Genomic DNA, 72,089 nt, shown 5'->3' with positions numbered 1-72,089 from the left:
AATGTCTCCCAATGGATACAAACAAGAAGGTTTCCCTTCCTGAAGTCAGGTTTTCTACATTTGCGAGTTGCTATGGCTTTATGCGTCATTGTCTTTCTTCCAAAAAGTTGATAATCTCAATTAAGTTACCCTAAAATCTGTGTTAATTTTAGCAATCTCGTCCATTCTGAGAATGCTTTGCTCTTTTATACTTTGCCATTGGAGGAATATTTAATTACATGTATATATGGCCAATAAAAACAAACCATAGATACATTTTTGTCAGAGTGCTTTGTGGATATCTTTCAGTGAATTTCTAACCACTGTCTGACCTCTTTCTTCCTCAGAATATCACCATCCTGTTTACACTCACCTGTGACTGCTAGGGAATCAGAATCATTTTGATTATTGGTCAAAAACTGAGAAAGTAAATCTAATGCTAAAGATAAACAAAAATAGTTTAATATTTCTCAGTGAAAATATTTTGCCTTCTCTTTTGTTTTTTCACTCATTTACAACCATCTGCTCACATCTTAGTTTATATAATTGAATGTTAACTATATTTAATTTTTAAGGGTTATTTATAATCAAATAGTGTCTGAGGAGAGTTGAAGGAACCACATAGCACTGTGGTTAGCAACTCAAGGTGATGGGTCGGCTTCCTGGGTTCAAATACATGTTGATGACTTAGTGGTCATGTGACTGGCGTGGATTTAGAAAGTTACCCAGTCATTCTAATTTGCAGTTTCTTTATTAAATGGAGATGATAAGAATACCTCTATCACTGAGCAGTTAGAAAGATTAGAAAGGTAATCTATTTGGAGGATTTAGTGCAGTAACCATTCAATAAATGATAGCTATAATCATTAAAAGCTTATTTTACACAAAACAGAATTCTCAAAATTCACCCTGAATTTCATGTTAAACCATTTCTTTACAACTTTAAAGACAGCACATTCAGCTGGTTATAACCACTGAATCTTTCAGAGCTTATGGAAAAATTAAAAAAAAAAAAAGTTTCCCTCATAATACAAATTCTTTATCCAAAGGTAAGGTAGAATCCAGGAATAAAATCCCTTGTATGTCTACCTTACTTTGATCACACAGTCACTGCTTTACCTAAAGATTAATAGTAAGCCATAGAAAGAAAATATGAGTGAACAATATATCCTGAAATCCCACTAATTAGTTTGGGAGTATCAAGTTTATTTTTACTTTTAGTAGCATGCATTTATACAAAAGACTCAGGCACAGTGCATTCAGCCACCTAATCCGTTTTCCATATTGATGGAATTTATAATCATTATGTACAAAAGAAACAAAGCATTTTGCAAAAGGCTAAATGCTTAATTCCTGCTGTTTCTTCTAAAGAAAAATAATTCTCCACATTGAGTATTTGTATACATTGCTTAATTGCAAGATAATCTTCCATTGAGCAAATATGTAAGCTCTTGGAAAATGATGAAATGCAAAGTAACTATGAAAACAAAGGAAGGAGAAATCTTAAAGAAGTGAAAGAATTTAGTTTAATCCTACATTTTAAAGTCTACCAAATCAATATTTCTGAAATTCTGTAAACACCAGGGTAATTAGAATCCAGATAATATAGAGTCTAGAGTATGATATTGTTAAGTCACTCTTAAGAAAATTCCATGTCCATTCTTTTAGTTAAGTGGGCAAAACAAAACTAACGGTATCATGCCTGTCAAAACCAAAACAAAACCTGATGTGATATAGTTGAATATGAACATAACTTTAAATGGCTTTTTTCTACTTGTATGCTCTCAAACACAAGAATTTCATTTCTCTTGAAGCCTTTCTTATAGTTTTAGTTTGACATACCTGAACCTTTTGATTCCTATAAGCGGCTCTAATTTTACCTCCAAAGGCAGATCAAACAAGTCGCCATGTTCCAATTTACTCCTTTTCTTTCACTGACAGATTCTTTGAAATACAGATTTTGGATCATGCTGTCGATTTCTATTATTTCCAACTTTCAAGATGTGGTCTTATTTTCTGTAGTAGGTTTCAAAAGACATCATCAGTCTAACACCAAAATTTTCTCTTTCACTATACTTCATTTCATTTCATATACAATCCAAAGGGAGAGAAGCTTTCAAGTTCACCACAAATCAATGTTATTATACGAATAATAATAATAAAAACAATACAAGGAAGGAACATATTACTGAATATGAAAATGTAAAGCAAGAAATGGATACTTCATTAATGATCATGTTGTGAGAAGGGGTGTCTATCAACGGACATCCAGCATTCATTTTAAAATTTCAGTTTTCCCTTGCTTCACCTCTCTTCCTCTTGTGCTTCCCACCTTGCCCCCATCAACCACAGCCCCAACAAATGTCATCAGATATCATTGGCTCCTCAGCAACTCACCAATTCAAACATCCCTTTAATCGCCTGGGTAGATAATTTAGAATCCCATCCTAGTATCTTCCCAGACCCTTTCCCCATCGCTTTTCTCATCTGTAGCAATTTTTAATCTCTCTGCTTCTCTAATTTAGTAGACAGAGAATTCAAGTTTAAAAGGTGAGATTATAAATACAAAAACTATTCTTTTTCTGGGACATTGTTAGACATCAACAGTGACTTCTGATTTTAATGGAATAGTGACTATCAGGAAATAGTTTCACTATCAGGAAACTTAATCTAATTTCATTAAGAAATATTTAGTTAGATAAAATGAACAAATCTGTCTTGGAAGAAGTACAAACAGAATGCTCCTCGGAAGCAAGGATGGCGAGACTACATCTCACATACTTTGGACATTTTATCAGAAAGGATCAGTCCCTGGAGAAGGACATCATGCTTGGTAAAGAAGAGGGCAGTCAAAAAAAGAGGAAGACCCTCCACAAGATGGGTTGACACAGTGGCTGCAATAATGGGCTCAAGGATAACACTGATTGTGAGGATGATGCAAGACTGGGTAGTGTTTTGTTCTGTTATATACATAGAGTTGCTATGAGTTGGAACCAACTCAACAGCACCTAACAACAACAACAACATGGCCTCACTTCTGTTCAGGCAGGAACAACAGCTCTTGTTACAGGATAGACTATGTTATGTCTGGTTGTTACCAAAGATATATCTCAGAAAAGCCCACGAAGCAGTCTTTCAACATCAATTTCCACTCTAAACCCATCACATATTTCTACTTTATTTCAGCAACCACTACCCATGAAGCTGAAGACTTAGTAACACGCCTGTCCACAATGACTACCATAAAAATAACAAATTCCATATCAAGCTTGCTCTCATCTGATACTCTCAAAACCAACAGCAGTCAGATGTCAAAGAAGTACTGATCTCCTTGTATACTGTTGTGATATTTAGAAGACTTAATGAGACTTTGGAGCTCTGGTGGTGCAGGGATTAAGAGCTTGGCTCCTAAACAAAAGGTCGATAGTTCGAATCCATCAGCCCCTCCTTAGAAACCCTATAGGGTGGTTCTACTTGGTTCTATCCCAACACTACCCAGTGCCATCAAGTTGATTCCGACTCATAGTGACACTATAGGTTCACTATAAGTTGGAATCAAATGGATGACAATGGGTTTGCTTTTGGCTTTTATGAGACCTTAGATTTGTAGTTCACAAAGCACATAATTCATTGCCTCTTTTAGTTTTACAACAGCTCTGTGTGCCTATTAAAAAAAAAAAAAAAAAGCCTAAACCCATTGCTGTCGAGTAGATTCCAATTCATAGTGACCCTATAGGACAAAGTAGAACTTTCCCATAGGGTTTCCAAGGAGTGCCTGGTGAATTCAAACTGCCGACCTTTTGGTTAGCAGATGTAGCTCTTAACCACTATACCACCAGGGTTTCTGTTTCCAATATGTGTGTGTGAGTGAGTGTTTGCACTTTTGAGTAAGCTAATATTTATTGGTAGACTGAAAAACTTTTTTTTTTTTTTTGGCGTTTTAGCAAAATTGTCTAAAAGAAGGCATAGTACACATTGGTAATTTTAATCTCAAAAGTTTTAAATCTGTCACTGTCATATAAATTAAACAAAGAATCAGGTAAAAAATACCCTTGGTGTCAATGATCTATAAGCTATTTCATCAATGGAGAATTTCTTCCTACCCAACAAAATACTATATTTAAAAAAAATTTTGTAAAATCACTATAATTTTCTTATGCTATTTCAAGGAGATGAATAATTTTAAATAAGTATAAATGATTAAATATTTTAGATTAAATCATTTTGACAAATTTTATAATTCTGAATTATTTAATATTAAAATAAAACGATACCATTCCATCATAAAATATAACTTAGAAAGTCAAAAAAATAAAAGACTCTAATTTTTTCTGCTATCCACATACAAAATGTAACTTTTTATGCAATTCTTTTACACTGGATTAAAGAATAGAGAAATATTTATATTAGCTAATAAGACCAAAGAGATATGAAATTTAAGAGACCATTGTTAAGACCAATATACAGAAATATGTTAAAGTATAAACAGAAACTTTGTTGCTTAATATTCCATATCGTTATGGTGAAAATTACAGTGGAAATAAAAATAATGAATTTAGTTTCAGATTTTAAGTATTATAAGTAATGACTGCCTAGGGTAGTGTTTATGACACACTAATATCAATTGTGTAAAATCATGAGAAATTGAAAAGAAAAAACATTTTTTTCCTGAAATTATGAAAAAATTTGAAAGGAAAAGGTGAAAAAAAAAGGAGCCTTTGTTTATTCTTATTTGTGTCTGCTCTACCTAGCCTTGAAAAGGTAGGCAGTCGCATGTTTGTAATGATGGACAGAGAGCATCACCGGCACAAAAATAAGGCTCCCACTGGCTTGTAATGTGGTCTGAAATCCCACTATTAGAAATTGACTCTGGGTTTAAAGATCTTAAAGAGATTTTCCTACTCAAAGAAAAATAGCCCTAAACTTAACATTTTTGTCTCTATCAGCCAATTTTATTTGGGGCTAAGATTATTCAGTGAGGTTCCAGTCAAGTGAAAATGGAGATAGGATTTCAACTAGGAAGTCGTCCACAGAAACAAGTAAGTAGGTAACTTTTGACACACAGTGTAACTACTGCCTCATGCCTACCTTCTGAGTTCAATCAATATAGTAGTACCCTTATAATGCACATTCCTGGGTGGTGCAAATATTAATATGATAGGCTCCTAAACAAAAGATTAAAGTTTTGAATTCAACCAGAGGCACCTTGCAAGGAATGCCTGGAGATTTACTTCCAAAAATTCAGGCATTGCAAACCCTGTGGAGCACAGTTCTAGCCTGACACCCATGGGGTCCCCATGGGTTGGAATCAGAATGCATACAATGAGCATTTCAAGGTGCTCAACTTGCTCAGGTAGAAAAAGAAAAGCATAATAGCATGACTTCTCCGAAAATCTACTTCTTGTTGAGAAAATAATACTCATACATTTGGAAACAAAAATACATATATATATATATTATATATATATATATTATATATATATATATATATATATGGCAACTTTAAGTGATAAGTGGTCAATTATACCATATATATGGACAATAATTCTTACAGGAATTGAAGGCATGTTTTATTTGCATCCAGCACGAACACTTCACAGAAAGACAAGGAAGCAAAACATATTCAGTGTAAGTTCAACTGATTTAGACTTTGTTAAATGAAACTATTTTATATGATCAGGAAAACTCTATTTTTACATATCTAGATATACACAGATTTAGATAGATGATAGAGAAATAGACAGACAGACAGATGGATAGGCTTATAGATAGACAGATAAATAGATAGATAAATAGATGACTAGCTTGCTAGTTATAGGAGTCCCTTTGTGGTACAAATGGTTAAGTCCTTGACCAGTACAAAAGGATGGTGGTTTGAACTTATCCAAGAGACACCTGGGAAGAAAAGTCCTTTGATCTGCTTCAAAAGTTTGTATCCTAGAAAACCCTATGATGCAGACACAGTTCTACATGGGATGGACATGAGTAGGAATTGATTAGACAGAAATTTTCTTTTTTTTTTTAATAGATATAGGTAAATTTAGAAATATAGATGTAGATATAGATTTAAACTTAGATTTGGGTGTAAACAAGGCAATATAGAAAGAGCCATGAGAGAGAGAGAGGAATTTCTTATCATGAGGATGACCAAACGAGGCCCATACCTATTCCACCACCTTAGTAAACAGTTCCAACTTTCCTCTGCTTACCTTTGCCTTCATACGTTAATTTCATTTTGACGCAATCCTATCTATAGTGAAAATATGAAAGAATTGGGCCCAAGATGTCTCATGTCTACATAAAGTCTTCCCTAAAGCTCAAAAATTTACTCCCCATACATTTTCTATACTCTTACAATAGCTTTTAAATATTTTCTTGGCATTAAAACAAACACTATCTATTTACTTTTCTGCCTCCTCTACCAGATCATGAATGACTCAATCCAGCTGATGTGTCAATAGTCATGGTCCTTTAGGATGCTTCAAACACAGATTCCTTAGATGAAAATCCAAATAAATCTAAGCCTTGTTTTTGCTTTGTGGGAACATAGTACCAAAATGAGGGAAACAAAACAAGTACATCTATAACAATTCCTACAAAATCATCATCACAGCAACACGCAAGACCCCATAAAATGACAGACTGACAGACACATGGGTGCCAGTTAGAATACAATTCTGTGTTGCTGTGATGCTGGAAGCTATGCCACCGGTATTCAGATACCAGCAGGGTCACCCATGGAGCACAGGTTTCAGCTGAGCTTCCAGACTAAGACAGACTAGGAAGAAGGACCTGGCAATCTACTTCTGAACAGTATTAGCCAGTGAAAACCTTATGAATGGCAGTGGAACACTGTCTGATATAGTGCTGGAAGATGAGCCCCCAGGTTGGAAGGCACTCAAAAGATGACTGGGGAAGAGCTGCCTCCTCAAAGTAGAGTCGATCTTAATGACATGGATGCAGTAAAGCTTTCAAGACCTTCATTTGCTGATGTGGTATGACTCAAAAAGAGAAGAAACAGCTGCAAACATCCATTAATAATTGGAACCAGGAAGGTATGAAGTATGAATCTAGGAAAATTAGGAATCATCAAAAATGAAACGGAACACATAAATATCGATAGCCTAGGCATTAGTGAGTGAACTGAAATGGCCATTTTGAATCAGACAATCATATAGTCTACTATGCTGGGAATGACAGCTTGAAGAGGAATGGTGTTGCATTCATTGTCAAAAAGAACTTTTCAAGATCTATTCTGAAGTACAATGCTGTCAGTGATAGGATAATATACGTATGCCTACAAGGAAGACCAGTTTATACGACTATTATTCAATTATACCCACCAACCACTAAGGCCAAAGATGAAGAAATAGAAGATTTTTATCAGCTGCTGCAGTCTGAAATTGATAGAACATGCAATCAAGATGCATTGATAATTACTGGTGATTTTAATGTAAAAGTTGGAAACGAAGAAGAAGGATCAAGAGTTGGAAAATATGGCCTTGGTGATGGAAACAATGCCAGAGATTGAATGATAGAATTTTGTAAGACCAACGACTTCTTCATTGCAAATACCTTCTTTCACCAACATAAACTGTGACTATACACATGGACCTTGCCAGATGGAGCACACAGAAGTCAGATTGACTACATCTGTGGAAAAAGACAATGGCAAAGCCCAATATCATCAGTCAGAACAAGGCTAGAGGCCAACTATGGAATAGACCATCAATTGCTCATATGCAAGTTCAAGCTGAAGCTGAAGAAAATTAGAGCAAGTCCATGAGAGCCAAAATATGACCTTGAGTATATCCCACCCGAATTTAGAGACCATCTCAAGAAAAGATTTGACTCATTGAACACTGGTGATTGAAGATCAGACGAGTCGCGGAATGACATCAAGGACATCATACATGAAGAAAGCTAAAGGTCATTGAAAAGACAGGAAAGAAAGAAAAGACCAAGATGGATGTCAGAGGAGACTCTGAAACTTGCTCTCGAACGTCAAGCAGCTAAAGCAAAAGGAAGAATTGATGAAGTAAAAGAACTGAACAGAAGATTTCAACAGGCAGCTTGAGAAGACAAAGTGAAGTATTATAATGACACGTGCAAAGAGCTGGAAATGGAAAACCAAAAGGGAAGAGCATGATTGGTGTTTCTCAAGCTGAAAGAACTGAAGAAAAAATTCAAGCCTTGAGTTGCAAGAGTGAAGGATTCTATGGGGAAAATATTAAATGATGCAGGAAACATCAAAAGAAGATGGAAGGAATACACAGAGTCATTATACCAAAAAGAATTAGTTGATGCTCAACCATTTCAAGAGGTAGCATACCATCAGGAACCAATGGTACTGAAGGAAGAAGTCCAAGCTGCTCTGAAGGCATTGGCAAAAAAACAAGGCTCCAGGAATTGATGGAATATCAATTGAAATGTTTCAACAAATGGATGCAGCACTGGAGGTGCTCATTCACCTATTCCAAGAAATATGGAAGAGAGCTTCCTGGCCAACTGATTGGAAGAGATCCATATTTATGCCTATTCCCAAGAAAGGTGATCCAACCGAATGTGGAAATTGTAGAACAATATCATTAATATCACACACAAGCAAAATTCTGCTGAAGATCATTCAAAAACAGCTGCAGCAGTATATCGACAGGGAACTGCCAGAAATTCAGGCCATTTTCAAAAGAGAACGTGGAACCAGGAATATCATTGCTGATGTCAGATGGATCCTGGCTGAAAGCAGAGAATACCAGAAGGATGTTTACCTGTGTTTTATTGACTATGCAAAGGCATTCGACTGTCTGGATCATAACAAATTATGGATAACGTTGCAAAGAATGGGAATTCCAGAACACGTAATTGTGCTCATGAGGAACCTTTACATAGATCAATAGGCAGTTGTTCAGAAAGAACAAGGGCATACTGGCTGGTTTAAAGTCAGGAAAGGTGTGGGCCAGGGTTGTATTCTTTCACCATACCTATTCAATCTGTAGGCTGAGCAACTAATCCAAGAAGCTGGACTATATGAAGAAGGACAGAGCATCAGGATTGGAGGAAGAGTCATTAACAACCTGCGTTATGCAGATGACACAACCTGGCTTGCTGAAAATGAAAAGGACCTGAAGCACTTACTGATGAAGATCAAAGACTACAGCCTTCAGTACGGATTACACCTCAACATAAAGAAAACAAAAATCCTCACAACTGGACCAATGAGCAAGATCATGATAAACAGAGAAAAGACTGAAGTTGTCAAGGATTTCATTTTACTTGGATCCACAATCAACAGCCACGGAAGCAACAGTGAAGAAATCAAAAGACACATTGCATTGGGTAAATCTGCTGCAAAGGACCTCTTTAAAGTGTCGAAGAGCAAAGATGTCACCTTGAAGACTAAGGTGAGCCTGCCCCAAGCCATGGTATTTTCAATCGCATCATATGCATGTGAAAGCTGGACAATAAATAAGGAAGATAGAAGGAGAATTGACGCCTTTGAACTGTGGTGTTGGCGAAGAATATGGAATATACCATGGACTGCCAGAAGAACGAATAAATCTATTTTAGAAGAAGTACAACCAGAATGTTCCTTAGAAGCAAGGATGGAGAGACTGCATCTATATCCTTTGGACATGTTGTCGGGAGGGATCAGTCTCTGGAGAAGGACATCATGCTTGGCAAAGTACAGAGTCAGCGGAAAAGAGGAAGACCCTCAATGAGGTGGATTGACACAGTGGCTGCAACAATGGGCTCAAGCATAATGACGATTGTAAGGATGGCGCAGGACTGGGCAGTGTTTCATTCTGTTGTGCACAGGGCATTACGAGTCGGAGCAGACTGGACAGCACCTAACAACAACAACGACACAAAATCATGTCACAACTCCCCCGACCCCCCCAGGTCATCAGAAGGGTCCTACTAAAACCGTGCTAGCCCACATCCCACTTTCTTGGTTGGGACTAAAATGAAGTTATGTCATATGTCCTCTTGCCTAGGGGAGTGTGATGCTTAATGGGATTGTGAGTCTTGTGTTCCTCAGGCTTTTTAACATGTTCTATTCTTGTCCTTCTATTGTGGACACTTTAATTCTAACATAATTCCTAAATAAGATCTGCTTACAGGTATTAATTGATGAATGTTGTGACTGCTGTTATCTATGAATGGCTGGCTCTGCTGTGCTTTTGAAACTGAGAAAATAGTTGGTTATATATGAGAGTGGTGAAAAGGTGAACTGGCACCCTAGATAGTACAAAATTGTACTGGTGCCTGCTTTTCTATGTTGTCATCTCACAATAGGTATAAATCACCATTGTCTAGTTTAATCAAGTCTTTTTCAAATATACATTGCACAGAGTTTCTGGGATGTGATAGATCTTACAAAACGGAAACAGTTCAGGTCTAATTTGATCACTGTAAGTGGAAAATCATAATTACAAAAGCAAAGCAAAATCAAGTTGTAGTCAGTAGGATGTGTTTTTGATACAGATACAAGGAACGCTGGTTAACATAACTGATTTCCAAAGCCAAATTTAGATAAAAGGCTTGTTTGTTTTGTTTTGTTTTTAATCCTTCAGATATATTTTCCCTACTGTCTCTGTAACTCTATCCTTCTGGCTTGTATTAGTTTGCTAATGCTGTTATAACAGAAACACCACATGCGGGTGGCTTTAAGAAACAGAAACTTATTTTCTCACAGTTTAGGACCCTCAAAGTCCGAATTCCAGGTGCCAGCTCTATATGTCAGCTCTGGGAGAATATCCTTGCCATCAAACTTGAAAGTTGGACTAGTTTAGATGGAGAAGAGGAAGTGGATATGAGTGAAGAGAAAGATAAAATAGAAAAGACTTGATTCGATTTTGTTTTGTTGTCTTTTTTTTGATATTGATGTTCATTCTGAAGAGCAGAGATTCTTGGGCATTATTCAGGCCTACAAGGAAGGATAGAGAGGATAGAAATACAGGACAAAGAAAGGGTCATTGATGGAGCAATGCACTTGGGAAGGTAAGCAGTAATGGCATCATGAGATGCATCGGAATGATTGGACTTGAGCAGAAGGATACACCTTCCTCCTCTAACCAGGAGGAATGGGAAGGTATGCATAGAAAATTATGAATAATGATAGGGAATGAATTTGAAGAGATTCAGTCTTATTTTACTGGGAAATCAAAGGCAAATTTGACTAGTAAAAGAATGAGAGATAGAAATTTTAAAAACCTATAGATGAGTGGCAAAAATACAGTACAGAATAGTTGTTGAAACGAATGGGATTAGGATATGAACAAAAGATTAAAGATCTTAAAAAATAAGCCATATTGATGTTTCCAGGGAAAAGATAATACATGCAAAGAAATCCACCTTTGTATAAGTAATACAAATAATGTTAATAACTGAGTAAATATTTAAGTACTGAAATTCGCTGCGTAACAGGTGAGGATGGAAAAAAAAATGATTCCACTATTTAAAGAAAAAAATATTCAGGAAATTTGAACTACGTATGTTTGCATTTTGTCTTTCATAAGTTAATATATAATCAGGAGAAGAAGAAAATGTGTACAGTGGGAAAAGCATGGAATTTAGACCAAGAAAACCTGGATTTTGTACAGAGTTTAAGTATGTTCACAGTCCTATAGTCTTGAGCAAGTTATTTAAATTCTTGTTTCCTCAGTTTAATGCATAAAATTAAGAAAAGGCTCCCTCTTCAGTCGCCACATATGGTTATAGTGAGGAACACTGCAGTAAATTCTAGAGTTTCATAAAGACTGGGAGTAAAATATCTTGTAGGTTTGTCTTATAGGGCCACAACTAATTTGATATTGACATTTGTACTGTGTTCTTTTCTGTTTTAAAATCCTGTATAAAAGACACTATGTAAATACATCAGACGGCATATTTAAAAATGTTCATTATAAGCAATCAATGAAAATACAGATATTTAAAAGTCCAAAATTATATTCTTACCATTAGGGTTCTCCATGAGTTGCTTTTTTGAAAAAAATGCATTAAAATTTATACGTATCAAACCATCTATGAGAAATATTATCTATATGTCCAGAAAGCAACAAAGCTATAAGAAATAGATGTTGATGAATATTTAAAAGATTTTCAGAAAGACAAGCATTGAATCTGATCTTGGACAAGATCTTGTTTAAAGATGGGAGGAAAAGAATAGGGTATTCATGAAATTGCAGTTAATACTACTTTGCAATATATTATACACTCCAGTACTTTGAAAAAAAAAAAAAAAAGAACAATAACTTAGTAAATAAGTAGGGTGGGAAAGGAGTTTTAGTGGCACAATGTTTAAACACTCAGCTGTTCACTGAAAAGTCGGCAGTTCGAACCCTCCAGCTGCTACAATTTTCTGATAAAAATTAGAAAATAAAATAAAATTTTAATCAGAAATTGTTCAGGCTAAAGAAATGAGAAGAAAAATATATTTAAAAACTAAACACTTAAAAAAAGACCCTAACCACTTAAACCACTTATATAAGAAGCAATGAGTAGTTATTTATCTGTTTGTTCAATAAATATTTATTGAGCACCTGTTACATGCTGAACACTGTGATAAGGCCAGAGACAGAGAAGCAAACAAAACATGCATGATCTCTGTCCTCATGGAGCTTACCAGGAAGTCAGGCCTATAAAAAAAATTCATTGTCATCAAGTCAATTCCATCTCATAGAGACCCTATAGGACAGAGTAGAACTGCCCCCATAGGTTTCCAAGGCTGTAATCTTTACCAAGGCTGACTGCCACATCTTTCTCCCGTGGAGCACTTGGTGGGTTCCTACCATCAATCTTTCAGTTAGCAGCCTAGTATTTAACCATGGCACAATCGGGGAAGTGAGGCAGCTTTTTAAAAAAGTGAAATTCAAGTTCTAAATGGTTTGAAACTTAAAGAAGGTAAAAGAATAAAAGATGCAGATTGAATGAATTATAAGCATATGATAAATAAAGGTATGTTATTGTTGTTTAGTGCCATCCAGTCAAAGAAACACTGCCCGCTCCTGCACTATCCTCACAATCGTTACTATATTTGAGCCCATTGTTGCAGCCGCTGTGTCAATCCCTCTCGTGGAGGGTCTTCCTTTTTTTTGCTGACCTTCTATCTTACCAAGCATGATGTCCTTCTCCAAGGACTGGTCCCTCCTGATAACATGTCCAAAGTACCTGAGATGAAGTTTCGCCACCCTCATTTCAAGGAGCATCTTGGCTGTATGTATTTCTTCCAAGACAGACTTGTTGGTTCTTCTGCCAGTCTGTTGTGTATTCAATATTCTTTGTCAACATCATAATTCAAAGCATCATTCTTCCTCGGTCTTATTCGTTGTCCAGCTTACACATGCATATGAGGTGATTGAAAATATCATGGCTTGGGTCAGGTGTACCTGAGTTCTCAGTGTGACATCTTTGTTTTTCAACACTTTAAAGAATTCTTTTGCAGCAGATTTGCCTGATGTAGTACATCGTTTGAATTTTTGACTTCTGCTTCCATGGGCGTTGTTTGTGAATAAAAGTAAAATGAAATCCTTGACAATTTCATTCTTTTCTCCATTTATCATGATGTTGCTTATTGGTCCAGTTGTGAAGATTTTTGTTTTCTTTTATGTTAAGGTGTAACCTATGCTGAAGGCTATGGTCTTTGATCTTCATCAGTAAGTGCTTCAAGCCCTCTTCACTTTAAGCGAGCAAAGTTGTGTCATCTGCATAACGCAGGTTGTTAATGAGTCTTCCACCAACACTGATGTCTCCTTCATATAGGCCAGGTTCTTGAATGATTTGCTCACCACACAGATGGAATAAGTTTGGTGAAAGAATGCAACCCTAACATATACTTTTCCTGATTTTAAATCATGCAGTATCCCCTTGTTTTGTTTGAAGAGACTGCCTCTTGATCTATGTATAGGTTCCTCATGAGCACAAATAGGTAATCCGGAATTCCCATCCTGTGCAATGTTATCCACAATTTGTTATGATCCACACAGTTGGACTCCTTTGCATAGTCAATAAAACAAAGGTAAACATCTTTCTGGTATTCTCTGTTTCCCATGAAGATCTATCTGACATCAGCAATGATATCTCTCATTTCAGGTCATCTTCTGAATCTGGCTTCAATTTCTGGCGATTGTCTATGAATGTACTACAGCAACTGTTTTGAATTATCTTCAGCAAAATTTTACTTGTGTGTGATATTAATGATATTGTTTGATAGTTTCTGCATTCTCTTGGATCACCTTTCTTTGGAATGTGCACAAATATGGATCTCTTCCACTTGTTTGGCCAGATCCCTTTTTTCAAATTTCTTGTCATAGACAAGTGAGTACTTTCAGAACTGTATGCATTAGTTGAAACATCTCAGTTGGTATTCTATCAATTCCTGGAGCCTTGTTTCTCACCAATGCATTTAGTATAGCTTGGACATTATACTTTAATGCCATTGATTCTTGAACATATGCTACCTCCTAAAATGGCTGAACATCGACCAGTTCTTTTTGATACCGCGACTCTCTGTATTCCTTCCATCTTCTCTTGATTCTTCCTGTGTCATTCAATATCTTGCCCATAGAATCCTTCAATATTACATCTTGGTGCTTGAATTTTTTCTACGGTTCTTTCAGCTTGAGAATTACCAAAGTTCTTTTTTTCCTTTTGATTTTCTATCTCCAGGTCTTTGCACATGTCGTTATAAGATTTCAATTTGTCTTCTCAAGCCACCCTTTGAAATCTTCTGTTCAGCTCTTTTACTTCATCATTTCTTTAGCTACTTTACTTCCAAGAGCAACTTTCAGAGTTTCTTCTGACATTCATTTTGGTCTTTTCTTTCTTTCCTGTCCTTTTAGTAATCTCTTGATTTCTTCATGCATGATGTCCTTGATATCATTCCACAGCTTGCCTGATCTTCTGTCATTAGCGTTCAGTGTTTCAAATATATTCTTGAGATGGTCTCCAAATTCAGGTGTGACACACTAAAGGTCATATTTGGGTCTCTTGTACTTGTTTTAATTTTCTTCAGCTTCAACTTGAACTTACATATGAGCAATCAGGGAGTGAATATGTTCACTATGCTTAGAATAGGAGCTTATTGACTATCAATTGATGAAAGAAAGTTATCTCACTTTTCACTCAGAAAGTGGAGAAAAAGGTGATGAAAGACAAATTCACTGAATATTCTTAGTAAATTTTCTGCAGTTACTATGGGAGTTTTACCTTATGGATCCCCCTTAAAAAAATTATCTTACCACAGTGACATACAATGTCACTTGTATTAAGAATGGCTTAAAAAAAACAAACAAAAAAAAAAAACTGAGAATACTAAGTGCTGACAAAAATGCAGAGCAACTGAATTTCTCATATATTGTTGATGGATATGTAAAATAGTACTGCTACTTTGCTGGCTCAGGGGTTAAGCACTCAGTTGCTAACTGAAAGGACAGTGGTTCAAACCCATCAGTGGCTCCTTGGGAGAAAGATGTGGAAGTCTGCTTCTGTAAAAGAGTACAGCCTTGGAAACCGTGTGAGGCAGATCTACTCTGTCCTGCAGGGTTGCTATGAGTCAGAATCAATTCAAGGGCAATGGGTTACTTTGGAAAAAGTTTGCTGATTTCTTATAAAGTTATACATAGACTTAGTATATGAGCTGAAAACCCAATTCCAAGGAATTTATCCAAATAAAAAGGAAATCTATGAAAAATTAAAAAAAAAAAATCTGTGTTCATATAAACATCTTTATGTAAATTTATATAATTTCTTCACATGTAATTTCCAAAAACCAGAAGCAATTCAAGTATTTCTCAACTGAAGAGTAGGCAAACAAACTGTATGTAGTACAGCCATACAGTTGAATACTACTGAGCAATAAAAAGGAATAAACTACTGATATATCCAACCCACACATAATTTCCAATGCATTATGGCAAACCAAAAGAAGCCTCAAAATGCTGTATGTAAGACTCCATTTTTATAACATTCCTTCTAAGGAAAGTTTAAAGGTTGATTACAAAGGGGCAGAGGAGAATGTTTTGGAGTAAGGGAACGATTCTATACTCAATTGTGGTGGTGGTCAAGGGTGAATTTTACTATTTGCAGATTATACCATAATAATAGTAAAAAACATACCTAATTATCGCCTAAAAAAAAAATCTAATTTGTGACTGAAATAGAGACTTGACTAGAAAAGAATGAGATAGAGAGAGACAGAGACAGGTAAAGATTATGAAAAAGGCTACCAAAACCTTCTCCGTTGTTCACTTGTCTCTGGCCTCAAAGGTGAACATATCTGGGAGCAGGTATAATGTTAATGACCTCTGTTGAAAAACGACTTCATTGAAACAGAGATCCTGTTTTTTTAAGTGATTTGTTCCACAATGCTTATGGGGCTACTTAGGCTAAAACAGTAAAGTTGTTTCATCTGTAAAAAAAAAAGAAACCAGTTACCATCAATTCAATTCCAACTCACGGTGACATCATGTATATCAGAATGAAACCGTGCTCCGTGGGGCTTTCAGTGGCTAATTTTTCAGAAGTGGATAGCCAAGCCTTTCTTCTGAGGTGTGTCTGGGTGAACTCAAATCTCCAGCCATTAGGTTAGTAGCCCAGCACTTAACTGTTCGCACCGCCCAGGGACTCCACGATATTCTGTAACAGTGTTTTATCTCTCATTGGTTTAGTCCCTCTTTAGATATGATGAGGGAAGAGATGATCTCAAGTAATGTTGATGGACAAAATGTAATGAATCCATAGAAATTAAGAAACATCTATAGACAAAGCTCACTGACTTCTACAAATATAATTTCTGATTATTTGTAACATTCAACAAGCACAAAACTGTGCTACTGAACCTAAACATATTAATTAGGACTCCTCTCTTTTCCTAGTGTGATAATCATACCAATATTTTTTAGAAAATTCTCCTACATAGTAAACACATTCTTTTGTTTGCCTTACATCTCAACATGAGCTATGCACCTGCATTAAAAAAAAAAAAAAAAAAACTTCTACATAGGAACATGCTGATATAAACAATGTTTACTGTGGAGTATCAGTCCAAGGAGGCAAGTTGCAAAGCTTTGGAATGATCAAATATAGGAAGATAAAAGAGAAAAATAACAAAGCAATCAGTTCTTTGTCAAGTTCCCAAGTGTTACTTCAAGAGTTTATTGTAGCCTCAGTGCAGTGGCTTGAGGTACAAGAGCCTCCTTTTAAAAAAGATTTTGAAGAAGAAATCTTATCATCTAAACTAGTAGTAATATGAAAATGGAAGCTTCCGCATTGCCAATGTTTAATACACAGTCTGTCAGATTTTCTTCTAAATATTTAGTTTAAATATTTACTAATCCAATATACACATTACTCACTTTCTAGGTGCCTGATTCTTAAATGCAAGCCCATGTTTTTAGAAGGTTCAGAAATTCCATGAAATTGCGTGAAAATGTATGTTTCCGTCTTTGTGTATGCCATTTTTTTCCCTTTTTGTTTGTTTCTTGAAGGAAGGATCACTCACTCCGCTGAAAGAAGTTAAAGAATCACTACTTTAGAAAGTGACAAGGAAGATTTACATAGTAATTTTCCAAAGGGTTAACAATGCATTAACAGATACCCAGAATACAGTAAGAGCAGTATGTATAGGAAGGCTGGCACAATGGTCATGTAGTCATTCATCAGACTCTGCACACAATCTTTAAATCTGAGTAACTCAGAAAAGGAGTGTAGCGATGGTGGGGAAAAAAAAAAATCTGTTGCCATCAAGTTGATCCCAACTCATGGTGACCCACATGTTACAGAATAGAACTGCTCCACGAGTTTTTCTTAGCTGTAATCTTAATGGAAGGAGATCACCCAGCCTTCGTTTCATGGTGCCGCTTGGTGGGTTTCCACCGCCAACCTTTAGGTTAGTCAAGTCCAAACTCTGTTCCACCTAGAGACTTTGTAGTAACCCCATACTCCATACCTGAGTGCGCACACACACACAGTATGGATTATTTTAGAAATTTGCCTTCCTTTCCTGTATTTTATTCCTAATTGTTGCGGCTATAGTGTGTGTAAGGTATACTTTCTGATATCCAGTCATCACAATGTTTGTTGTTATCCATAGGTTTCATTGGCTAATATTCAGAATTAAATCACCAGGCCTTTCTTCCTATTTTGTCTTAGTTTGGAAGCTGTGCTGAAACCTGTTCACCATGGGTGATTCTGCTGGCATTTGAAATGCTCGTGGTGTAGCTTCCAACATTATAGCAACATGCAAGTCACCACAGTAGGACAAATTGACAGAATGGGCTCCAATCCATTAGAGAACAGAAATATTTGAAGTGATGGCTGGATGAACGTCTAAGATTCTTAGTCTAACGAATGTTTCTAAGCTGAGAAGGCCTAGCAAAATAATAAAATTTGCAAAGTTATATAAGCACTATTGGTTACAGTTCAGAGCAAGAGAAGCCAGCTTGAGCATACACGTATATAATCCTAAGAGGTAAAAATGAAATTCAGTATAGGTAAAAATTCCCACATTTTAATTTGATCCCAAAAAACTCTTAGTTTACAAATTTAAATAATTGATTGTATTAAGAAAACTACTTTGTAAGAATATAATAACTCCAATGCAATTGTTTTATGAGCCACATTACAAATTAATATATGATTATTCTATTTTAACTCATTTTGAGGGGGAAGGAGTGGGGAAGCAATAGCTTACATAACAGAAAGTTATAATTAATTTACCTGTTTGATTTGATTAGGATAGCTAGATAGCAGAGAAACCAGGTAAGAGCCTAGCAAGTTTGAGTAACACAAAACCAAACTATCAGAAAGACCCTTGTGCAATTGGGGCGTGGCTCCTCAAAAAAAGAAATAAGCGGAAATATGGGTAGTCAGACTACATTTGAAGCACAAATGACCCCAGTGGGTGTGCTGGACTTGGCTTGTGAGCAGAAATTGTTAAATGTTCAGGTTTTGTGCAAACCACTTAGTGTCCATTTAGTAGTTTGAAATAGGCCAGGATGGGAATATGTATGTCATCAGTGCTACAAATCAGAGCCTTTTTTTTTTTTTTCCAAGGAGGTGGCTTTAAGCATATACAGTGCAGAAATGGAAGGACTCCCATCCTAAAATAATGAATTATTACATGCAGTTGGAGATCTCATAACCCCTAAAATATAACAACCACATTCGATAACTACATATGTGTTTTGGTCAGCCTAAAAGGAAATACATAACATCAGCTCTACTCAATCAAATATTGGTGTGGTATTAAATCATGTAAAGATATTATTATGGAACTATTTAAATGTGTTAGAAAGTAGTTGACAGAAACTAAAATAGGATGAATGGCACCCAATGAGAGTATAAATAACACCCTGTGGAAACACTGCAAGCCTTTACTTGCACCCCGCCCTCAGGGCTGATGAAAACATGAAAAACAAATACACCTGCCGATGAAACTATTTGGTTTTACTGCTGATATATTTTAAATAATGCTGAAACCCAAGGATTACCTTATCTGGATTTTATCTTAAGTGTGAGAGAAACAACAGGTGGTTTGTTTGTAAAGTAAAAATAGTACGAAGCTATTAATTTGTAAGACTATTGGCTTTTTATTGGCACAGAAAAAGTATGATAATGTAGCCCCTCTTAGAACAAGTCACTCTCTTATTAGAGGTCAAGGAATTATTCAGAAATTTTTCACATCCTGAAAGAATTCAAGAGAATATGAGGAGAGCTTGTAACCTGACCATATTACAAGCATTATTAAATAATGACTAAAAAATAAAATGTCATATTAATCTTGACTAAACTGCTATATGAAAGAAAAATGAAAACTTTTCACAGAAAAAACAAACTTATCTATCTAAATGAGAAAATGTTACAGAAGAGTGCCTTTTGATTCCCTTTTAAAGTCATGATCTTAGCAAGAAATCCATCTATTAATAGAATGAAATTAATCTCCATGGAGAAGAAAAATATTGCACGAGCAACATGTACTTTGAATTACTCCAAAACAGATCCATTCTTAGGTGCTTAGTAACAAATTGTGTAAGCTATTAATTGATTTAGAATCTATGCCCTGAATATTTTACCAATGGTAAGAAATTAGCACTTATTATTTTGGTTTAACAAAACTAGCTTATTTTTAAGACAATAAAAATTAAATACTTCCACCCACTGCCACTGAGTCCATGCTGACTCATAGCCGCCCCATAGGTTTTCTGAGGCTGTAAATCCCTAAGGAAGCAGACTAGCACATTTTTCTCCCATGGAGCCGCTGGTAGTTTCAAACTGACAGCATTTCAGTTAGCAGTTGATCGCTTTAAGCACTGTGCCACCAGGGCTCCTTAAATAATACTTAATAGAAAAAAATCAAGCAATATGGAAGAGTAAAAGAAAAGGGTAAGAATAATGCAAAATCTCTATATTTTGAGGTTATAAAGATCATGTTTTCATGAGTCTTTTTATGCACAAGTTAATGCATTTATATGTGCGTGCGCACACACACACATACTTTTACGAAAATTAAATATCACATTTAATTTTTTGAATCATGGATTCTCCCTCCTTTTTTCTCTTTCTATTTTATCTTTCACCTAGCCTCTCATTTACTCTTTTCCAACCAAAGAACCAGTGTTAGCCACCAGCTGATTCCTGCCATAGCTTTCTCTTCGATCATGTGCTCGTAAACAAGCACAGATATATGTACATCCACAGGATCTTCTAATCATAGTTTGTTTTGCAAAAATGTGTGTACAGACTCTTCTGTGTTTCTTGCTTTTCTCATTTAGAAATACATCAAGGAAATTAATCCAAGTCAATAACAAAGATACAACTTTTTCTTTTTAGTGGCTGCATGATCGGTAGCTTGTGGTATAAAAAAAAAAGAAATTTTTTTTTTTTTTTTTTGTGGAATAGATGTAATAAAATGTTAGCTATACCCTAAACTAAAGAGTATTCACTTAGTTTCCAGTTATTGTGTTTTAATATAAACAAGGTAAACATCCTTTATCTTAGGCTGGATTCTCTAGAGAAGCAAAACCATTGAAGTGTATGTGTGTGAGCGTGGGTGTGTGTATATATATATACACACACACAAAGAAAGAGAGATTTACCTCAAGGAAATGGCTCACATGTTTGTAGAAGCTGGCAAGTCCCAAGTGCCATAGGTCAAGCATCAGGCTAGAGGTTTTTCTGGACTCATGTAGCTGCAGGGGCTGACGAACCCAAAATCAGCAGGTCAGACAGAAGGCTGCTGGCTCACAGGCTGCAGAAGCTGCAAGTTCCAAGATTGACAGGCAATACGGCAAGTCACTGGCTCAGGTCCTGAGAACTAGAGGTCAGATGATGAAGAACCAGCTGTAGGATCCAAAGTGCACAAAAGCCAGCGAGCTTTGCGAGAACATTCATATATATGGGATGCAGGTCATACCTCTGAGGAAACTCCCCTTACAACTGATTGGCTGATCATGTCAGATCACATCATGTAGGTAATTACATTATATCACAAGTGGGGGATAATCACATCATTACGTAACTGCCAAACTACATCATTACAAAACTGCCAAACCACTGAGAATCATGGCCCAGCCAAGGTGACACACCACCTTAACCATTACAGTTCACCCCTCATCAACTTGGCACCTGTACACAACTCCTTAAACCACACAATAGCTAAGTAAAAACAATTACATAGTCATGCATGCACCTAACATGATACAACTAACATGCATACAACTGAAAATGTACTAGCCACATAAACGTCTTTTATTTTCTATCTCAAAAATTCATATTTAACGATTATATGTACATACACATATCTAAATTTTCTGTTATTATGTTTATATTTTAATATATAAACACACATGCACACACACTCACATATTTGGACACCATTATTTTCTTTCTTTTTATTCTTTTTCCCCATTTTCAAATTTCTCTTCTAGTCTATTTGTCACTTTGTTAAACCTTTTCTTAATCATTTCTTCAGTTGCAGTTCATGTGTGATATAGTCTTTAGAGCCTTAAAGGTCTGCAAATACCTTTCTCTGTGAATGATACTTCAGCAAAATGTCAGTCTTTCTTTCTCAGGAGTCTATAGAGAATAGTCTCTGGTTTCCAAGGTTGCAAATGAAAAATTTAATGTCAGTTTGATTTTTTTTTTGCTATACTTAACTTCTTACTCTCTAGGAGCTTGCGAGATTGTTTGCATTCATCTTTGTAGTTCAGGAATCTTTCCAGAATTTAAGTGGTTGTATTTTGTCTTCCATCCTACCTCCACCCTCAGGAACACTCTCAGGCTAATGATCAAGTTTTTAGCTCAGAAAAGTTTTCTTCTATATCATTTCACCTAAGTAATACATTTTCTTTGTTGCTTTTTTTAAAGTTAAAAGGCTTTTTTTTTAATTACATATTTATTATTATTTTGTAATGTATTATCCTTACATTTTAGCTGTCTGTCAAAATATTAATGTGTCTTCTCTAGGAGTTCTATTTTTATCAGCTCCCCGCTGTTCTGAGTGTTCTGCTTGTTGTTGCTTCTTCTGTCTAATAATTCCGTTTAGGAACGACATTATTTCCCTTTCGCTAATAATGACATATTCACTCAGGGAGCTCCTAGCAGCAAATATTCATCATGAGGCACCAATCCCATGAGTGTTAGGAAACAAAGCAGCATCAACCCCCTGAGCAGCCAATGAACAAGCTGGAGAGTTATTAGTTCAGGTTAGGCACCAGGAAGTAGCTGCTCAGCTTCTCAGACTTTTTGACTGCCGTGACCAGTGCTCTCTCAGCCTCAGGTGTATGAAGGCCTCAACGCAACTCTCCAGGTGCCTTCAGCTCCTCAGAAGCTTAAGATATCGGTAAGTGTACCCAACACTACATGTATGCACAGGCACAACCTTCTTCCTCAGAGCTACAAATTTATGAGGACCAATCTCTGGTTCTTGGATCAGAGATCTCACCATTGTACACCAGGTTCTTGCCCAGTTCAGAGTGTAAAAGAGCCAGAAGTGGTTCTCTTTCTTTGAAAGTAGCATAGAAGGGTTTGGGATTATGTCTGAACCTTGTTTTACACTACAGAGCTATTGGAGTGGGGGGTTGGGAAACTATGCTGTGGAAGGATGGAGGGTAGTAAGCAAAACTGTAGATAGTGAGAAGACTAAACTTAAAAGGAATAGATTGGTTACACAGCAACTCCGTAAAGTAAATCTGTACTCAGAGCCAAGACTAATGCTCTCTCACTCTGAAGAGGTGCAGGTGCTGAATAAATTTTACGTGATCTTCTCCTTGGTGGTGCTCAATTGAGTTGCCCACAGATTACGCTGTGACAATATATTTAAAACCATACTAACTGCTGCCCTAACCTATACCCTTGATGCCTTTCCTTCACCATTCGTCAACAAATAGCTTAAAAAAAAAAGTATTCTATTATCAAAAGTTAATTTTTTTTTTTTTTTAAATCTACATGGCATGTAGAACAAGGACTACAGCCTTCAGTATGGATCACACCTCAACATAAAGAAAGCTAAAACCCTCACAACTGGAACAATAAGCAAAGATAAGCAACATCATGATAAACAGAAAAGATTGAAGTTGTCAAGGATTTCATTTTACTTGAATTCACAATTAACATGCATGGAAGCAGGAGTGAAGAAATCAAAAGTCACATTACATTGGGCAAATCTGCTGCAAAAGACCTCTTTGAAGTGTTAAGAAGCAAAGATATAACCTTGATGACTAAAGTGTGCCTGGCTCAAACCATGGTGTTTTCAATCCCCTCATATGCATAAGAAAGCTGGTCAATGAATAAGGTAGACCGAGGAAGAATGACCAAAAAAACAAACCCATTGCTGTCCAGTGAATTTCGACTCCCAGTGACCCTATAGAAGAGAATAGAATTGCCCTATAGGGTTTCCAAGAAGCACCTGGTGGATTTGAATGGCCGGACTTTTGATTAGTAGCTGTAGCTCTTAACCACTACATCACCAAGATGCCTTTGAGTTATGGTGCTGGTGAAGAATATTGAATATACCACGGACTGCCAAAAGAAGGAACAGATCTGTCCTGGAAGAAGTACAGCCAAAATATTCCTTAGGAACAAGGATGGCAAGACTTCATCTCACATACTTTGGACATGTCATCAGGAGGGATCAGTCCCAGGAGAAGGATATCATGCTTGGTAAAGTAGAAAGTCAGTGAAAAAGAAGAAAACCCTCAGCAAAATGGATTGAGACAGTGGCTGTAACAATGGGCTTAAACATAATGATTGTGCGAATGGCGCAGGGCCTGGCAGTGTCTTTTTTCTGTTGTACTGACTGAACAGCACCTAACAACAACAACATGGCGTGTAAATACATATGCCCATAGCAAAGAGAGGGTTTTCAGTGGCTGTAATGGATTGAATTGTGTCCCCCCAAAATATGTGTCAACTTGGTTAGGCCATGTGTGGTTGTCTTCCATTTTGTGATTTTCCTCTGTGTTATAAATCATAATCTCTGCCTGCGGTTAAAAGGATTAGGGTGGGATTGTCACACCACCGTTACTCAGGTCACCTCCCTGATCCAATGTAAAGGGAGTTTCCCTGTGGTGTGGCCCCCACCGCCTTTTCCCTTTCAAGAGATAAAAGGAAAGGGAAGTTAGCAGAGAGTTGGGGACTTCATACCACCAAGAAAGCAGTGCCAGAAGCAGAGTGCATCCTTTGGATCTGAGGTTCCTGTGCTGAGATGCTCCTAGACAAAGTAAAGATGAAAGATGAGGACTTTCCTCCAGAGCTGACAGAAAGAGAAAGTCTTCCTCTGGAGCTGACATCCTGAATTTGGACTTCTAACCTACTAGACTGTGAAAGAATAATTTTCTCTTCGTTAAAGCCATCCACTTGTGGTATTTCCGTTATAGCAGCACTAGATGACTAAAACAGTGGCTAATTTTCATATGTAGATTACCAGGCCTTACTTCCTAATCTGTTTTAGTCTAGAAGCTCCACTGAAACCTATTCATGATGGTTGACCCAACTGGTACTTGAAATACCAGTGGCATAGCTCCCAGCATCATAGAAACACACAAGCTACAAAGTATGACAAACTGACAAATGGGTGGTGTTATGAATTGGATTGTGTCCCTCAAAAATATGTGTCAACCTGGCAAGGCCATGAGTCCCAGTATTGTGTGATTGTCTACTATTTTGTCATCTGAAGTTATTTTCCTGTGTGTTGTAAATCTTACCTCTATGATGTTAACGAGGCAGGATTAGTGGCAGTTAAGTTAATGGGGTAGGACTCAATCTACAAGATTAGGTTGCATCTTAAGCAAATCCCTTTTGAGATATAAAAGACAGCAGCCAGCAGAGAAACAGGGGGACCTCATACCACCAAGAAACAAGAGCCAGGAGAACAGCATGTCCTCTGGACCGGGGTCCCTGTGGTGAGAAACTCCTTGACCAGGAAATATTGATGACAAGGACCTTCCCTCAGAACTGACAGAGAAAGCCTTCCACTAGAGCTGGCAACCTGAATTCGAACTTCTAGCCTCCTAAGCTCTGAGAGGATAAAATTATCTTTGCTAAATCCATCCACTTGTGGTATTTCTGTTATAACAGCACTAGATGACTAAGAGAGGTGGTGATACAATATATCTACATACCTACGTTGGAGAAAAAAAATGAAGTTATCAATAAGTTCGTTCTACTTGAATCAACAATCAGCACCCATGGAAGCAGTAGCCGAGAAATCAAATGATGTATTGCATTGGGCAAATCTGCTGCAGAAGACCTTTCTAACATTTTAAAAAGCAAAGATGTCATTTTGATGACTAAGGTGAGACTGACCTAAGCCCTGATCTTTTCAGTCACTTCACATGCATGTGAAAGCTAGACAATGAAAAGAGAAGACAGAAGAATTGACACGTTTGAATTGTTGTAGAAGAGTATTGAATATACCATGGACTGCCAGAAAAACTAACAAATCAATCTTAGAAAGAATACAACAGGAATGTTCCTTAGAAGTGAGGATGGTGAGCCATCAGCTCACTTATTTTGCTCAAGTTATCAGAAAAGACCGGTTGCCAGAGAAAAACATCAAGTGCAGTAGAGTAGAAAGAAGGTCAGTGAAAATGAGGGACACCTTCAATGAGATTGATTAACACAACAGCCACAACAATGGACTCAAACATATCGATAATCCTGAAGATGGCACAGGACCAGGCAGTGTTTTGTTCTATTGTATGCATGGTTACCTTGAGTTCGAGCTGACGCAATGGCAACTAACAACATCAATAATAACCATATCTGTATACCTATAAGGTCGCCACGAATCAGAAACCACTCAACGGCAGTGGGTTTGGTTTGGGTGGGTAAGTACATCTATAGGAAGCCCTGGTGGAGTGATGGTTAAGAGCAATGTCTGGTAATCAAAAGGTGAGCAGTTTGAAACTACCAGGCACTCCTTGAAAACTCTATGGGGCAGCTCTACTCTGTTCTGTAAGGTCACTGTGAGTCAGAATTGACTTGATGGCAAGGAGTTTGATTTTTTGTTTGTGTATATCTGTATATACACTAAGTTCACAAGGTACGGGTGGGGTCAAAAATTCAACATATTTTAATGTCTGTAAATATCCCCCAGATTTGATGAATTAAAAAATAGTACCTACAGTATATAACATCATGAAGAAAATAATAAACGAATAAAAAACAGACTAAAAACCCATGGAATGTTTTTCAAAATTGACCATATATGGAATGTGTCAAAACATTATAGTATAAGATATATAATTACTGCAGAGCATCATATTATCAGTTCACAAATGCAATGAAATTAGACATTAATAAAGGAAATCAAACACAAGTAAACACCCACAAATTAACAAAAACACTCTCCAGGCTATAAATGTATCAAGTAGAAAATAAAGTCTAAACAACGGATTGATAAAACAATCAAAATACCACATATCAGACTCTACTGAATATGAGCAAATCGGAAGAAAAATGAAACCCTTAAATATTAAAACCACTGAAGAATCAAGAGAAAATATAGTGAAGTTACAAAAAGAAAAATGAAATTTGTCCAAAGGAAATGAAGTAAGGAACTGGATAATATAAATGTACATTAATAGAAATTAATAATTTAGCAATGTGTCATACTGGTATAGAGTCAAAACTGCAAAAGCCAGGACTTGTGTTAGACGGAAGCCTGTCAGAGAAGGAAAACCCAAATATTTTCCGTCAAAGCACGCGATAAAAAAGTAGTGAGGCTGCACCTTGGCAAAGGCGGAAACTTAAGAGACCCAGAAACACAAGGCAGTCCAGTAGAGTTCTGGCTCTCACAGATTTAACTGTACTATATGTTTTTTGTTTTTTTTTTTAGGTGACCTATTAATATAAATTTTTTAGGTGACCTATTAATATAAATTAGAAAATTAGACTGTTAACCATATCCAAATCTTAGAAAAATGATTAGCTAAATAGCTAGTTTTCCTAATTAGAAAAATGATTTTTTTTTTAATTAGAAAGAAGTATTTTAATAACACATTTGAATACCTGAATGAGATTGGCCATTTTCTAGGAAAAAAAAAAATTCAAACTCATTAAAAAAAAAATAGCAATTGCACGCACAGAATTAAGTAAATTCTCAAAGACTCCACAAAGAACGTAAGTCCAGATGATTTCCTCAGTGAAATCAATGAAAACTTCTAAAGACTGCTAATTTCTCTCTGAATTTTAATCTTCCAGAGCATATATGAGGAAGAAAATCTTTCATACTAGATTTATGGGAAACGATATGAATGAAAATTTATTGAAAGTAATAGGCTGTTCCTTAACAGAATGCTAATTATGATGCAGCAGTAGCATATAAAAAATTGAAATGCCATCATTAAGTGTATTTCATGCAAAGGCTTTTTTCAGTATTGGAACCTCTACTACTGAAATTAATCATATTAAGATAAAGGAATAAAATAATATTGTCAACCCCATGAATTCCCAAAAGGCATTTGAAAAATTCCCAAATTAATTCTTGACAAAACTCTTAATAAAAGAGAATAAACGATCCCTTAACATTATCAAAAGTACATGGGTATTTTGAAAGAAAATTCAGCATTATACCTAACGGGATGATAATATGAAACAGCTCTCAAGTTGTGGTCCCTGGATCTGCAGCATTGGTTGCACCTGCACATTGCTGTGTCCCACCCCACACCTTGTGGTTGATGTTAGGTGCCTTAGAGTTGATTTCAACTCATAGTGACCCCATGTGACAGAGTAGTACTACCTCATAGGGTTTTCTTAGTGGTAATCTTTACAGAAGCAGATTCCCAGGTCTTTCTCCCTCGAATTTCCTGGGTCATTTAGAAGTGCCAACATTTTAGCAGCCGAGTGTTCATCTGTTGTGCCACCAGGGCTCCTGTTGTTGTTGTTAGGTGCCATCAAGTTGGTTTTAACTCATAGCAACCCTATGCACAACAGAATGAAACACTGCCCGGTCCTGCACCATCATTACAATCATTTTTATGCTTAAGCCCATTGTGGCAGCCACTGTGTCAATCCATTTCATTGAGGGTCTTCCTCTTTTCCGCTAACCTTGTACTTTACCAAGCATGCTGTCCTTCTCCGGGGACTGATCCCTCCTGACAACATATCCAAAGTATGTAAGATGCAGTATTGCCATCCTTGATTCTAAGGAACATTCTGGTTGTACTTCTTCCAAGACAGATTTGTTTGTTCTTTTGGCAGTCCGTGGTATATTTGATATTCTTTGCCAACACCACCATTCAAAGACAGCAATTCTTCTGTGGTCTTCTCTATTCCTTGTTCAGCTTTCACATCCATAAGAGGCAACCGAAAGCCCCGTCTAAGCCTAAGCGCACCTTAGTCTTCAAGGTGACATTTTTGCTTTTAAAAACTTTAAAGAGGTCTATTGCAGCAGATTTCCCCAATGCAATGCGTTTTTTTATTTCCTGACTACTGCTTCCATGGGTGTTGATGGTGGATCCAAGCAAAATGAAGTCCTTCTCAACTTCAGTCTTTTCCCCGTTTATCATGATGTTGCTTACTGGTCCCGTTGTGAGGATTTTTGTTTTCCTTATGCTGGGGGTGTAATCCATACTGAAGGCTGTAGTCTTTGATCTTCATTAATAAGTGCTTGAAGTCCTCTTCACTTTCAGCAAGCAAGGTTGTGTCATCTGCATAATACAGGTTGTTAACGAGTCTTCCTCCAATCCTGATACCCGTTCTTCTTCATGTAGTCCAGCTTCTCGGATTATTTGCTCAGCATACAGATTGAATAGGTATGGCGAAAGGATACAACCCTGATGCATACCTTTCCTGACTTTAAACCAGTCAGTATCCTCTTGTTCTGTCTAAACAGCTGCCTCTTGATCTATGTACAGGTTCCTCATGAGCACAGTTAAATGTTCTGGAATTCCCATTCTTTGCAATGTTATCCATAATTTGTTATGATCCACACAGTCGAATGCCTTTGCATAGTCAAAAAAACATAGGTAAACATCCTTCTGGTATTCTCTGCTTTCAGCCAGGGTCCATCTGACATCAGCAATGATATCCCTGGTTCCATGTCCTCTTCTGAATCCGGCCTGAATTTCTGACAGTTCCTTGTGGATATACTGCTTCAGCCAGTTTTGAATGATCTTCAGCAAAACTTTGCTTGTGTGCGATATTAATGGTATTGTTTGATAATTTCTACATTTGGTTGGATCACCTTTCTTCGGAATAGGCATAAATATGGATCTCTTCTAGTCAGTTAGCCAAGAAGCTGTCTTCTGTATTTCTTGGCATAGGTGAGTAAGCACTCCCAGCACTGCATCCATTTGTTGGAACATTTCAATTGATATTCCTTCAATTCCTGGAGCCTTGTTTTTTGCCAATGCCTTCAGTTCAGCTTGGATTTCTTCCTTCAGTACCATCAGTTCCTGATCATATGCTGCCTCTTGAAATGGCTGAAGGTAGACAAATTCTTTTTGGTATTCCTTCCATCTTCTTTTGAAGCTTCCCGCATCGTCTAATATTTTCCCCATAGAATCCACATTTCTTGGGTTCCTACTAGATCAGAACTCTGGGGGCTTGGGCTCAGCAATCTGCATTCTCACAAGCCCTCCAAATGAATCTGCTACCTATTCAAGCTGAAGAACCACTTACATGAGCAAATCACATTAAAGTCAGCAACAATACAAAGAAGCCTTTAGTACTACTGCTGTTTAACTTTGTTATGAAAACATTAAATAATTTAATGGGAGTACAGAATGAAATATAAGTGTAAAAATTGGAAAGAAACAGGAACATTATAATTTTTAAAGATTATGTGATTATATCGTTTAAAAATATCAGCAAATTAACTTTTAAAAGCCTTAGAAACCACAGTAGGATTAAATAAAATGACTGATTACAAATTTTTACATGTAAAAATAAACCATTTTTTAATGTAGAATGTCTAAACAGTTATATTAATCTATTACGTTCCCTATTTATTAGACTAAAGTGTCCCAGTAAAAACTAAAAATAGCAGACCTTCATGGATCTCCTCAATAAAAATGTCAACAGAATTTTTTGGGAAAGGTAAGGGAAACTGACATTAAGGTTTGTGTAAGAATAATTAGAAAAATTTTGAAAACGGATGAGTAATGAATTGGTACTAGTTCAATTATGTATTCTAATATTTAGAGTTATAGCCATTCTAAAGCTGTGGCACTGGCACAAGAATAGACAGATCGCTTAAACAGAATAAACCCAAAAAACCAAACCCAGTGCTGTCGAGTTGATTCCGACTCATAGAGACCCTGTAGGACAGACTAGAACTGCCCCACAGAGTTTCCAAGGAGTGCCTGGTGGAGTCGAACTGCCGACCCTTTGGTTAGCAGCCATAGCACTAACCACTACACCACCAGGGTTTTCCTTAAAGAGAATAGAGAGCCATAAATACACAAATATTTAATAAATGATAAAAATGACATTTCAAAGCAGTGGGGAAACATGGTTCATTCATACTCTGTTAAGTTCACTGGGCTTTTTATTTTTAGAAAAAACAAAATCAAACCCAATTTTAACTTACAATTTATACCAAAATCAAGTCCTGATGAATCAAGGACTTAAGTGTGAAATATAAAAAGATACAGGTATTAGAGAAAAGACAAGCAATTGAGAAAAATAATAATAATAAATAAAAAAGCTAATTATGGAACCAGATGTAGTACAGACCAAGATGGATATATCTATTACCTGAAAAGTAAAACCCTTTCATTAACTAAGTATTATAATAGAGATCATAACATAGAAATGAAAAACTTGGGGGAAATAACTATAATATATATGTAATAAAAATAATACCAAAACCCAAATCAAACTGTTACCGTTGAGTTAATTCTGACTCACAGGACAGAGTAGAACTGCCCTATAGGGTTTCCAAGAAGCAGCTGGTGGACTCAAACTGTCAACCTTTTGGTTAGCTGCCGGAACTCTTAACCACTCTGCCACCAGGGCTCTGTAATAATAGTAAAATGTAATTTTCTTTACATATATATTAAAAACTTTTAAAAATGTATGAAAAGTAATCAGTAAAATTCCAAGACACAATAAAATGCCAAGTAAATAATGGGATATGCCTATTCACAGACATAAAAATTAAATAATTATTTTGGTAATTAGGTGGTATCACACACATCATCAAATACCATCAGGTGTTTATGCTGGCATAACTAGAATCAAGAGCAGGTTACAATTCTATCAAGCTTTCAAAAGATACCAGGGTTGAACCAGAAAGCCTAACTCCATTAATTTGCCTGACACACTTTTATCTGTATATTCAAATATATGTGTGAGTCTGAATACATGAAAAAAAATATAATTATCACATATCTAATATATATATAATTATGTATATATAACTGTAGATATAAATATGGATATAGATAATTTTCATGGCACTGATTATGAAAGAAAATAAACAACTTAAGGATGCATTGATAAAAAGGAGACTGGTTAAATATACACAAGGACGCTGTCAAAAAATGAGGTACTCTTATATTTGATAAGAAATAAAAATATCAAACTATATTAAGAAAAAAGAGTAAGGTATAGGCCAGTCTCTATTATATATATATATATATATATATATATATATATATATATATATATATATATATAAACTTTAAAAACCTGAAAAAAAAAAAAAAACTGTCTCCATCGAGTCGATTCCAACTCACAACAGCCCTATATATGGAGACATATATACAGAGAGAGAGAAAGAGAGATGGAGGTAAATATATATATGGAGATATATATATGTATGGAGATATATATACGTATGGAGATATATATACGTATGGAGATATATATATGTATGGAGATATATATGTATGGAGATATATATATGTATGGAGATATATATATGTATGGAGATATATATATGTATGGAGAGATATATATGTATGGAGATATATATATATATATATATAGAAACCCAGGTGGCATAGTAGTTAAGTGCTGGGACTGCTAACCAAAAGGCTGGAGTTCGAATCCACCAGGCACTCCTTGGAAACTCTATAGGGCAGTTCTACTCTGTCTTATCGGGTCACTATGAGTCAGAATCAACTTGGCAGCAATGGGTTTATATATATACTCATAGATACAGATATAGATATATATATGTATGGATATATATATATATATGCAGCCCTGGTGGCATAGTGGTTAAGAGCTTGACTACTAGTTAAAAAGTCAGCAGTTTGAATCCACTAGCTGTATCTTGGGGCATTCTGCTCTGTCCCATGGGGCCGCTATGAGTTGGAATCAACTTGACGGCAATGCGTTTGGTTTTCTAGGTGGTATATATGCAGAGAATATGTTTGAGAGTATATACAAGAAACTGTAGATGGTCATTATCTCTGAAGAGTTGGACTACAGGTATGGGACTAAAGTGAGACTTTTTACATTGCATATAATTTTGCATTATTATTTTAACTTGCTTAAATTATAAAAATAATTTTAAAGCTTGTAATAGCTGAATATTAAAACACCAGTGTAAAATATATCAAATATGAAATATCAGTAGCTAATTTATTGAGGTTTACTATGATTGACACTGTTTTAATAGGCCAGGTGTATTAACTTGTCTAAGGAGACTTGATGCAGCACACAGGAGCTTGACTGCTTGTTGCTAACCACAAGGTTGGAGGTTTGAATCTACCAGCCACCCTATGGGAGAAAGATGTGGCAGTCTGCTTACATAAAGGTTACAGCTTGAAAAATCAATGTTCTAGTTCTACTTCGTCCTATGGTTTCACTGTGAGTGGGAATCGACTGGATGGCAATGGGTAATTGTAACTGCAATCCTAAAAGTTGTTACTAGTAACAAAGCTATATATTGGAGAAACAAAACAGAAAAGTTAAATTATTGATCAAAATTAAGCAGTTGGTAACTGGCAAAGAAAGAATTCAAACACAAGTAGTGAAACTACGGAACCAGGCAACTAAGCTAATCATCTCTCAAAACCACCACATATGTTAGAATGTCGATAGGTGTTTGTTTGTTTGTTTGTTCTGTCTTTATTTCATGATTGAATTGATTCATGGATCAATGTCAACCTAGAAGGTGAAATCTATCAGCAAACCACAGGTCTGTCCAATTATACACTTGTATTAACTACTTGGGTAAGAGCACAGAGGACAAGGCAGTTAATTTTACTAGAAGGCAGTAAAGACATGAAATGAAAGGAAGTTTATTTGAATGGTAATAAAATAAAATAAAATAAAATAAAATATTGCTGAAATAGCCAGTTTTAGTTTGCGAATGGAAGTAAACAAGGGTTTTGGTAAAGGTTATAGATTAAACTTGAACAGACACATTTAAACCCAAGGTCATTAAAAACAGATTTCTACTCTACAAACCTCTGGCAGAAAGATTGCATCTGGGCCTTATGTATTGACTATCCTGTTACCTTATATTTCACATTTACGACAACAGTGAAAAATCTACTGTTTGACTATTTTGCACACTACTGACATATATTTGGCAGTAAGGAATGCCAAGGTGCAAGGTGAGAGTAACTCTGGTTCGGACGGTTAAGATTATGTGTCAACTTGACGGGACCATGATTCTCAGTGGTGTGGCTATTATGTAATGATGTAATTTGGCAGTTGTAATGATGTAATTTAGCAGTTATGTAATGATGTAGTCATCCTACATTTCGCTATCTAGTGTAGTCATCCTACATTTTCACATAACGTGGGTGTTTGCATAAGGAGCTGATCTTTAGAACTGAACTATGTCGTTAAGTAAGGAGCAGGTATATACATATGAAACCCAGAAAGGAAATTTAAATAATCTTAATCACTTTGAATATTTTTGATAATGATAAGACTCCTGCGTAAGAAGCATTACTCAATTTTTAAAGAGTTTATATGATTCAAACAGAGCATGTGATAAAAATTGATGGATTATGTAACGGACTTTCAATTCCTCATGTTGATGTTGTTGTTAGGTGCTGTCCAGTTGTTTCCAACTTATACGGCCCTTTGTACAACAGAATAAAATACTGCCCAGTTCTCCTCCAGCCTCATGATCACTGTTATGCTTGAGCCCATTTTGCAGCCACTGTGTCAATCCATCTTGTTGAGAGTTTTCCTTTTTTACACTGATTGTCTACATTACCAAGCATGATGTCCTTCTCCAGGGACTGGTCCCCCTTGATAACACATCCAAAGTATGTGAGACAAAGTCCCACCATCCCTGCATCTAATGAGCATCCTGGCTCTACTTTTGCCAGAACAGTTGTGTTCTTTCTTCCAGCAGTCCATGGTATATTCCATATTGTTCACCAACACCATAATTCAAAGCTATCAATTTTTCTTCAGTGTTCTTTATTCATTGTCCAGCTTTCCCATGCAAATGAGGCAGTTGAAAACTCCATGACTGGGATCAGGCACACCTTAGTCCTTAAAGCGACACCTATGTTTTTTAATCCCTTAAAGAGTTCTTTCAGGAGGGCGGAGCCAAGATGGCAGAATAGACAAGACACTTCAGTCGAGCCCTCTTTACAACAAAGACCCAAAAAAACAAGTGAAACGAGTATATATGTGACAAGCTGGGAGCCCTGAGCATCAAAGGCAAGCTTAGAAAATGAACTGAGGTGCAAGGGAAGGAAGAGACCGTTCAGAAGCAGAAAGGAGTTATCAAACCTGAATCACAGGGAGCCCTTAGGCACCATTTCCAGAGCGGCAGCAGCGGAGGTTGCGGGCCGGTCCCAGCATTCAGCCACAGTTTCCTCAAGGAGAAGCAGCCAGCTGCACAGTCTATTCACACCTCCGGAACCTGAGGAGAATGGCGCACTCAGCAAAAGCTAAGTACTTGCATATATTTTACTGCGCTCCCCCACCCCCATGCCAGCCACAGCGGCTGAATCCCTGGGCCTGAGATGGACCCTGGTGAGCACCTAGAGCCATCCTCTCAGCCTTGGGGAAGGTAAAAATTTGAAACTGGGGGGAAAAGATAATTTTCTAGCTCCATTAATGAGGGGAGCTCAGGACAGAAGCGGCTCCTGTCCAGGCATAAACCATCCATGGACCTTAAGCACCTTTCCCTTTGGCATGGACCTGTGTGGGCCTATTTTGGGAGAATATGCCCTCGTTTGCAGACTCCAGCCATTTCACCTGTGCGGTGGAGAGGTGGGTGTTTGACGTTTGACATTGCTTTGCCTATTAAACAAGGTCCTCACCTACCCACATCAGGGACTGAAGGACTGGGAGCTCCACTCAGATCACACAGCCACCCGTGACAGGGGTCCAAAGATAACTGGTACCTCCCAGTCCTTACAACCAAAAACTTTGGGTGCCCAAGGTCCCTCTGCAGAACCCATCCACCTGCATGCTGTAGGGAACAGAGATGTGTTTTCCTCAGAGACACTTGGGGGTCAGCTCTCAGCCCCCTGCCTTGTTCAGCTCATGACCCGCTGCTTTAATCAGAAACCGGTATATACACAAATCACCCCTGCCCCTCTAAGACTGTAAGACAGAGCTTGTACCACACACTTCATGATCAGCTACCTGGAAACCTGAGCTGAATTCATACAAGAAAACTAGATGGACTCCTAGACCAATATACCTGATAACAGCTCTAGCCATCTGGGGACAGGATGTCAGAGGTCCAAAGGTGAAAATAATCAAGCTAGCTCACTCAAGCAACCCATAGGGGTACACCAAAACAAAACAAAGCAAACAGCTACCACACAGTAAGCAAGCATAAACTAATACAATTACTTATAGATGGCTCAGAGACAAAAGTCAATATCGAGTCACGTAAAGAAACAGACCATGATCACCTCAACAGTCTCTCATAATGGAGAATCCAGGGATCTTCTAGATGAAAGTGCATTCCTGGAATTACCAGGTGAAGAATACAAAAGTTTAATATACAGAACCCTTCAAGACATCAGGAAGGAAATGAGGCAATATGCAGAACAAGACAAGGAACACACAGATAAAGCAACTGAAGAAATTAGAAAGATTATTCAGGAACATAACGAAAAGTTTAATAAGCTGGAAAAATCCATAGACAGACAGCAATCAGAAATTCAGAAGATTAACAATAAAATTACAGAATGAGATAACTCAATAGAAAGTCAGAGGTGCAGAATTGAGCAAGTAGAAGCTAGAATTTCTGAACTCAAAGATAAATCACTTGGCTCTAATATATTTGAAGAAAAATCAGATAAAAGAATTAAAAAAATGAAGAAACCTTAAGAATCATGTGGGACTGTATCAGAGAAATAACCTACAAATGATTAGAGTACCAGAACAGGGAGGGATAACAGAAAGTACAGAGAAAATTGCTGAGGATTTGTTGGCAGAAAACTTCCCTGATATTGGGAAAGATGAGAAGATATCTATCCAAGATGCTCATCAGACTGCACATAAGGAAGATCTTAAAAGAAAGTCACCAAGACATATTATAATCAAGCTTGCCAAAACCAAAGATAAAGAGACAATTATAAGAGCAGTGAGGGATAAACGAAAAGTCACCTACAAAGGAAAGCCAATAAGAATAAGCTCGGACTACTCGGCAGAAACCATGCAGGCAAGAAGGCAATGGGATGACATATTTAAAAAATTGAAGGAAAAAAATTGCCTGCCAAGAATCATGTATCCATCAAAACTGTCTCTTAAATATGAAGGTGAAAGTAAGACATTTCCAGACAAACACAAGTTGAGAGAATTTGTAAAAATCAAACCAAAACTGTAAGAAATACTAAAGGGAGTTCTTTGGTTAGAAAGTCAATAATATCAGGTATCAACCCAAGACTAGAACACTAGGCAGAGCAACCAGACGTCAACCCAGACAGGGAAATCCAAAAAAACAAAGCAAGATTACCAAAAAAAAAAAAAAAGCCCAAAACAGGGTAACGGCGATGTTATTATATAAAAGAAGACAACATTAAAATAATAGAGACTAAGAAATGTAGTCATACACCTTCCATATACAGAGGAAGATATGGCGATACAAAGAAATAAAAGTTAGTTTTAAATTTAGAAAAATAGGGGTAAATAAGAAGGCAACCACAAAGGAGACAAATTATGGCGCTTATCAAAATAAAATACAAGGGAAAAGTACAGCCTCAGCAGAAACAAAATTAACAACAACAAATATGAGGAAAGGACAATATATAAAGAAAATCTACTGAACATATAAAATCAAGTGGGAAAAAGAAACTGTCAACACACAAACAAAGACATCAAAAATGATAGCACTAAATTCATACCTACCCTGAATATAAATGTACTAAATACACCAATAAAGAGACGGAGAATGACAGAATGGATTAAAAAACAAGATCCATGTATATGCTGCCTACAAGAGACACACCTTAGGCTTAGAGACACAAAATAATACTCAAAGGATGGAAAAAAATATATCAAGCAAACAACAATCAAAAAACAGAATGAGAGGCGGAGCCAAGATGGAGGAATAGACAGACTATTCCATCAAGCCCTCCTTACAACAAAGACCCCAAAAAACAAGTGAAATGAGTATATTTGTGACAAGCTGGGAGCCCTGAGCATCAAAGACAAGCTTAGACAACGAACTGAGGGGCAGGGGAAGGAAGAGGCCGTAGAGAAGTGGAGAGGAGTTACTGGACCTGAATTGGGGAGCTCTCAGGCACCATTCCTGGAGTGGTGGCGGCGGCGGCAGCTGCAGGCTAGTCCTAGTGTTTGGCTGCAGTTTCCTCAGGGAGAAGCAGCCAGCCACACAGCCCACTCACACCTCCAGAACCTGAGGAGAACGGGGCTCTTGGCAAAAGCTAAGTACTTGCGTATATTTTACCCCGCCCCCCACGGCCCCAAGCCGGCTTCAGAGGTTGAACCCCTGGGCCTGAGACAGACCCTGGTGAGCACCTAGAGCCATCCTCCTGGTCTTGGGGAAGGAAAAAATTTGTAACTGGGGGGAAAAGATAATTTGCAAGCTCCATTAACCGGGGGAGCTCAGGACAGAAGTGGCTCCTGTCCAGGCATAAACCGTCCGTGGACCTTGAGCACCTTTCCCTTCTCCATGGGACTGTGTGGGCCTATTTTGGGAGAATAGGCCCTTGTTGGCAAATTCCAACCAATGTTAATTTCTGACAAAATAGACTTTAAAGTTAAATCCATCAGAAAGGGTAAGGAAGGATGCTACATAATGATTAAAGGGGCAATACACCCAGAAGATATAACCATATTAAATATTTATGCACCCAATGACAGGGCCACACGATACATAAAACAAACTCTATCGGTATTGAAAAGTGAGATAGACAGCTCCACAATAATAGTAGGAGACTTCAAAACACCACTTTCGGTGAAGGACAGGACATCCAGAAAGAAGCTCAATAAAGACACAGAAGATCTAAATGCCACAATCAACCAACTTGACCTCGTAGACATATACAAAACACTCCACCCGACAGCAACCGAGTACACTTTCTTTTTCAGTGCACATGGAACATTCTCTAGAATAGACCACATATTAGGTCATAAAGAGAGCCTTAGCAGAATCCAAAACATTGAAATATTACAAAGCATCTTCTCTGACCATACGGCCATAAAAGTAGAAATCAATAACAGGAAAAGCAGAGAAAAGAAATCAAACACTTGGAAACTGAGCAATGCCCTGCTCAAAAAAGACTGGATTATAGAAGACATTAAGGATGGAATAAAGAAATTCATAGAATCCAATGAGAATGAAAACACTTCCTATCAGAACCTTTGGGACACAGTAAAAGCAGTGCTCAGAAGCCAATTTATATCAATAAAAGCACACATCCAAAAAGAAGAAAGAGACAAAATCAAAGGATTACCCCTACAAAGAAACACACAGGCACCAGAAGAAACCCATAAGCATCAGAAGAAAACAAATAATAAAAATTAGAGCTGAACTAAATGAAATAGAAAACAGAAAAACAATTAATAAAGCCAAAAGCTGGTTTTTGAAAAAATCAACAAAATTGAAAAACCACTGGCCAAACTGACAAAAGAAAAACAGGAAGCAAATAACCTGAATAAGAAATGACAGGGGCAATATTACAACAGATCCAACTGAAATTAAAAGAATCATATCAGGTTACTATGAAAAATTGTACTCTAACAAATTTGAAAACCTAGAAGAGATGGATGAATTCCTAGAAACACACTACTTACCTAAACTAACACAAATAGAGGTAGAATAACTAAATAGATCCATAACAAAAGAAGAGATTGAAAAGGTAATCAAAAAACTCCCAACAAAAAAAAGCCCTGGTCCGGATGGCTTCATTGCAGAGTTCTACCAAACTTTCAGAGAAGAGTTAACACCACTACTACTAAAGGTATTTCAGAGCATAGAGCACAGCAAAGGACAGAATACTACCAAACTCATTCTATGAAGCTAGCACATCCTGGATACCAAAACCAGGTAAAGACACCACAAGAAAAGAAAATTATAGACCTATATCCCTCATGAACGTAGTTGCAAAAATCCTCAACAAAATTCTAGCCAATAGAATTCAACAACATATCAAAAAAAATAATTCACCATGACCACATGGGATTCATACCAGGTATGCAGGGATCGTTCAACATTAGAAAAACAATTAATGTAATCCACCACATAAATAAAACAAAAGACAAGAATCACATGATTTTATCAATTGATGTGGAAAAGGCATTTGACAAAGTTCAATGCACATTCATGATAAAAACTCTCAGTAAAATAGGAAAAGAAGGAAAATTCCTCAACATAATAAGGGCATTTATACAAAGCCAACAGCCAACATCACCCTAAATGGAGAGAGCCTGAAAGCATTCTCATAGAGACTGGGAACCAGACAAGTGCGCCCTTTATCACCGCTCTTATTCAACATTGTGTTGGAGGTCCTAGCCAGAGAAATTAGGCTAGATAATGAAATAAAGGCATCCAGATCGGCAAGGAAGCAGTAAAAGTATCTCTACTTGCAGATGACATTATCTTATACACAGAAAACCCTAAAGAATCCTCCAGGAAACTACTGAAACTAATAGAAGAGTTCAGTAGAGTATCAGGATACAAGATAAACATACAAAAATCAGTTGGATTCCTCTATACCAACAAAAAGAACATCGAAGAGGAAATCACCAAATCAATGCCATTTACAGTAGCCCCCAAAGAAGATAAAATACTTAAGAATAAATTTTACCAGAGATGTAAAAGACATAGAAAGAAACTACAGTACACTTCTGCAAGAAACCAAGAAACTTACATAAGTGGAAGAACATACCTTGCTCATGGATAGGAAGACTTAACATTATAAAAATGCCTGTTCTACCAAAAGCAAACCATACATTTAACTCAATTCCGATCCAAATCCCAAGGACATTCTTTAATGAGATGGAGAATCAAATCACCAATTTCGGCCCTGGATAAATAAGACATTACTGAAAAAGCAGAACAAAGTGGGAGGCCTTATTTTACCTGATTTTGGAACTTATTATACTGCCAGAGTAGTCAGAACAGCCTGGTACTAGTACAAGAACTGATACAAGGACCAATGGAACAGAATTGAGAATAGAAACAAAAATCCACCCACAAATGAGCAGTTGATATTTGACAAAGGACCCAAAACAGTTAAATGGGAAAAAGACAGTCTTTTTTAAGAAATGGTGCTGGCATAACTGGATATCCATCTGCAAAAAAAATGAAACAAGACCCATACCTCACTCCATGCACAAAAACTAACTCAAAATGGATCAAAGACCTAAATATAAAATCTAAAATGATAAAGATCATGGAAGAAAAAAAGGGACAATGTTAGGAGCCCTAATACATGGCATAAACAGTATACAGAACATTATAAAGAATGTAGAAAGAAAAACTAGATAACTGGGAGCTCCTAAAAGTCAAGCACCTATGCTCATCCAAAGACTTCACCGAAAGAGTAAAAAGACTACCTACAGACTGGGAAAAAAGTTTTCAGCTATGACATTTCTGATCAGCGCCTGATCTCTAAAATCTACATGATACTGCAAAAACTCAACTACAAAAAGACAAGTAACCTGATTAAAAAATGGGCAAAAGATATGAATAGACACTTCACTAAAGAAGAAGCTCAGGTAGCTAACAGATACATGAGGAAATGTTCACGATCATTAGCCGTTAGAGAAATGCAGATCAAAACGACAATGAGATTTCATCTCACTCCAACAAGGCTGGCATTAATCCAAAAAACACAAGAATAAATGTTGGAGAGGCTGTGGAGAGATTGGAACACTTCTACACTGCTGCTGGGAATGTCAAATGGTACAACCACTTTGGAAATCGATTTGGTGCTTCCTTAAAAAGCTAGAAATAGAACTACCATATGATACAGCAATCCCACTCTTTGGTATATATCCTAGAGAAATAAGAGCCTTTATATGAACAGATATATGCACACCCATGTTTATTGCAGCACTGTTTACAATGGCAAAAAGGTGGAAGTGACCAAGGTGCCCATCAATGGATGAATTGATAAATAAATTATGGTATATTCACACAATGGAATACAACGCATCGATAAAGAACAGTGAGGAATCTGTGAAACATTTCATAACATGGAGGAACATGGAAGGCATTATGCTGAGTGAAATCAGTCAGTTGCAAAAGGACAAATATTGTATAAGACCACTATTATAAGAACTTGAGAAATAGTTTAAACTGAGAAGAAAACATTCTTTTGTGGTTACAAGAGGGGGGAGGGAGGGAGGGTGGGAAATGGCATTCACTAATTAGATAGTAGATAAGAACTACTTTAGGTGAAGGGAAAGACAGCACACAATACAGGGGAGGTTAGCACAGTTGGACTAAGCCAAAAGCAAAGAAGTTTCCTGAATAAACTGAATTCTTCGAAGGCCAGTGTAGCAGGGGCAGGCCTCTGGAGACCATGGTTTCAGGGGACATCTAAATCAATTGGCATAATAAAATCTATTAAGAAAACATTCTGCATCCCACTTTGAAGAGTGGCATCTGGTGTCTTAAATGCTAGCAAGCAGACATCTAAGATGCATCAACTGGTCTCAGCCCTCCTGGATCAAAGGAGAATGAAGATTACCAAGGACACAAGGCGATTACGAGCCCAGGAGACAGAAAGGACCACATGAACCAGAGACTACATCATCCTGAGACCAGAAGAACTAGATGGTGCCTGGCTACAACCAGTGACTGCCCTGACAGCGAACACAACAGAGAACCCCTGAGGGATCAGGAGAGCAGTGGGATGCAGACCCCAAATTCTCATAAGACTAGACTTAATTGTTTGCCTGAGACTAGAAGGACCCCAGTGGTCACAGCCCCCAGACCTTCTGTTGGCCCAGGACAGAAACCATTCCTGAAGCCAACTCTTCAGACATGGATTGGACTGGACAATGGGTGGGAGAGGCATGCTGGTGAGGAGTGAGCTTCTTGGATCTGGTGGACACTTGAGACTCTGTTGGCATCTCCTGCCTGGAGGGGAGATAAGAGAGTGGAGGGAGAGAGTGGTCTGTCTCATTAGGGGGAGAGTAATTGGGAGTGTGTAGCAAGGTGTATATGGGTTTTTGTGTGAGAGACTGACTTGATTTGTAAACTTGCACTTAAAGCACAATAAAAATTAAAAAAAAAGAGCTCTTTCACAGCACATTTGCCCAAAGCAATCCATCATTTATTTTCTTGACTCATGCTTCCATGAGAATTGATTGTGGATCCAAGTAAAATGAAATCCTTGACACCTTCAATCTTTTCTCCATTTATCATGATGTTGCTTATTGCTCCAGTTGTAAAGATTTTTGTTTTCTTTATGTTGTGGTGTAATACATATTGAAAGCTGTAGTCTTTGATTTTCATCAGTAAGTGTTTCAAGCAAGATTGTGTCATCCGTATATCGCAGGTTGTTAATGAGTGTTTCTTCAATTCTTATGTCCCATTCTACTTCATCAGCAAACTGAAGCTGAAGAAAATTAGAACAGGTCCATGAAAGCCAAAGTGCAACCTTGAGTATATCCCACCTGAATTTAGAGACCATCTCAAGAACAGATATAAAGTATTGAAAAGTGACTGAGAACAGTTAAGTCGTGATGGGATGACATCAAAAACATCATTCATGAAGAAAGCAAAAGTCCTTAAAATGACAGGAAAGAAAGAAAAGACCAAAATGGATGTCAGATGACACTCTGAAATTTGCTGAATGTAGAGTAGCCGAAGCAAATGGTAAACATGATGAAGTTAAATAGCTGGACAGAAGATTTCAAAGAATGGCTTGAGAACAGGTGTAAAGATCTGGAGTTAAAATAAAAAAGACATAGCCAGATCAGCATTTCACAAGCTTAAAGAGCTGAATAAAAAATGTAAGCCTGGCGTTGTAATGGTGAAGGATTCTACGGGCAAAATGTTAAACTAAACAGGAAGCATCAAAAGAAGATAGAAGAAATATAGAGTCACTGTACCAAAAATAATTGATTAACTTTCAACAATTCCAGGAGGTAGCATGTGATCAAGACCAATGGTATGAAAGAAAGAGGTTCAAGATGCACTGAAGGCATTGGTAAAAAATAAGGCTCCAGGAACTCATGGAATACTAATTGAGATGTTTCAACAAATGAATGTAACACTGGAAGTGCTCACTCATCTAAGCCAAGAAATTTTGAAGACTGTTACCTGCCAACTAACTGAAAGAGATCCATATTTGTGGCCATTCCAAAGAAAAGTGATCTGACAGAAAGAGAAAGTTATTGAACAATACCACTAATATAACTTGCAAGCAAAATTTTGATGAAGATAATTGGGAAATGGTTGCAGGAGTACTTCAACAGGAAACTGTCAGAAATTCAGGCCAGATTCAGAAGAGGATGTGAAATGAGGCACATCATTGCTTATCTCAGATAGAGCTTGGCTGAAAACAGAGAATACCAGAAGGGTGTTTACCTGTGTTTTATTGACTATGCAAATGCATTTAACTATGTGAATCTTAACAAATTGTGGATAACATTGCTAAGAATGGGAATTCCAGAGCACTTAACTGTACTCAAGTGAAATCTGTACATAGACCAAGAAGCATTAGGTCAAATAGAACAAAGGAATACTGAGTGGTTTAAAATCAGGAAAGTTGGGGATCAGGGTTGTATCTTTTCACCATTCTTATTCAATCGGTATACTGAGAAAATAATCTGAGAAGCTGGACTATGTGAAGAAGAATTTGGCCTTAGGATTGGAGGAAGACTTATTAGCAACATGTGATATGAGATGGGGCAATCTTGCTAGCGGAAAGTAAAGAGGACTTGAAGTATTTTCTGATGAATATCAAAGACTACAGCCTTCAGTATTCATTATACCTCAACACAAAGAAACCACAGCTGGACCAATAAGCAACATAGTGGTACATGGAGAAAAGACTGAAATTGTTAAGGATTTCATTTTAGTTGGATCCACAATCAATGTAGCAGTCAAGAAATCAAATGTTGTAGTGCACTTGGTAAATCTGCTGCAAAAGGCTCTTTAAAATGTTAAAAAAGCAAAGATGTCACATTGAGGACAAAGGTGCACCTAACTCAAGCCATGATATTTTCATTCGTCTCATATATATGCAAAAGCTGGGTAATGAATAAGGAAGAAGAAAAAATAATGCCTTTGAATTATGGTGTTGGCAAAGAGCTTTGAATATACCATGAACAGCCAGAAGAATGAACAAATATGTCTTGGAAGTACAGTCAGAGTGCTCATCAGAAGCAGAATGGCAAGACTTTGTCTCATGTACTTTGGTCCTGTTATCAGGAGGAACCAGTCTCTGGAGGAGGATATCATGCTTCCTAAAGTAGAGAGGGTCGACAATAAAGAGAAAGACCCTCAAGATATGTATTGACACAGCGACTGCAACAATAAGCTCAAACATAGCAATGATTGTAATGATATCGCAGGAGCAAGCAGTGTTTTGTTTTGTTGTATATAGGGTCACTATATGAGTTGGAACTGACTCGACAGCACCCAACAACATGTAGTAAAAACAGAATTATTTCCTGTTCTGTTGAACTATGTGACCAATTTTTACAGATGTCATAATATCAAAGGTTTTAGAATCAAAACTTTGTAGAAAACTCAGCAAATATGATTTGGGAGAATTGCAATAATTTTGGTAAGACATAAACAACTAAGAAATACTGTTAATTTAAAAGACAGTCATCCAATTCACATTAGTCTAAAATTTTAATGGTTTTTGTCAAGGGTAACAATGAGGTCAGAAAGAAGTGTGGAAAGGCAGCTTAAGTTCTTTAGTCAAGTCTCTGCTCTGGAAGGCTGTATCATAAAGAAACCAAATTCTTACAATTATTAAAAATAAATCTTTCAATCTTTGAATAGTGCTTACCTTTTGGTTTAGCTTTCTCATAATACACGCCAAAACTCATGATTTTATTATTATTCTATGAAAGCCGTTGAAAGTAATAAAAATCAACAGGTTAATGATCTTATGTAGGGAGGGTTAGATGCCAGAAACTTTTTATAGCAGTTTCTAAAAGCAACTATACGTTACATCAAAAGAAAGTCAATGAAGCCAGTCCATAAATTTGCGAGGTGCCTAGGTTCAACAGACTTAAAATCAATAAAGCCATTGAAAACAATATATTGTTCTCATGAATACAGTCGGTTAAGTAATCAGGGTTTAAATTATCCTGCCTGCTGGAATATAAATGTCCCACTGCCTAGGATGTGATATTTGGATCAAACCCTCATCCATTAACATGCCAGATTCATTAGAAATAGTCTATTGATTCTACAATCAATGACACAGTTTCACAAATTCTTGAAAGGACTATTTATTAAAATCTTCTATTATAGATAAATTCAATGATCTCTATTTAAAGAATAAAAAGAAGATTTTTTTTTTTACATTTAATGTCCCTTTAGAATGAAGAAGTAAAATTTGTTAGCAGACTATGTATGCCTTCATATCAATTATTAATTTTTCTGGTACTAAATTTAATAAATGGTTCCTGAAGAATTTTAAAAAACACAGAAAAGTATAAAAATATAAAGTTTACAGATGGTTTCATCATGCTTCAAAAAAACACACATATAGACTTGTATTTATATGCACATATGTTATATATGTGTATATATACATAAAAATATAGTTTAGAATTTAGGAAAAACAAATTTTTATTTATTTTCCTGAAATTAATGTTTGCAACTTCACATCTAATTGTTCATTAACAGAAATTAAAGTGCTGATTCTTAATTCAGTTTACTTACGTAAATTCATTTTCAAGCATACCTAAAAGTAGAAGGAATAGTGTACTAAACCCCCTGATGCCCATCAGCCACCCCCAAAAATTATAAAACACATCCAATGTTGATTTATCTATACCCCCTTGTTATTTTTTTAGATATATGTTAAAGCTAGCTCTAGACCTATCACTCAACATATATTTTAATGGGATCAGATTACTTTATAATCATTTTTTAAATTAGCAGTATGGCGAGTATTTTTTTTTTTTTTAAATGTCAGGAAATACTCTTCCATGGTCTCATTTTATAATGGTTGCAGGGTATGTAACTTATGACTGTAATAAAAACTTATTTAGCCTTTTCCCTATTATTGAACATTTTATTTTGCACTGTTTTAAATTCAGTTTTGATCTATGTCCTTGTCGTTAGGCCTTTGCACATATTCATTATGATTTTCTTAGAATAAGTTTCTAGAAGTAAAATTTCTGGTCAAAGGGCATATTAACACTAAGGTTTTATATATATTTGACATTAGGCTGTATTTAAAATGAAAAGGTTAATATTAATGGATTAAAAGTTAAATTATTCATTAAAGAAAAATTCTGACAGATAACTCTCAGACTGAATATCTTAGCTTTTTAAACCTTGCATCAGCCTGTGATTTTTAGGAAAGTTTGCATATCTTTTATGATATGTGCAATTCTGTGGGAAAAAATTAAACTACTTAAATTGTCCTTGTAAGTTTTGACTAATTAGTTTTCCCAGTAAACCTTCAACTAGGCAATATTATTACTAGATTTTCATCTTGAAACTATATTAATAGTAAAGTTGGTTGTTGTTCTGGATCCATAGTCTAGTGATCTTTTAATGCAGGCGATGGGAGTACAGAGACTGGTCACTTACACAAGAAGGACTTCTAAACTGTTCTTATGTTTATTAAAAAAAAAAAAAAGCTATTGCCATTGAGTAGATTCTGGCTTATAGAGACCTCGTAAGTTTTCCAAGGCTGCAAATCTCTACAGAACCTGATAACACATCTTTCTCCCTCAGAGCCACTGGTGGTTTCCAAACATTTCGATTCTTATACGGGCATCTTAAAAACAGAGAAAACAGCCAGAACAATGAATTGAATTGGAATGAGTTAACAGAGCATGATCATCTGATAAATGATAAATAGCCAGAGTGACTACAGCCCTTTAAAACAGCATCCCATAAGAAAAGATGATCAATGTCCTCAAAGAGCGTAGTTGAAAATCAAACTTCTTTTTTTTAACTCAGAATTTTAGATTTAATTTTTTGGTACTTATTAGTCACTACTAGATCAGAATGTGAAACTGGAAACAAAGAAGAGGGGCTACTAGTTGGAAAATATGGAGTTAGTGATAGAAACAATGCTGGAGATAACATGATAAAATTTTACAATACCAACAGCTTATTCATTGCAAATATCTTTTTTCAACAATACAAACAGCAACTATACATGTGAACCTCACCGGGTGGAATACACAGGAATCAAATAGGCAACACCTGTGGAAAGAGACTACGGAAAAAACTCAATATCATCAGTCAGAACAAGGCCGGGGGCCAATTACAGAACATACCATCAGTTGCTCATATGCAGGCTCAAGTTGAAGCTGAAGAAAATTAGAATAAGTCCAGAAAAGCCAAAATATAAACTTGAATATATCCCAACTGAACTTAGAGACCAACTCAAGAATAGATTGGACACACTGAACACTAATGACCCAAGACCAGACAGGTTGTGGAATGACATCAAGGACATCATACATTAAGAAAGTAAGAGGTCATTGAAAAGGCAAGAAAGAAAGAAAAATTCAAAATAAAAGAAGAGAATTTGAAGCTTGCTTTTGAATGTAGAATAGCTAAAGGGAAAGGAAGGAAGGATGAAGTAAAAGAACTGAGCAGAAGATTTCAAAGGGCGGCTCGAGAAGACAAAGTAAAGTATTATAATGCCATGTGCAAAGATCTGGAGATAGAAAACCAAAAGGGAAGAACACACTTGGCATTTCTCAAGTTGAATCAACTGAAGAAAAAATTCAAATCTCGAGTTGCAATATTGAAGGATTCCAGGGTGAAAATATTAAGCAATGTGGGAAGCATCAAAAGAAGATGGACAGAACACCCAGAGCCACTGTATCAAAAATAATTGGTCGACATTCAACCATTTCAGGAAGTGACATATGATCAAGAACCGATTGCACTGAAGGAAGAAGTCCAAGCTGCACTGAAGGCGTTTGTGAAAAACAGGGCTCCAGGACTTGATAGAATACCAAATAAGACATTTCAGCAAATGGATGCAGCCCTGGAAGTGCTCATGTGTCTGTGCCAAGAAATTTGGAAGGCAGCTATCTGGCCAAATGACTGGAAGAGATCCATATCTGCACCCATTCCAAAGAAAGGTGATCCAACAGAATGTAGAAATTATCAAACAATATTATTAATATTAAAAAAATTATTATTTTACATACAAGTAAAATTTTGCTGAAGAGTTATCAAAAATGGTTGCAGCAGCACATCTACAGGGAACTGCCAGAATTGAAACCGGATTCAGAATTAGACTTGGTGTGAAGGATATCATTGCTGATGTCAAATGGATCTTGGGTAAAAACAGAGAATACCAGAAAGATATTTACCTGTTTTATTTTGTTTTTTGACTATGCAAAGGCATTTGACTGTGCAGATCATACCAAATTATGGATAACATCATGAAGAATGGGAATTCCAGAACACTTAATTGTGCTCGTGTAGAACCTGTACATAGATCAAGAAGCAGCTGTTCAAACAGAACAAGGTGATGATGCATGGTTTAAAATCAGGAAGGATGTGTGTCAAGGTTGTATCCTTTCACCATACTTATTCAATCTGCATGATAAGGAAATAAAATGAGAAGTTGGACTATGTGAAGAAGAACATGGCATCAGGATTGAAGGCAGGCTTACTAACAACCTGTGATGTGCAGATGACACAACGTTGCTTGTTGAAGGTGAAAAGGACTTGAAGCACTTACTGATGAAGATCAAGGACTACAGGCTTCTGTATGAATTATGCCTCAACATAAAGAAAACAAAAATCCTCACAACTGGACCAATAAGTAACATCCTGATAAACAGTGATAATACTGACATTCTTGAGGTTTTCATTTTGCTTGGGTCCATGATTAACGCCCATGGAAGCAGCAGTCAAGAAACCAAATGATGCATTGCAGGGGGGCAAATCTGTTGCAAAAGACCTCTTTAAAGGGTTAAAAAGCAAAGATGCCACTTTGAAGACTGTGGTGTTTCTGACCCAGGCCCTGATGTATTCAATAGCCTCATTTTCATATGAAATGCTGGACAATGAATAAGGAAGACCAAAGAAAAATTGATACCTTTGAATTATGGTGTTCGAAGAATATTGAATATACCCTGAACTACCAGAAGAGTGAACAAATCTTTTCTGGAAGAAGTACAGTCAGCATGCTCCTTAGAAGGGAGGATGCCAAGACTTTGTGTCCCATACCTCGGACATATAATGAGGAGGGACAAGTCCCTGGAGAAGGACTTCATGCTGGGCCAAGTACGTGGTCAGCAAAAAAGAGGAATACTCTCAATGAGATGAATTGACAGGTTGGATGCAACAATGGGCTGAAGCATAAGAACGATTGTGAGGATGACATAGGACTGAGCAGTGTTTCATTCTGTTATACATAGGGTTACTATGAGTCAGAACCGACTTGAGGGCAACCTAACAACTGAGAACATTAGTTAGTATTTAGTGACATGTTTCAGAACAGTAATAGAATGAATAGTTTGCTCTCAGTGTATTTTGCTAACTTTTCTCCATATTTCTTACAGTACTGCAAATACCTCCCCCGCAAATACAAAACAAAGCAAAGAAAGAAAAACACACACACGCCCACAACAGAGACTGAAAGTTCTTTGCAAAATTTGGTGTAAGAATCATAGGGAGCAGGTGGTTGATTTGAAGAGCCTTACACTTGACTATTAAACTATGTAGTACTGAAGTGAAAAGTAAACAAGAAGGGCACGGAAGAGGGGCTTCTAGAAAGCTAAAGCAAAGAATTAAAAAAAGGTAATCAAAGCTCCCTTGGGGAGGTGACTTGGTAAGTATTACTGCCTTCTCCTGGCCACACAAGTAAAATAGAAACCAGCCGTTTATGAATAAAGATCAGCATACTCTTCAACCTGAGGAATTGTGATGAACTGAAACCTGAGACTCATTTGTTCATTCTCTGCAGCCTTTAAAGCAATAGGACAATAGTCAACAATATAACCAATTTGAGGAGAAAGGACTAGGGTTTAGCCAGTCCATAGCTGTGATTTCTGGAGAGAGACTGGAAATTAAGGGCATTTTCTCACATAAAGAAAACCTACACCAATACCCCATTAAAAATACATTTTGGGAAGAATAAATCTCTATGAGAATATTTTCAAAAGATCTGAAAATACATCACTATAACCCATTGGATAAATCTGCTGTAAAGGACCTCTTTAAAGTGTTGAAGAGCAAAGATGTCACCGTGAAGACTAAGGTGCATCTGACCCAAGCCATGCTATTTTCAATCGCGTCATATGCATGTGAAAGCTGGACAAGGAAAACTGTAGAAGAATCGATGCCTTTGAATTGTGGTGTTGGTAAAGAATATTGAATATACCATGGCCTGCCAAAAGAACGAACAAATCTGTCTTAGAAGAAGTACAACCAGAATGCTCCTTAGAAGCAAGGATGGCGAGACTGCGTCTTACATACTTTGGACATGTTGTCAGGAGGGATCAGTCCCTGGAAAAGGACACCATGCTTGGCAAAGTACAGGGTCAGTGGAAAAGAGGAAGACCCTCAACAAGGTGGATTGACACAGTGGCTGCAACAATGAGCTCAAGGATAACAACGATTGTAAGGATGGCTCAGGACCAGGCAGTGTTTCGTTCTGTTGTCCATAGGGTTGCTATGAGCTGGAACCGACTCTACGGCAAACTAACAACAACATAACCCACCCTCAAAAAAACACATTGCTGTCGAGGTGATTCCAACGCATAGGACTCTATAGGACAGAACAGAACTGCCCCTTAAGGTTTCCAAGGAGCAGCTGGTGGATTTGAACTGCTGACCTTTTGGTTAGCAGTTGAGCTAGTAACCACTGCAGCAGCATAGCAAAGGTGTTCTAATTATTTTGATCAACCTTGCTTACACTTAGTCTGGGTCATCATAATATAAGTACTGAGAACTGGGAGCCCCTGTGTGGCACAAACAGTTTAGCATCGAACTACTAGCTGAAAGTTCCGGAAAAGGTTTGGAAGAGGTCTGATTCAGAAAGATCACATCCTTGAAAACCCTATGGACTGTGGTCTTACTCTGCTGACACATGGTCAACATGAGTCAGAATCAACTAGACAGCACTGGTTTGGTTTTCTGGTTTTGTTGAGAACTGAGATTCCCTGTTGCGTATATGGCTACAACCTCAGATGAATATCTTTTAAATACTCTGGAGTAGTGCTCAAGAAACCAGTTTGAGCTTTGGACATACCATTTGAGATCCTTTATTTTGTTTGACTGTATGTAATTAATCTAAGTGAATCAAGAAAGGGAAATACATAGGGAAACTTGAATGACAAAATAGAATAGGTTAATATTAATTGATGGAGCTCTGGTATCACAGGCAGAGTGCTCAGCTGTTAACAGAAAGTCCAGTGGTCCAAACCCACACAGAGGGTCTTAGGGAGAAAGATCTGGTTATTTGCTTTCATAAAAAATGCAGCCAAGAAAACCCTATGAGATAGTTCTACCCTGTCGCATGAGGTACCTATGAGTCAAAATCAACTAGACAGCATCTAACAACAACAATATTAATCGAGTTTTCTGTGTCGTAACTGAGCTACAGCCATCTTTTAAAGATTTATTTAAAACCATTACTAGAGATGCACTGAAATATCTGTCATAGATAAGGTGGATACCATACACCAGTTGACACTTCTATTATATCTTACATGGACTGCTGTAATAGCTTCCTACCTTTTACTGTGACTTCATTTTCCACATAACAGTCAGAGTGATCTCTTAAAAACTATAACTCAGATTAGTTAAGTTTCCTTATTTAAGCCTTTCAGTGGCTTCCCACTGAACTTTAAAGTCAACTGAAAATTCTTAACATGGTTTACAATGGGCTGTCAAACTGTCCTCTGCCTTCTTCTTTGGTCTCCCCTGTTATAATCCTTTCTGAGCTCATGGAGCTCTAAACATCAAGGTCTAGAATAAGTTCCTTTATCAAGATAAGCTCTTTTCTATCTCAGAGTCTTCACACATACTACTCAATCTGCCAATCTTATACATACATTTCAAGTCTTTATTTCTACCCAGAAGAGTTCTCTGACACCCCACTCCAAAATAAATAGCACTCTGTTCTCCCTTCTAGCTTCCCATTTGTTTAAGCCTTATATATAACAATATATAACTATATACTTATTCATGTGTCATTGCTATTGCATGTGTGTTGGGGTGCACTCTCTGCTTTCCTCATTAGATGTAAGAAAGGATAGAGAGAAGGGAACATATCTGCATTTTCACCACAGTCTACTATTACTTACAATACTGACTAGTACAGTCCAGGTAATTAATAAGTACTTGTTAAATGAATTAATAGTATTTTAACAATAACACATTTTTTTTCTTCTATCATAAAAAGAAAACAAACCAAATACTGAAAAGAACAAAAGCATTAGACTCAACTCTGCCTTTTACTAGCTGTGTGATCTTGGCTGAGTTGCTTCCCGGACTTGGTCTAGCAACACCAACTTAACAGGAGTGTTGTGGATATTTAATAACATAACAGACTTAAAATATCTGACACTTATTAGGCAAGCAACAAATATTTATTTCCATCCATTCTAGAGATGGAAGAAAGAGAGGGAGGAAGAATAGAAGGGAGGGAGGGAGAGCTAGAAGAGAAAAGAAGAGAGCATCTCACTGTGTTAGCCCTATAGGCAACCATGCTATGGGTAGTTACAATGGGAGTTTCATTACGTTATCTTGGTTAAATTCGTGGAGACAATTTTGACTAAAAGGAATCCCTAGGCATCTGTGCATACTACTGGTGTTTTTCAATACCCTAAGTTTTATGATCCTAATCTTAACACTTACTAGCTATAAAACTTTGGGTACTTTATTTAACCGTATTTTCCTCAGCTCTATGGTGTGTTTAACAGTAGCTAATTCACAGGGTTGGTGTTAGGATTAATTGGGATAATATATTAAAATGCCTAACAAGATGCCTAGTACATACATTCCCTGGGTGGTGCAAATGGTTAATACGCTCAGCTGCTAACTAAAAGGGTAGAGGTTAGAGTCCACACAGAGGCAGCTTGGAAGACAAGCCTGGTTACATATTTCCCAAAAGCCAACCTTTAAAAACCCTATGGAGCTCAGCTGTACTCTGACACACCTGCAGTTGCCATGAGTTGGAAATGACTCGATGACAACTGGTTAGTACACACACCTGGTTGTAGTCTTAGCTGCAAGGGCAAGTGGGCCTACCATCACCATCTTTGCTATTATCATCGTTACCATCATCACTATCATTGTCACCATCACTATTACCACTATCACCATCATTCCTAACATTGGTTATTTGCTGATCATTTTAGGCTGAGACTGGGCATTCCAGTGTCAAGAAATGTGCAGTCTGAGCATTTACCCTAGTTGCAAGCTAACAAATAAAACTATTATTGTTTCAGGGAAGGTGTCTAAAGACATGAGATTCTTGGATAAAGAACAAAAGACTGTGTATGAATCACAGCAAAAGCAGTAGCCAGAGCTTCATTCCAAACATAAGGAAAGCAAGAAGTCATTGAAGAGACAGGAAAGAAAAAAAGGACCAAGACAGATGTCAGAGGAGACTCTGAAATTTGCTCTTGAACATTGAGAAGCTAAAGCAAAAGGAAGAAATGATGAAGTAAAAGAGCTGAATAGAAGATTTCAAAGGGTGGCTTGAGAAGACAAAGTGAAGTATTGTAATGACTCATGCAAAGAGCTGGAAATAGAAAACCGAAAGGGAAGAACAACCTAGGCATTTCTCAACCTGAAAGAACTGAAGAAAAAATTCAAGCCTTAAGTCGTAATAGTGAAGAATTCTATGGGGAAAATATTAAATGACGCAGGAAGCATCAAAAGGAGATGGAAGGAATACACAGAGCCATTATACCAAAAAGAACTGGTTGACTTTCAACCATTTCAATAGGTAGCATATGATCAGGAACCAACGGTACTGAAGGAAGATGTCCAAGCTGCACTGAAGACATTGGAGAAAACCAGGGCTCCAGGAATTGACGGAATATCAATTGAAATGTTTCAACAAACGGATACATCGCTGGAAGTGCTCACTCACCTATGCTAAGAAATTTGGAAGACAGCTGCCTGGCCAGCAGGCTAGAAGAGATCCATATTTATGCCTATTCCCAAGAAAGGTAATCCAACCAAGTGTGGAAATTATCAAACAGTATCGTTAATATCACACGCAAGCAAAATTTTGCTGAAGATCCTTCAAAAGCTGCTACAGCAGTATATTGACAGGGAATGGCCAGAAATTCAGGCTGGTTTCAGAAGAGGGAATGGAACCAGGAAAATCATTGCTGATGTCAAATGGATCCTGGCTGAAAGCAGAGAATACCAGAAGAATGCTTACCTGTGTTTTACTCACTATGCAAAGGCACTCGACTGTGTGGATCATAACAAATTATGGATTACATTACAAAGAATGGGAATTCCAAAACACTTAATTGTGCTCATGAGGAACTTGTACATAGATCAAGAGACAGTTGTTCAGACAGAACAAGGGAATGCTGATTGGTTTAAAGTCAGGAAAGGTGTGTGTCAGGCTTGTATCCTTTCACCATACCTATTCAATCTGTACGCTGAGCAAATAATCCAAGAATCTGGATTATACGAAGAACGGGGCATCAGGATTGGAGGAAGACTCATTAACAACCTGCATTATGCAGATGACACAACCTTGCTTGCTGAATGTGAAGAAGGCTTGAAGCACTTACTGATGAAGATCAAAGATTGCAGCCTTCAGTATGGATTACATCTCAACATAAAGAAAACAAAAATCGTCACAACTGGACCAATGAGCCACATCGTGATAAATGGAGAAAAGATTGAAGTTGCCAAGGATTTCATTTTACTTGGATCCATAGTCAACACCCATGGAAGCAGCAGTCAAGAAACCGAAGACCCATTACATTGGGGAAATATGCTGTACAAGACCTTTTTAAAGTGTCGAAAAGCAAAGATGTCACTTTGAGAAATAAGGTGTGCCTGACCCAAATCGTGGTATTTTCAACCTTTTCATGTGAATGGGAAAGCTGGACAGTGTATAAGAAAAACTGAAGAACTGATGCCTTTGCGTTATGGTGTTGGCAAACAATATTAAATATACCATGGATTGCCAGAAAAATGAACAAGTCTGTCTTTGACGTAGTACAGCCAGAGAGCTCCTTGGAAAATAGGATGGCGAGACTTCATCTCATGTACTTTGGACATGTTATCAGAAGGGAACAGTCCCTGGAGAAGGACATTATGCTTGGTAAGGTAGAGGGTCAACAAAAAAGGAGATGACCCTCAACGAGATGGATTGACACAGTGGCTGTAACAATGGGCTCAAACATAACAATGATTGTGAGAATAGACCGGGCAGTGTTTCGTTCTGTTGTACATATGGTGGCTATGAGTGCGAACAAACTCAATGGCACCTAACGACAACAACACAGTTTTGGATATATGAATTTGAATAAGCATAAGGCATCAAAAAGAAATGACTGATACACAGTTGTACACAATTTGAGTTGTGGAGTAGATTTTAGTGAAAATCCATATTACCTGTTTTGATTTCCATGAGCGTACTCACAGCAAAAAATATATATTACTCACTTTTGTTACCTTCATATCCCCATTACCTGGCTTTGTATCCTCAGGACTTGCCTCTTAGTAGCTGCTCAGTGAATATTTGTTGAAAAATTACTAATTTTCTTAACATTTTACACAGTATTTGATCTTTATAAGTGTTTAGGGATATTTGTTTTGCAGAATAACTATGCAACCCAACTACAGACATCTAAGTGAAAACACCTTGCGCCTGCCAGGATGCAAACATGAATGGTGCTTACAGGTTCCTTGAAAAAAAAATCTCTGAATTAAAATAAAAGATTTGTAGGCAAGTGCTAAACCTTGCTTCCTGCATTGTGACTATTCTAATCTTTGAAGATGGAAGAGGTTCTCTAAACAAAACACATTAGTTTCATAAAATGCTTATGTGCAACACTTTCTTTGTTTATTCTTGAAACCTCAGAACAATTCCTCACAACACCTGTTCAGGAAAAGGTATTAATATAATATTTTGCTTTTAAATTTTTAACAACAGCACAGAATTTTAATGCAGCGTGTTAACACTGAATGGTTTCCTTAAAATATACTACAGAAAAAAAAAATACTACAGAGCAAGTGTAAATTCTGTTGCATATTTTTCTTAATGTTTTCAGTTTAAAGCTATTCCACATTTGTTTTATTTGTTCAACTTTATTCTCTGATGATATTAATTGGTTTAAGCACTGTTCCAAGTCATAGAAAGAGGACAATGACTATTCCTTCCAGTGCTAAATTTATTTCATTTATTGGACACAAAAGGAATCTGTGTCATTCTATTGAACAATGTAACATCCAAAAGGAAAAGTAGGTAAATTCCTGTCATGCCATACTTCTAAACGGTTTTCAGGAACACCAGGAAACTGATTTTCCTTCCACAACTTTTCCGCCCACACCCCTCAAAGGAGGGCCAATTAGTTAGCCAGTTACCTGGAAATGTTCCAATATTTCTCTAAGTGAGTCCAGCCTTGGTTGCGGTTATGAGTGGCGAGGTTATGTTCAATATGGTCTCATGCTCCAGGAGCACGTGATGACATTTAAAGCATTTTATGTCCCTTTAATTGGGTCTTTCTCCTTGCTGAACACTGCATTATTTTTATGCAGACCAAGTTGAGCCCCACCCCAGAACCCCCTCAAAAAAAAAGGCTACATTTTCCATATCCCAGAAATTACCTAATGAAAGCAATTGTTAACATTTTTGCGTCTGAATACATCTTACAGTTTTGTATTTCTTACAGGATTTGATTGTGGTTTAGGTCTAGGCTACAAGATTTTCTTTCTCAGTTAAACTGACCTTCTCAAGATGACATCCCATGATGATATACTATGTTACATAGAAATATTTTTACTGACATTACATGATGAAAAATAAATGTTGATTTTTTTTCTTCTGGTTTAAATACAATATATCTTTAAAACAGATTATTGGCATGTCTGTCTTTTGCATGGCATTGGGCCACATTAAATCAAATTCTAATCCTTTATACTAGCGGATGAGAGGAATAAATCACATTTTAGATGAATCCAATAGAGAACTGGCCAAGAAAACAAGCCAAGTTTTTTTTTTTGGTCAAAGAATTTAAATTACATAAATGTCCAAACTTCTGTTTACAAAATTATCGTTCCTAGGATCATCTCCATTTTTGTTTTATTTTCTTGCATATTATGAGTTAAACTCTTAGATTATATCTAAAACCATCCATGAGTATAGACCTTTGTTTGTGATAAATGATTTTTAATGGCGTAACTAGAATTTGAGTCATCAAACAGCTCAGTTTTAGCAAGACACATGAGTTCAGTGTTGGCTACTGATCAACATGATTAATTTAATAACAATTCCATCAACAGGCATATGAAAATATTATTGTTTAATAATACTGAACAAGATCATCGCGATAAACATGATTCTCAGCTCCCCAGCCGATTCATTGGAGTTCCAAAACTATGAGAAAAAAAATTGGATGATAACGTAGTATCAGAAATGTTACAACACCACAAAGACAGTAACTATTAACCTCTTCAAATTAATGATTTGAAATCAGGTGGAGAATAAAATGCAAACAGCAAGACTAAAAGACATGCAAGTGGGGGAGGAAGAGAAGAATGAAAGGAGGGAGAACAAGAGCAAAAGAAGAAAAAGATGTAATTTGCCATCTCAGTATTTATCTTTGTATCCATTATGCCCACTTATAAAAGATATATCATCAAAAATCCAGTCCAAATTAGAAGCCTTATTATCATCTTCAAATACACCCCATTTCACACAACCTATTCCTGTCTTCAAGTTCTAACGCTTCTATCCCAGAAAATCTTGTATAACTGCCCTTCATAAACCTTTGTTATCTTATCTTGGATTAAACTCTCATCATCTCTCTTGCAGACTCCTAAGTAATCTCCTCACTTCCAGTCTCTTTCCTTCTAACCCAAATTCTATTCTGTGTCCACAAGGTCACTTAAAAATATGTGGTTTTATCATGGTACTTTCTAGACCAAAATATTTCAATGATTTACCATAACTCTGCCCACTCTCTCCAATTGACTCACATGTTTTAACCACACCACAAATTTCAGACTTATTTTCTGATCCATCTGACTAGTATGCTTGCCCATATTCTTCTTCTCTTAGCAATATCCATTAATTCCAACGTCAACCATTTGCTGAAAACTTTCTTGAAGTCACCCATAAAAAATCAAATTCTCCTTATTCTATGCCTCAAATCACTTTAATTATTCCACTCAATGTATTTTTTTTTTTTTTTTTTGCCATTTAGGAAATGTAATTGGGTCATTGAACAGTGTGAATATATTCCATATTTTTCTGATCACTTTTGGTTATTAAAAAATTCTATCTAGTCTAGTCCAATGTTTCAAATTCATAACTGATTTAATAGCCATCTGTCCTTCTATATGCAGTGTCACCCAGGTTTTCTTCTAAGGGAAATCATGTTAGCTGTTGCCTACTCCTTAACTATCATTGAGCTGCTGGCTATATCCTTCTTGGGGAATTTGTCAAGTCTTCTCCACTGCACAATTCACTGACACGTAATATTGCTCTCCGGTTATTTGATTGTCTCAACTTACTTTTCAGTCATGACAATATGTCCCTAGTTAAAAGTATCTCTTGCCTCCAAAATTTCAAAACCAGCACTTTATAAAGCCATAAGAATATGACACAAAAATTTGGAAAGTAGCCCATTTAATGCTTGTATTAGTGTTTCCTATTAGGAGCCCTGGTGGTGTAGTGGTGAAGCGTTAGGCTTCTAACCAAAAAGTTGGCAGCTGGAATTCACCAGCAGCTCCTAGCAGTTCTACTGTGTCCTGTACGGTTACTAGGAGTTGGAATTGACTAGATGGCAACAAGTTTGGTTTGTTTGTTTGTTTTACTTTTAAGTCTGCCATAACAAAGCACTAACAGAGATTTATTGTCTCACAGTTATGGATGCTAAACCCAAACCAAACCAAATTCACTGATGTCAGGTTGATTCTAACTCATAGCAGCCCTAAAGGACGGAGTACAACTGTCCCATAGGATTTGCAAGGCTGGAAATCTTTACAGAACCAGACTGGCACATATTTCTCCCACAGAGAGTCTGGTGGGTTCAAACAGCACACCTTTTGGTTAGCAGCTAAGCCCAGCTATGCCACCAGAGCTCCTTTTACTGGTGCTAGAAATCTGCAATGAAGGTGTCAGCAAGGCCCTGCTTTCTCTGAAGGCTTTAAGGACAGGTCCTTCCTCACTTCTTCCTAGCTTCTCGTGGTTACTGGCAAACTTGGGCCTGTAGATGTATCATTCCAATCTTTGCCTCTGTCCTCACACGGCCATCTTCCCTCTGCATCTGTGTCTATGTCTCTTCTCTTTTTATAAGGACACCCATCATTGGATTACGGTGCACCCTCGATCAGAATGGCCTTATGTAAATTTAATTGATAATATCTTCAATGGCTCTATTTCCAAAAAAAAGTCACATTTCACAGGTATCAGGAATAAGGACTTCAACATATCTTTTTAGGAGACACTATTCAATCCATAGTTCTGTAGTGAAAATAACAGTATCTCTTCTACCTCTTTGATCCTAGACCCCCGTATTCTAACTATGGGAAAAATATCAGCGCATGTTGTTTGCTTGTTAACTATTCTGCACTTTGTAAGACAACACCAAAACACTGGAACGCATAGTTTTCCATCTGGATGTTTATTGTTGTGGTTGTTGTTAGGTGCCATAAAGTTGGTTCCAACTCACGGCGAAGCTATGTGTACCAGAAAGAAACATTGGTCAATAGTGTGCCATCTTCACAACAGTAGTTATGCTTCAGCCCATTGTTGCAGCCACTGTGTCAGTTCATCTCATTGAGGCTCTTCCTCTTTTTCACTGACCCTCTACTTTATCAAGTATGATGTCCTTCTCTAAGTACTGGTCCCTCCTAATTACATGTTTGAAGTATGTGAGACAAAATCTCATCAACTTAAATGGGATCTTAAAAGCTAGTCAGCGGCCATCTAAGATGGATCAACTGGTCCCAACCCACCTGGAGCAAAGGAGAATGAAGAATGCCAAAGACACAAGGAAAATATTAGCTCAAGAGACAGAATGGGCCACATAAACCAGAGACTCTTTCAGCCTGAGATCAGAAGAACGAGATGGTGCCCGGCTAACACGAATGACCACCCTGTCAGGGAACACAACAGAGAGCCCCTGATGGAGCAGGAGAAAAGTGGGTTGCAGAACACAAATTCTAGTAAAAAGACCAGACTTAATGGCCTGACTGAGACTGAAGGAGCCCCAGAAGACATGACCCCTGGACTCTCTCTTAACCCAGAACTAAAACCATTCCCAAAGCCAACTCTTCAGACAAAGATTAGACTGTACTATAAGACATAAAATAATATTCAGGAAGAGTGTTCTTCTTAGTTCAAGTAGATACATGAGACTCAATGGGCAGCTTTTGTCCAGAGGCAAGATGAGAAGGCAGAAAGGGACAGGAGTTGGTTGAATGGACATGGAAAATCCAGGGTTGAAAGAAGAGAACAACTAGGGTCACATAATAAAGTGTGTATAAATTTTTGTATGAGAAAATAACTTGAGCTGGAAACTTTCACTTAAAGAACACTTAAAAAAAAAAAAAAAGAAGTCTCACCCCCTTTGCTTCTTAGGAGCATTCTGGCTGTACTTCTTACAAGAGATTTATTTGTTCTTCTGGCAGTCCGTGGTATATTCAATATTCACAGCAAACACCATAATTCAAAGGCATCAATTCTTCTTCTGTCTTCCTTATTCTTTGACCAGGTTTTGCATGTACATGAGGTAATTGAAAATACCATATCTGGATCAGGTGTACCTTAGTCCTCAAGGTGACATCTTTGTTTTTCAACACTTTAAAGAGGTCTTTTGCAGCAGATTTGCCCAATGCAATATGTCATTTGATTTTTTGACTGATGCTTCAATGGCATTGATTGTTGATTGAAATAAAATGAAATTCTTTGACAAATTCAAAATTTTCTCCATTAATCATGATGTTACTTGTTAGTCCAGTTACGAAGATTGTTGTACTCTTTACGTTGAGGTGCAATCCATACAGAAGCCTGTAGTCTTTGATTTTCATCAGTAGGTGCTTCACTTTCAGCAAGCAAAGCCGCGTCATCTGCCTAAGTGGGTCGTTAATGAGTCTTCCTCCAATCCTGGTGGCTGAACTCTTCTTCATGTAGTCCAGTTTATCAGATTATTTGCTCAGTGTACATACTGAATAAATATGGTGAAGGATACAACCTTGTGCACATCTTTTCTGATTTTAAACTAGACAGTATCCACTTGTTCTGTTTGAATGACTGCCTCTTGATCTATGTACAGGTTCTGCTTGATCATGATTAAGTTTTCCGGAAGTCCTATTCTTTGCAAATTTATCCATAATTTGTTATGATCCACACAGTTGAAGGTCTTTGCATAGTCAATAAAACACAGGCAAACATCTTTCTAGTGTTCTCTGCTTTCAGCCAGGATCCATCTGACATCAGCAATGATGTCCCTCGTTCCATCTCCTCTTCTGAACTCAGCTTGAATTTCGAATTTCTGGCAGTTCTCTGTGGATGTACGACTACAGCCATTTTCTTGAATTATCTTCAGCAAAATTTTGCTCCCATGTGATATTAATGATATTGTTAAATAACTTAGGTATTCTGTTGGATCATCTTTATTTGGAATGGGAAAGAGTATGGATCTCTTCCATTCGATTGGCCAGGTAGCTGTCTTCCAAATTTTTTGGCATAGATGAGTGAGCACTTCCAGCATTGCATCAGTTTGTTGATACATCTCAACCGATATTACATCAATTTCTGGAGTCTTGTTTTTTGCCAATGCCTTCACTGCAGCTTGGACTTTTTCCTTCAGATTTTTGTTTCTTGATCATATGGTACCTCCTGAAATGTTTGCATGTCAATCAATTCTTTTTGGTATAGTAACTCTGTGTATTTCTTTCAACTTCTTTTGATGCTTTCTGTACCATTCAGTTTTTTGCCCATAGAATCCTTCATTATTGACACTGGAGGCTTGAATTTTCTCTTCATTTCCTTCAGCTTAAAGAATGCCTAGCATGTTCTTCCCTTTTGGTTTTCTAACTCCAGATCTGTGCACATTTCATTGTAATACTTTTCTTTGCCTTCTCAAGCCACCCTTTGAAATCTTTTGTTTAGCTCTTTAATTTCATCATTTATTCTTTTTGTTTAGTTTTTCTATATTCAAGAGCAAGTTCTAGAATCTCTTCTAACATCCTTTTTGATGTTTTCATTCTTTCCTGTCTTCATAATCATCTTTTGCTTTCTTCATGTATGATGTCCATGATGTCATCCTTCAACATTTCTGGTCTCCAATCATTAGTGTTTGGTGTGACAAATCTATTCTGGACATGGTCTCAGCACTTAGTTTTAAATAAATATTTTCTTTTCCATAAAGCAAATGGCTATTCGGCAATAGAATATGTGGTTTTAAAAAAAGTGTCAGAATGAATCCTGGGGTCACTAAAATATTTCTTTTCTTCTTTTTTTGGAAAAAGGAGTTCCAATGTTGTTTTTGGTTACAAAGAATAAGACAATTAGTATGTTCATGAATGGTATTGCTGGCAGAAACGTTAGCAAATCAAATTAAGAATAAGAGTCAACTTCATGGAGAACAAATTATTGTCCTTTTGAAAAACAAGGGTCCAACCCATAACCTCACACCATACAAAAAAACTAACTCAAAGGGGGTTAAAGACTTAAATATAAAACCAAAATCTATAAAGATTTATAGAAGAAGAAATAGGGTCAACACTAGAGGTAATAATACATGGCATTAACAGTATGCAAACTGTAACTAACAATGCACATACTCCAGAAGATAAGATAGATAACTGGGCTTTTCTAAAAATTAAACACTTATACTCATCAAAAGGTTTCACCAAAAGTGTAAAAAGAGAACGTACAGACTGGGAAAAAAAATTTGGCTTTGACAAATACGACAAAGTTCTAATCTCTGAAATCTGCAGAAAAATCCAACATCTCTACAACAAAAGGACAAATAATCCAACTAAAAAATGGGCAAAGAAAATGAACAGACACTTCACCAAAGAAGACATTCAAGCAGCTAACAGACACATGAGGAAATGCTTGCAACCACTAGCCATTAGAGAAATACAAATCAAAACCACAATAAAATACCATCTCACCACGGCATTACTGGCAAAAATCAAAAACAACAAATGTTGAAAAGGCCATGGGGAGATTGGAACTCTTATGCACTGCTAGTGGGAATGAAAAATGGTACAACCAATTTGGAAAACATCATGGCACTTCCTTAGAAAGCTAGAAATAGAAATACCATATAATCCAGTCTTCCCACTCCTCGGAATATATCCTAAAGAAATGATGGCTGTCACACAAATAGACATGTGCACATCCACGTTCATTGCAACATTGTTCACAATAGCAAAAAGATGGAAACAACCTAGGTGCCCATCAACAGATGAATGAATAAACGAACTAAGGTGCATACACACAATGGAGTACTATACAATGTTAAAGAACAATGATTAATCTGAGAAGCATCTCACAACATGGATGAATCTGGAGGGCATTATGCTGAGTGAAATAAGTCAATCACAAAAGGACATATACTGTATGAGACCACTACTATAAAAACTCATGAAAAAGTTTACTCACAAAAAGAAACAATCTTTGATGTTTACAAGGGAGGGGAGTGGTGGAGATGGAAAAACACTAAATAGACAACAGATAAGTGGTAACTTTGGTGAAGGGTAAGGCACTACACAATACTGGGAAAGCCAGCACAATTTGTCCAAAAAAGAAAAAAAAAAAATGAAATGCAAGTGTCCAACATAACTGACTTCTCCCAAGTGCCTTGCTGGTCCCTCCAAAATGTGTTGCTCTCTCTGGAGTTCTGTGTATGCCCCTGCTCTCAGCAGGTTATGCACTCAATTGCAGTATCTAGAATACCTCTGTGGAGAGGAGTCTTATGATCATAAGCCTGTCTCTGATCTGGTCACCAGGGAACTTTGTTCATGGGCACATAGAATAAAAACTGAGTTGAGTGCAGGAAGAAATAGCCTGAGAAAAACGTGATTACTGAGAGATTCCTCTGCAGAGGGAGCCAACTACTGACTATTTACACAGGACAAAAAAGATTTCAAATTTGAGACCCATTTATGTATTTTTTAATCAAAACTTTTTCTTGTTTATTTCTTCCAAATACCAGACAATCAGGCCCAAACAAGCTACTTCTCATGAATTTAGTTGAAGCCACACTCTACACATTGCTCCTTCCAAACACAGTGCAAAAATCTGGACCTCTCCAAGTTTTGTCCTCTGTGAGGATTTCTCAATCACGAATTGTATTTCTAGAATGGTTCACTCTGGCTGGCGTCAGATTATCATACAGAGTTATCTACAACTAAATTTTTAATCTTATCATCTTCAAATCAGTAGACATAGGGTACCCCCCTAAAATTATAGATATAAGCTGAGGAAGAGGTGACAAAGCAGCAGTAGTTGACACATGAGGAGAGGCAACTGTTCATCTGACTTTCTTATACCTGTAGTATCACTTTGAGTTCTGATATATAGCTCTCCCAGGCTTGCTTGACATCATGGTTTTGTAGATTAAGAAACACAGTCTGTGAGCGACAGTTAGGTCACTTGGAGTCTCACAAATGGACTTAGAGTACATACCAGAGGCAAGATCTACTTCTCAAAATAGCATAGCATTTACCATAAAAGACATAGCTTTGCTAAAACATATGGGTTTGAGACTTGTGACCAGTTCTTTTCAGCACCTCAATTTGCCATAGATATATCAAACACTATTATGTCTGTTGTTTCATAAAAGCAAGTGGCAGAACCACTTACATTGCAGCCTGAAAAACTGAAGGTCTTCTTTTGTGTTGGGCTTTGTGCCCAATTACTAGTTGTTGTTTTTGTTGTTGTTAGGTGCCATCGAGTCAGTTCCAGCTCATAGCAACCCTATGTACAATAAAATGAAACACTGCCCAATCCTGAGCCATCCTCACAATGGTTGTTATGCTTGAGCCCATTGTTGTAGCCAATGTGCCAATCCATCTCACTGAGGTTCTTTCTCTTTTTCGCCGACCCTCTATTGTACCAAACATGATGTCCTTTTCCAGGAACTTGTCCCTCCTGGTAACATGTCCAAAGTATGTGTGAAGTGTCTCCATCCTTGCTTCTAAGTAGCATTCTGGCTGTACTTCTTCCAATAAAGATTTGTTCATTCTCCTAACAGTCCATGGTATACTCAATATTATTCACCAATACCATAATTCAAAGTCATCAGTCCTTCTTCAGTCTTCTTTATTCATTGTCCAGGTTTCACATGCATATGAGGCAATTGAAAACCTCATGGCTTGGGTCAGATGAACTTTAGTCCTTAAAGTGATATCTTTGCTTTTTAATCCTTTAAAGAAGTCTTTTGCAGCATATTTGCCCAGTGCTGTATGTTGTTTGATTTCTTAACTGTTGCTTCCATGAGGATTGAATGTGGGTAAGTAAATGAAATCCTTGACAACTTCAATCTTTTCTCCATTTATTGTGATCTTGTTTATTGATCTAGTTATGGGGATTTTTGTTTTCTTTATGTTGAGGTGTAATCCATACTGAAGGCTGTAGTCTTTGATCTTCATCAGTAAGTGCTTCAACCAAGGTTGTGTCATCTGCATAAAGCAGGTTGTTAATGAGTCTTCCTCCAATCCTGATGCTGTGTTCTTCTTTATACAGTCTGGCTTCTTGGATTATTTGCTCTGCATACAAATTGAATAAGTATGAGGAAAGAACACAACCTTGACGTACACATTTCCTGACTTTAAACCAAGAAGTATCCCTTTGTTTTGTTCTAAAGACTGCCTCTTGGTCTATGTACAGGTTCCTCATGAGCACAATTAAGTGTTCTGGAATTTCCATTCTTCGAATAATGTGTTATGCTCAACCTGCATAAAAAAAAAAAAAAAATTTTTTTCCCATAGGAATCCAGAAAATGTACCTCTTAACTTTCTAGGCTTTAGAGAAAAGCATGCTGGAAGGGAATTGGGAACGGTGCTTAGTGAATCAGCCTACAGAATCTGCCACACAGGTAAGCGATTATTTATTTATATATCAGCCTTGTTTAGTAATCAGTTAACCTGGAATCAATCTTTGTATCCTGAGGCCATCTATTTGATCTGGCCATACATTTTTTAAACAAACAAATAAATTATGAGACATATTTTGCCTAATTTATCAAGTTTTTTGACTGATGAGATTACACATACCTACAAGGAAAAGGAAATTAGTGTAAACGTTAGAATCTCTATTTGGACACATCTGAGGCCATAAGAATGAGTCATTTAGCCTAGGTCATTGAAAGTTAAGGAAGTTAACAGAACTTGGCCTGGTATTCAGGCCTTGTGACTTCTTACTTAGTGCCTTTCTCACATGCATAAAAAAACAAAACCAAACCCATTGCTGTTGAGTCGATTCTGACTCATAGTGACCCTATAGGACAGAATAGAACAACCCCATATGGTTTCCAAGGAGCAGCTGGTGGATTCAAACTGCTAACCTTCCTGTTAGCTGCTGAGCTTTAACCACTGTGGCACCAGGGCTCCAAGGACAAGGAAACATTGTAATCCACAAGGAAATATTCCCCTAACCATAGCCTGGCTTGCCTGTGTGTAAATACATCAATTGGATAGGAAGAAATGCGGTTGAGTCAAGGGAGATTAAAAATAGCCAATGGCAGAACTTCTAACTGGATTGTTTTACATAGGGATGAAAACGCATAGAATATGTTATTTTCCTTAAATGTTTTATTTGTTGTACTTTTATACGTAGAAATTAGAAAACATTCCAAAAATCTAATGCCAGTTTGTGCTCTTTCACTGAATTCAAATAGTCCACTTTTATTGAACATTTTACTAAGCTGAGATAAATCAGAGAGATTATCTGAAAGCATTCAGCTCATTGTGTAAAACACCAGAGAGACCTTTAAAAGGATTGTAAAGACTCTCAAACAAAATAGTTCTCACAGAGAATGTGTAAAAAGACATAGGACACAGTTAAAAAGCTGAAAGCAGGATCCATTTCCACAGCTACCATTTAAATCCAGGCTTTTGTTACCTCTGTCTGGAGTTTTTTAACAGCCTCCTAAATGGTCTCTCTTTTAAAGTCTTTCCCCTCCAATTCTACCTGAAAATACTGCTTCCAGATTATTCTTGAAGAAATGATCATGTCATCCTACTGTGTAGGCAAGGTGATGAACAAAACGCCAAGAAAACTTGGCTTTTGAGTTTTCATTCTGCGACCCAAACACTGGTCTTGAGCAAAATATCCCTTTGCTGAGTATCCTTTTCTGAGTCTCTCACTCACTCTTTCTTAACCAATAAAACTATTACATAATCCCTGTCTAATATATGACTCTTATAACAGCCAAATGAAATAGTTAATGTGAAAAAAATCTTGAAACTTTTTAGAATCCTACAAAATAGAAAGTTGCAAAATATTTTGAGCCTATCAACCCGACAATCTCAGTTCAAAGTCAACAGACAGACAATAAAATTTTATTTGCAACCTATGTTCTTATTTATTTTTGGTCAATGTACAGTCTCCAAAATTACAATTAAATTTGTTTACTTTTAAGTTAAACAATATTTTTTAGTTCACGGACAAATTCCCCAGGTTGTTTGTCTATTAAAGTCATTGTACAAGTTTTACCTTTAGAATTTTGATGTCCTTGTTTCTTTTTTGTTTTCTTATCCTCCCAAATACGCACTGTACACACATTCTCACACAGACATACACACACACTCGTACTCACAACCAACATGTTAATCACGTAAAATAATTAGAAGGTTTCAAGGACAATGACAAAAAGCTATTTTCAAATGTCATTTCAAAAGAGGGCTTGTTGACGGTTATGTAACAGAATGACATTTAAACAGCCCAAGAAGTTTCAAAGGGTGAACATGACCACACTCTTAGAACTCACCCACCAGAGAAGTAGTCTCCTACGAAATAAGGATGCTTCTAATGCCGTGTTATAGGTGGCTTTATTTTTATTCCTCTCTCTTTACTCTTCCGTGAAGAGCCAAACCGCACTGACATATTCTGCAATTAGGCATACTCTTCTAGACACATAGGTTAAGTGGCTAATTATTTTCATGTGAACCAAAGGGCATCGGTATCCTTACTTTTCCCCATCCCCACTCCCACATAGGACAAAAACAAGTTAAGAAAACAATGGTAAGATTAGCATTTCTGGAGTCTTCCTATTTTCTTTTTCAGTTGTCTCAGCCTAATGTATCTATACATAATTGTTGTAAATATGTACATAACAAAATATTTACCATTTCAATATTCTTCACACAATATAATTCAATTCTTTAACTTGTGTTCATTGCGTCCAATCATCAACCTTTTTGATTCCTGAAAAATAATAGCTCAAAATAAATGGCCTGCTTTAATAATGTGACCTCACTTTTACAATATACTGCTGTTCCCATCTTTTCATAGTTTTCCTTTATTATGATTTTATTATTTTAGAATTTAATTAAATTTGTATTAAATATTTCATGCATAAAAAGACTAAACAGTATGTGTGTATATATAGTTTAAATTATAATATTAATTTAATAATAATATTAATACATTAAACTATAATATTAATAAACACCTAGATAGGCCACCGAAACCAAGGCTCAAATGTAGAACTTTATAATTCCTTACAAGCCTTCTGGGTGGATCTCCTTAATGGTATCCTTCTCCCTCAGAGAGACCCACTATTTAGAATTTTGTATTAAGCCTGCCCTTGCTTGAACTTATAATTTTACAACTTACATATCTATAGAAAAGATACTGCTATGCTAACAGTTTTTAAACTCTGTGTATGTATACTCGGTGTATGCAGTCTTCTCTGACTTACTTCTATGTTAAAAACTGTTTTTCTCATTTATTGATACAGCAGTATATAGCTCTAATATAATTTTTTCTCTGCTGTATAGTATTTAATTGCATGAATATACCACAATCTGCTGGCTTATTCAGCTATAGAAAGATATTTGAGGGATTTCAGCTTTTACTTTTTTCTGAATTTGCTGCTATGAATCCTTTTGTAAAGTTCTCCTCTTTCAAATATACAAAAGATTCCTAGAGCATGTATCTAAGCACAGAATTGTTGCATCATGAGGTATGTGCATCTTTAGTTTTACTAGGGACCGCCATTGTATAAGGTCTCTGGATGGTGCAAATGGTCTGTGCTAGCCTAGGAACCTGAAGGTTGGCAGTATGAACCCACCCAGTGGCTCTGCGGAAGGAAGGCCAGGCTATCTGCTTCTATAAAGATTACAGCCAAGAAAACCCTATGGAGCATTCTTCTTTGGAACACATGGGATCGCAATGAGTCAGAATCGATTTGACAGCATTGGGTTTGGTTTTGGAATTTGGCAATTGTGTAAGCCTACTTGATATCATATCCTTAAAACCTTGTCTATTCATCACAGATCAAGTTCCATGAGACATGGCAGAAGCCACTGGGGGACAGCTGACTTTGACACCTTCAAATTACCAAGTTGCCTTCTTAATTTTATTTGGGCCTGTTGATTTAGTTTCATTTTGGCCAATGTAACTGTGCATTGTTTAAAAGTATGTGTATTTGTCCAGTATGTTACATGCTTCACTTGGAGAGTTTTGGTTTTGTTTATCTCTTTAGTTTATCCTAATTACCATTCTGAAAATAGAAGTTTAGCTACCTTCTAGTCATGTTTTCTTAATTTATCTTCATCTTCTGCCATTTATTTTTCCTTTATGTATTGTTTTTTCTTCTACTCTTAGTTTTATGCTTAAAAATAAAATCACTCCTTTTCTACCAGATTCTATCTCTAATTCTCACTTTCTTTTTTAATTAGTTCATATAGTTTACATTACTCTTTTATGTAAGTTGTAGATTTTCTACAGTTCTTTCTTAATTCTAGAGGACGACTGTCAAAGAATATGTGGTAACAATTGCCCAGTGACAGAGCATCATTAAAAACAAATATAGAGAGTATCAGAGAGAGTCAAATCTGGGGTCAGAAAGGACACAATGATTTGAACAGAGAAAGTTGATTATAAAGAAATATTAACTGTAGCAAGGCACTGGAGTAATGAGGGTCTGGCTATGAAAAGGAAAGAGAACTATACAGAATACTGGAAGAGCAGATATAAGGATTAGCTACTTACCCCGGAGGTTTCATAGAGTACCCAAGGAAGAGCTCCCCACTCCTATAACTCCAGATCTTGTTGGAAAGTGCACAACCAGAGTCCTTGAATGGCAGAGAAGTTGCTATGGTGCCATGCTGGCAGAACTCACTGGAAAATTGCCTTTGAGAATTTACCAAATATCTGCTCTCTGTTGTACTATGATAGCTTGTGTGTTACTATGATGCTGGCTGCTATGCCGTCAGTATTCCAATTGTCAGCAGTGTTCCCCATAGTGCACAGGTTTCAGTGGAGTTCCAAACTAAGACAGGCTAGGAAGAAAGGCATAGAGACCTACTTCCAAGATTACCACTGAGAGCCCTATGGTTCTCAATATATCAGAATATTGTCTGATATAGTGCTGGAAAATGAGCCCCCAAGGTAGGAAGTCACTCAAAATACACGGTGGCTACAAAAATGGACGCAGGCATACCAATTATCATAAGAATAATGCAGGAGCAGGTAGTTGTATATGGAGTCGTCATGAGTTGGAGCTGACTCAATGACAACTAACAACAACATGGTGCTAGTAAATCTGCTCATGGGGAGGTGTCTTGCTTGAGGCACTCTGGTACAAACTACCTGAACAGACTACAGCAGGTAGGCATTTGCCATTGGATGCTGCCACCCGCTCTCTTGGTGCTAAATAAGCCTCCCATGGTGCGTAGAGTGGAAGCTGTGCACACTTCAAGAGAGAGAAAAAGGAGCCTGCCATAGAAGCAC

Source organism: Loxodonta africana, chromosome 1 (genome assembly GCF_030014295.1).
Source record: "Loxodonta africana isolate mLoxAfr1 chromosome 1, mLoxAfr1.hap2, whole genome shotgun sequence".
Lineage (NCBI taxonomy): Eukaryota > Metazoa > Chordata > Mammalia > Proboscidea > Elephantidae > Loxodonta > Loxodonta africana.
This window is presented reverse-complemented; position numbering follows the sequence as displayed.